This window comes from Onychomys torridus, chromosome 4 (assembly GCF_903995425.1).
Source record: "Onychomys torridus chromosome 4, mOncTor1.1, whole genome shotgun sequence".
Taxonomy (NCBI): Eukaryota; Metazoa; Chordata; class Mammalia; order Rodentia; family Cricetidae; genus Onychomys; species Onychomys torridus.
This window is the reverse complement of record NC_050446.1, coordinates 149,768,384-149,840,472: the sequence shown is the minus strand read 5'-3', so window position 1 is coordinate 149,840,472 and position 72,089 is coordinate 149,768,384. Positions and strand designations below refer to the sequence as shown.

The window sequence follows — 72,089 nt, the reverse complement described above, 5'->3', positions numbered from 1 at the left end:
TGGCTGAGAAGTACTGGTCGGGGAAGGGAGGGCTTGGACAAGAACTAAGGAGCTGCTGTGGAATGCGGGGGTGGGAGGGGGATGAGGGGAGCAACATGAGACTCCAAGAACTGGGTGCAGACCCCCCAGGGCTCCTCATGGGCTGGCCACTCCTCCTGGACCTGGTGTGTCTGTGGGCCAGTTGCCTGGGCCTTGGTTACCCCTTAACCTCCCCATTAATGCTTGGTCTCCTTTCATCCCAGGGTGACACACAGCTCAAACATTCAGCTGCTGGAGCAGAGAAGGGGCGAATGGAGACCTGGGGTTGATGCTCAAGTGTGGAGGTGGAGGGAATCCATCATCTCTCCCTCTCCTCTCCCCTTGGCTGATCTCTACCCAGCTCAGACTACACCAGAAACAACATGTGGAGTAAAAGAACTTTCGGGGCTCCACCTTTAAGGGAATTTGCTGAAAGCAAGAGAGGCGACTCCCAAATCTGGATCCCTGGGAGCATGGGGCTTCTTGGAGCCCTGGGAGCCTGGGTCCAGCCCTCTTGTTCAAACCACACTTGGCCTCTGCTCTCTCCATATTGTCTGCGTCCTCCCACAACAGAACACGTTGACTTCCCGCCAAGTCAGTCCTTTCCTGGCTCTAAACTTTTGTCGGGGAGGTGGGGGGGGGGGGCGATGAAATCAGCACTTGGAGAGCTGGAAGGCAAAAACAGCTGCTTTTAACAAAATGGGGTAGAGGAGGGAGGCCCCACATCTAGATCGGGGTGGGAAGCCGGAGGTCTGATAGGACACACAGCTCACATCCGCGGGGTCCTACAGGCACACAGAACACTCACTAGTGGCAGCCTGAGCTGTGTGCATTAGACCCAGGCATGCTTGATACATGTATTAACCTCCCTGGTTTTAGGTTTTTTGCCCTTCACTTTAGAGAAATGGGAACAAAACATTTCTCTTTCCCCTTTGCTCTCCTACAAGAAAAATTATAGCCCACACACATCCTTAGGGTCTATGGCACTGTTGCCCATGGTGAAGTCACTGGGCTTGGCCAGACTGTATGGCATCTACCACAAGGCATGTGGGGCTAGGATTACAATCTAGTTGTTGTTTTTACCCCAGAGGAGTCAGAGAACTGGATTTTTATGTGAAAGACACCTGAGATTGTAACGTTGACAAATCACTCAGAAGATGAAGGTGCTGGGCAGCACTGTCCAAGCAGACACTATCTCAGGGTGAAGCAGGAATGTGACACCGGCTCCCTGGAGGAGAGCTGATGCCAGAACTGGCCTGGAGCAGACAGTGTTGTGACCCGTCTTGCACTTTGGCTCCTGCTGTGCCCTCGGTGTGTCCCCAGACCCTCCTGGGTCTAGAGAACCCCTCTTCCATCAGTGTGTGGCCAAGGCCCTTTCCTGAGACTGTTGGAGTCTCCTTTAGTGAGGGCACAGTATGTCGGGTAATTTGATGGACAACTTGATTGGGTTAAGAAACATCTAGGGCTGGGTCAGGGACTAGTCAGTGGTTAAGAGAGATTGCTGAGCCGGGCGGTGGTGACACACGCCTTTAATCCCAGCACTCGGGAGGCAGAGCCAGGCGGATCTCTGTGAGTTTGAGGCCAGCCTGGTCTACAGGAAAGGCATAAAGCTACACAGAGAAACCCTGTCTCGAAAAATTAAGAGAGAGAGAGAGAGAGAGAGAGAGAGAGAGAGAGAGAGAGAGAGAGCTATTTATTCCTGGTCTCATAGAGGACTCAAATTCAGTTCCCAGCACCCAGTTCAAGCAGCTTATAACCACCTGTAACTCCAGAACCAGGGGATCCGACACACCTTGACATCTGAACACACATACACCTGAATAAAAATAAATATTTGAAAAACAAAACTAAACTAACTAAAAAAGAAACACCCACTAATGAGGGGTACATTGAGTGTTTCCAGACCTGGTTCACTAAGAAAGAAAGATCCACCCTAAATGTGGACGGCGCATTCCTCAGGCTGGGGTCTCAGATAAATCAAAAGAGAAAAAGAATACAGTTGAGCTGAGTCCTGGTATTTCGCTTCTGTACTTCCTGGTTGGCACCACTGACAAAGCTGCTCCCACCTCTCTGCCTTCCCCTCCCTCATGTCACTTCAGGGAAGATATTTGGTCACAGTGAAGAGAAAGATAACTAATACTGTGAGCTCATGGTGCTTAGAATTCACCTTCTCCCCCCAGGCCTGAAATCCTTCGCCAATGGCTTAGGTAAGGGTTTCACCATGTAGCTCCCTTACAAAGGTGTCTCTCCTGCCTCCTGAGACCATGCTGAATTCATCCTCTGGGGAGTTTGCTTGAGCTAGCTCTTAGTTCAGTGTCCTTGCTGCCCTGGACTGCTTCCTTCATCCCTGCTCCCCCGCCTCTAGAGAGCACTTCCTTAATAAATCACGGTGCAAAGGCCTCTTTCCAGGGTCCATTCTGGAACCCAGCCAAGGATGGAGACAACTCCTACTACAGCATAAAAATAAATAAATAAATAGATAGATGGATGGATGGATGGATGGATGGATGGATGGATGGATGGATGGATGGATAAGTGAGTGGGTGAGTGAATGAATGGATAGATAGATAGATAGATAGATAGATAGATAGATAGATAGAAAGAAAAATAGATAGATAACAACTGGTACAAACAGCTACGTACCTCAGAGGACATGGTTGTAAAAACCTCATCTGTAAGAGAGCATTGTCTCAGAATCAACTTAGGATGCATGGCTCCTTCTTTTGGGCCCTCTGCTCTCCTACCTGACCCCTATCTCTGTATGACACCCCTTTGTAGATTTGGAACTGTTCTCAAATATCTTCTCACTCTTCCCCAACTATTTGGCAGACATCATGTATCTGACCCTGTCCCAGGCCAGACTCAGTAAATTCTAGACCACTTGCCCCCATGGCTAATACAAGCTAAATTTGAAATCATGTCTTGAGTGAAACGTAGGCCTGAGAGAATTCAGTTATCCTGGTACTAGGAAGACAGATGCAATCTGGAGGCTTGCAAGGCTTGGAACCCCAGGGGGACCCAGCTGAAAACAAATTGGGTCTACAGAGGTGGAGTGATGAGCGAATCAAAGCGAAGAGGTACCCCAAGTCAAGTTACTCTTGCTACCAAAATCATGACTCTTGCCAAGACTCTCACAGGTAACTGTAGCTTTTGGAAATTTGTGGAACCCCAAGACAAAGAGAAGAGAAGCAGAGAGGAAGCAGGGCTGGTTAATGCTGCTGCTGAACAGAAGCAGTATGGTGGGAAGGTAAAGGAATGGAGAGAGAGGTGTGGGGACGAACATGCAAAAGAAAGCCTGTTGCCAAAAAGGGCTTGAAACTCTTCCCCACCTGGCTGCTCCCAACAACACCAACAAAAGCCCAGCAATGCACAATGGGAGAAGGCAGGTGCTATGTAAATGTAAATGACTTATAAAGGGACATGAAACTCCTGGCCCAGCGCTTTTGAGCACATTCTGGGGAGTGCCTTTCTCTTTCTTAGTAAACTGTCTGTTTCTATTAACTATGTGTTCTGGTGGGGTTCTGCTGTTACTGCTTGTTTTGTTTTGTCCTGGGACACAGAACCTGGATACTCCAGTGGGTGCACTCCTCCACGCTGGATACCCCAGTGGGTGTACTCCTCCACAATGGATACCCCAGTGGGTGTGCTCCACAATGGATACCCCAGTGGGTGCGCTCCACACTGGATACCCCAGTGGGTACGCTCCACCCTGCATACCCCAGTGGGTACACTCCTCCACTCTGCATATCTCAGTGGGTGAGCTCCACACTGCATACCCCACTGGGTGCACCCCATACTGGACGTAGATCTGCACCTTAAACAAGAGTGTGTCCACAGAGACAAACGGTGCTCCAAGAAAGCCAGCCTTACGGTAAGCATGAATGTCTCTTGCTGATTCGCCGGGCTTTATTCACCAATGTCACAGCATAATGTACCCACCAAGTATACCCAGGGCCTCATCGTCATCTAGGACCTTCCTTCCATCTGGTTAGAGATCAAGTTGGCTGGGCTGTGTAGGGTAATGTGAAGCTGTGGCTTAATGGATTGGGCCAAATCTCTCTGGGCAAAAAAATATCTAAAGATCTTCTCTTTTTCTTTCTTTCTTTTTCTTTTTTTTGAGAGAGGTAACCGCGATGCAAAGCTGAAGAAGCTAGGCTTGGAAAACACTAACACAAGACCTCATACCATGATGACTTAGAATGTCTAAGCCTCAGAAATCCAAACACTGGGGCCTTTACATCAAGAAATCATGTGGTAACCCAGAAAGCAGCATATGAGTCAGAGTAACCCATCAAACTAGGGTATCTCCAATGCCGGCCCAGAAAGTGGGGTGTCAAATAGAGCATGTGATGGGGGGGGTGTCCTCAGAAGCCCAACAAGGAATGGAGAAGGGGACAGGGAAGAGAGAGAGGTCACGGAAGAGTGATTTATGGAGCTCGTCCTGCTGGGGTACAGTGAAGGGGAAAGGCACTGCAAGGAAGAAACAGGGGGGCCATACACTGTGTCACCCCAAGGGTCATCACCCCTAGGGTCGTCACCCCTAGCAGTCAGAGGCAGTTGGGTGCTCAGCTGCCACCTCTCAGCAGCCGGCCTGAGAAGTCCTGCTCCAGTTTTCTGGGTCATCAGGGGAAGGATTAGGGGTTTGTTGCTTTTGATTTGTTTGTTTTTTAACCACAACTTCTAGGCCCCACTTTCCGTGAGCTTACACTGTGAGACTGGGCCAGCCTGAGCTAGGGACTGCTAAAAGCTGTCCAAATGCCTCACTGTGTGGGAAGTCCTGCTCTTGCTGATTTCTCAGATCCCTGGGCAGGCGGGGAAGGGGGAGGACAGGACACTGAGCCTACCGGTTGGAGGCCTCTTCACATGAGTTCAGCTGAGGATGGAAACCCTGAGAAAACACCCGTGAAGGAGAGAAAAACCATTTACTGGCTGGAAGTGCAGCTGGTAGAGGCTTGAGAAATGAGCTTTGGGGCCTTAATTCAGCTGTTCCTGCTCCAGTGACATAAACTGAGCTCAACTCACAGACTTTCCTTAGAAAGAAATGGGGGGGGGGGGTGTCCAGCATATTTTCTGAGGTTTAATTTCCTTCCAAGGTCCTTAAGAAATCCCCCTAAAGCTTACACTGCCTCAACCCCAGTAGCATCAAAGACTTTTAAATTGAGACCCAGGGTGAGTTAGCTAAAGTAAATAAAACCCAGAGGATGAGGGAAATTAAAAAATAGACTGTCTCAGAGAAACCCAGTCTCCACCAAAAAGTAAAAAGAAGGAAACCGGTTGGGGGAAGCTGCAGAGGAGAGGATATGGAATTCCAGGGTTTAAATGCAAGGAAAAGGGGAATTAACATTGACAGATTTAGCAAATAAAAACACTGGGTGCCTGGTTCAATTTGTATTTTAGACAATGAATAATTTTTATTGTCTGCTCTGTAATATCTCAGACATTCTTTTATTAAATATTTCATGCAATAAATTTACAGTAAAACGTTACTCATTGCCTGTCTGAAAGTCAAATTTAACTGGGCATCCTGGGATTTTTATCTGACAACCCTAATTCATACGTTAAAAATTATGATCAGTGGGACTGGAGAGTGAGCTCAGCGGTTAAGTGGCACTGGCCACTCTGGCCGCTTTTCCAAAGGACCCAAGTTGAATTCCCAGGGAACGTGGCATCCTCAGACAGACAGACATGCAGGCAAAACCCCAATGTACATTAAAAATGAAAAATACGGTCGGCTGGTTAGACACCCTTCATAGATGTCTTTGCCTTAGATTGGTCAGCTGAGATTCAACTTTGCTAGTCATTTACGTGGGTGTCCCCTGCTTTTGCGGGTATATTTGGCTTTGGGAGATTTACAACACTCGGAGAGGAAACACCCAGAGTACATGAGAAGGAAGTGGAATACACAGACCGCCAGAGAAGGTCCATGCGTGGAGGTCACTAGCAGCCGGTATCCTTGCATCTTCTATCACTCAGTCAGGCCACAGGAGCAGCCCTGTTCAGTTGGAGGCATTCCAGCACTATCCCCTCCCTGCGTTGATTTGGTGGTCCCTGCAATAGGGTGGAGAGCTGCAACGTTCCAGCCCTGGCTTGATGAGTAGGGGACTACACACACACACACACACACACACACACACACACACACACACACACACACACACGTCTCCTGGAATGGCTCAGAAGGAGACCATGCACACTCTATCCCCAAGGGGATGCTCTTCTCGCCTCCCTCTGCCCTGCACACACACACCCTGTCCCTGGAGGGATGCTCTCTTCCTCACCTTCCTCTGCAATGCGCACACACACACACACACACACACCCCTCCCCTCCGGGGGGGGGGGGCGATGCTCTCCTCGCCTCCCTCTGCCCTATATTTCCTCCCCGGCTGTCTCTGCCGTTCCGGCTCCCCACCTCCCGTCCCTCCAAATAAGGAAGCTGAGCTTCGCGACCGCCAGGCGAGGACGCCGGGTCTGGTCCCCGCCCCCAGGCCGAATCCAGCTGCCAACGAGGCAGCTGCAGGGGCGGGAGTAGGACGGGAAGCGCGGCGGTGGCAGGAGCGTGCGGATCCCGCGGTCCCGATCACTGTCTAAATGCTGCGGTGCCGGGCGCAGCGCGGCCCCCGGGCGCTCCGAGGCACCTGCGTCAAGGTCGAGGTGAGAACCAGGCTTTCAGGGCTGCCCAGATCGCTTAGCTCTTTCGCTCCGCGGGGCTCCGCAAGGCGGAAGATGACGTGGCGGAGCAAGGAAGCGCCACATCCTCGGATCCAGTCGCTCCACTCCCAGGAACTGACCCAAAGGAAATAATCCAGTCCAAGAAAGAGAGAATATCCGGAACTAGAGCAACACGTGGGAAACGGTTTAACGAACCTCCGCACATCAGTGTTACAGAATGCGCTTTTATTTCGTGCGGCATTTAGGTGACCGTGAGCGCTTGGTATCAGTCAGCCTGTCCGTATCTGGGTACAGAGACGGTATAACCAGATCTCGTATTTTCACTCCGGGGTTTCACAAGGAAAACGAGAGAGTGGACTTTAGAACCGGGGTGCAGTAGATCTGAGCACCGGTGTGGGGCCTCCTCTGTAAAATGCAAACACTTCCTAGAGAAGCGAGGAGGGTTCCTGTGGGAAGGGTACTCCACGCATCTGCCACTTGTGAGAGCTCTGAACAGCTACCAATAGTCCCGACCGACTGTGCCTACTGCTGTTGCAGGAACGTGCCAGGTCCCATGATAAACGCATGTGTGAGTTATTAAGGGTACTCAGAAGTGAAAGTGCCGCCGCAGAAGCGGCACACGCTTGAAAACCCAGGAGGGATGTGTTTAATTATGCCCGGGGATGTCACCAAAGAAGTCCCAAGATGATCATTTCAGCTGGGTCTTGAAGGAGATGTAGAAGTTTTCTGGGTAGACGAGAAACGAAAAGACGTTGCAGGCAAAGCAATCTTAGAGGCCTGCGGGGAGAAAAGGAGTAGGGTTTGCAAAGGCTACTTCTAGGTGTCGTGTAGGAAAGGAACAGATTTCCAGCTGCACATGTGTTCGTCAGCCTGTTCCACACGCTCCAGGCCAGGCCCTCCTACTATGAATGACTCTCTTCCTCTAGGCTCGGCTCCACCCATCAGACACCACTCTGGGCTCAGTTGTGCATCAAGGATAGGTCCCCACCTTTTTGTAGGGTGATCTCAATCCACGGATGCTCTGAGGCCAATGTTGGAAGGGAAGGTTCTAGGTCCCATGTCCCTTCCATCCTCCCCCCTCCCCTCCCCACCTGAGCTCTTCATATAGAAAGATATTGGAAAGAACAAGAATGAGTCATTTTTAATTCCAGTGACCCAAATCTATGTGAGTCTTTGTCTGTCCCACCAGCCAGCTCCCAAATAATGACCCAGAGACTTCTTATTAATTATGAAAACTCGGCCTTAGCTTAGGCTTGTCCCACTAGCTCTTATAACTTAAAATTAACCTGCTTCTGTTAATCTGTGTTTTACCATGTGGCTTTTACCTCTATCCAATTCTGTGTGTCCAGCTCAATTCCTTTGCCTCTTCCTCATCTCCCGGGAAATCCCACCTATCTCTTCTGCCTAGCCATTGGCCGTTCAGTTTTTTTATATACCAATCACAGTAATACATTTTCACAGTGTACAAATATCCTACAAGACAAATCCAAGTAAAAAGACCCCTGTGTTCTTGGAAGAAGGGGCTATGGTGATAATTTAATCATAATATTCAATAATGTGATCACTTACACACATCAAACGCTGAGCATACATCATCTCCATTAATCAGCCATCCTTATCCCCTAGCTATAGATACACAGCTAGAGCTGTTTGTTTGCTTTTGTGTTTCAGTGCTTGGATAGACACTAGGACCCTGTACATTCTAGGCAGATGCTCTGCCGCTGAGCTACACCAACCCCACATGTGGCTCGAGGTCACCCAGCAAGTAAGGATGAGTCTGAGATTCAAACCAGAGCTGCCTCTCTTACCCCAGAGCCCACCTCCTTACTCCTGGGTCATGTACTACAAAAAGAGCCAATTGAGTCAAGAGGAAGAAGGCAGGGCTTATGAAATCCTTGATTTAACGGGTGAAACTGTCACAAGCTCATAAGGGGCCATGGCTGCACACCACAGCACTCTGAGAAATCATCTAAGCATCGCCAGACATGGCCCTGCTTGTCGTTTCTATATTGCATATGGCTTAGCATAAAACCACAACCACCCCAGGCCCTTCAAGACAGGGAACTTAATGTAGGGAACTGGCTGTTGAACTTCAAATTGCTGAGGAGCCCAACTGGGACTATGACTGTGAAAAGTTATTGTTACCACCACTAGCCCTGGACAGCAGAGGACAATAGAATAACATAGGTAGATAGATAGATAGATAGATAGATAGATAGATAGATAGATAGATAGACCTGAGCCAATGATTTGAAGCCACCAGCAGGAACTGGAGCCAGAGCAGAGCTGCCACCACTGCCTGAGCTGACATCACTGGAAGCATAGGAAGATGAGAAGAAACTCCCTGATTTCCCCAGTCTCCACTCTCCAGCCTTCCGCTCTTTTGACCAAACCTTTATGACAGTCACACAGCCAAGGGAGCCCTCTGCAATGCAGAACAGAAAGTAGAAAGTGGCAGGCAGGGTGGGGTGGCATGGGGATGGAGATGGTGGTCCAAAGCAGGTAGAGAAAAAGAAAAGCAGGCACCATTCCCACCCAACAACTGTCCTTGAAGGTGGCTGTCTTTATCCCATTTTAGAGATGCTTAGAGAGACTGGGTGGCTGAGTGAGCAAAGTGAAGCAACCCTCAGGTTTAGACCCAGCTCTGTGTGTCTGTCTCCACAGCTTGAGCAAGACTAGTCACCTGAGGGCTTCATGACTCCTGAAGAATTTGACAACAGCAGAAACAAGGTGAAAGAGAAGCCTTGGGATTCTAAGACTCGATCATGGGGTCAGAGAGCAAAGGCCCAGGTAATGGACCATTCACAATGCCTTCCCTTCCGACCCACAAGTCATTGCAGTACCTCGGAGAGGAAAATTCTATTAAGCAACAGCCAAGACTCTTACTCTGTGGACAAAGGGCACTTTTTATCTTCTTTGTGTGCCTGAGGCTTTCTAGTTTGTATTACAAGGAGCATACATTGCTTTGTTGGTCATCTTTAGGCAGCAACCCACTGGTTGTCGGCCCCAAATAAAGAACTCACAGGAAGGAAGGTGAGGTAGAAAGATGACCTGAGGCTGGACCCACCAGCACAGGTGACTTGTCACTGCACTGTGACCTGCTCCCTTGAAAGAGAACAAAACCAGAGCTAACATGATGCCAGAGTCTGGGCTGTTCTTTAATAGCACATACATATATGTGTGTAAACATACACATGCATTCTTATATACATAAACACGTGTGTATGTTCTTACAAGCCAGCCCACAATGCATACAGAAAATGAATACCCATAAAAACATACAGAAGCATATTCTCATGAATATACAAACCTATATATCTACACATGTACCCCCATGTATACACAACACATACATTGTAACCATTATAAACAGCACACGGGTATGCTTTATTTCACTTTTTGAGTGAAACTTTGAGATGGGAATGAGGTTCAAGGGTAGAGTGCTTGCCTAGCTTGTATAACACTTGCATAATTCCATTCCCAGCACCATAAACCAGCCAAGCACTCATCAATAAACAGAAGATAGATAGATAGATAGATAGATAGATAGATAGATAGATAGATAGATAGATAGATGACAGACAGGGACTTGAAAAAGCTTTCCTGACTTAACAAGAACTTACTTTCCTGTCATACAAGGTGTTCTCTGCCTCCTTTGGACAGCTCCCCAGGATGCCTCCCAAGGGTTGGGGGCTTCTGTGGACCCCAGAACCTGTTCTGAAGGTGCATTCCCAGAGTAGGCTTCAGAGACCATTTTCTCTGTCACTACGGGCTAGGAGGCCCTGCTGTCCCCTTGATCAGCAAGTGTTCACAGTACCAGGAACCCAGTGTCTAGAAGAGCTGCCCAGAGTTCTTTCTGAACCCACAAGCTCTCCCACTGTCCAGCTCTGGGAGTGGCTTCAATTTGCCCAGACTCTGGAAGAAATCCAACAAGATGCATAGAGCTAGGGGGGTTGGATCAAATCCCTGCTCTTCTCTAAGCCTCTGTTTCCTTCTCTGTGGTGGGAGGAGCCTCTCAACTCTAACCAGGGGCTTCTATCTGGCATGCAGTAGGAGCCTCCTGACCCTGGATGCAGCTGGGGAGGAATTTGATTCCAAGGATGGCGTGCTTCCAAAATTTTTGGCCACCATTATTTATTACCATACTTCCATTAGTCACTGACACTATAAATACATCTATAGCTTCCTCCACCAAAGAGCCCAGATGGTCCGGGGAGGAAAGGAACCCTCACACACGTGCACTCACCCCATCCTCCAGGTTAGCCACAGCCCAGTGGTTTGCCAAAAACATCTGCCCCACGTGAATTTCCATACTGAGGTACATTCCATTCTGAGGTACATTTCAGGATAGGGGCAGACAGCTGCAAACTGAGAGCTCTGGAGGGGTCTCAGACAGGAGGGGACAGGCAGGCAACCTGCCTGCAGGTGCAAAAAACAGGATCACGTGAATGGGCAGGACAAACCACAGATAGGTCCACAGCTTTTGAGCGCCAAGGGTAGGGATCTGTTTAGGATGAACTAGTTAATCCTCCAAGAAGGGAGATAGACATCCCAGCAGTCAGTGAACTCCAGGGTTTTGATTATTAAGAGAAGTAACTTTGCCATATCACAGAATACGTGGGGACAGGAAAGCATCATGGAGTGACCTGCATTTGGCATTCCTTAAACAAAGGGAACGGGGCACAAGGAACAGACCCACTGGGTCTATTGTTGTATCTTTGATGTCCTAGAGGGGCATGTCTGCAGCGACTCCAGGCAGCCCGGGAAAGGAAAGTCCTGCCCTAGCTTGAGGGCTCTGCAGACCTCCCATTCCACTGTACCCCCCTTCATCAAGTAAAGAGCTGATCAGCCAAGAGAATATACCCTCCAGATGATTCTATGAGCTATGCTAGAAGGTTCTATGAAGGTCCAGTAGGTATTACTAACAAGCCCAAAGGACAGTCAATGAGCTGCTGTCTGCCAGCCATTCATAAAGGAGCTGCCTCAGCAGGACATAGAACTGGACATGGGAGTAAAAGGAAGGTTAAAAGGCAATGCCTTCCTGTTGGGCCCGCATCCCGTCCAATGGCTTCTGCATAGATAGGTCCAAGTAAGCCCACATCACCTCTAGTAGTGGTAAGATAAGCAAAGATGCTTGGAGCAGGCAACTAGCAGCCTTTCTCTGCCTCACTTTTAAGTGCACTTATAAGGTCTAGCCTCGGCCCACCTCCCACACAGATCTGGGGGCACTGTCGGCTTGTCTGAGGTCTAGCTGGTCAAGACAGGCTCTGCTAGAGTCCTTCCATCATCCAGCAGGCTGGTCTAGGCAGCTTTCCCAGAGAGAATGTAGAAACCTGGGCCTCTTGGGGCACAGGCTTGCTCCTACCATATTCTATTAGCCAAATCCTAAGGGTGTAGCTTCAAGAAGTAGTACATAGACTCCATCTCTCCCTGGGAAGAGTGGCAAGTTTGAATCATGAGTCCAAGGTGGTGGTACACACCTGTAATCCTATACTAGCAAGGCTGAGGAGGGAGGATCATGAGTTCAAGACTAGCCTGAGCCACAGTCAGAAAAAGAGGAAAGGAGGGAGGGAGGAGAGAAAGAAATCAAGTACGTTGTAAAGAGGTTTGACCCTCAGGAAAATAGGCGTAGGCAGTTTCGCTAGCAATCTACCAGAGACAGTGTGGGCATTCACCCTCTGGGGAAGATTCAACTGGAAATTGCCAAAGAAAAAGTCCCCTGAAATTTCATCTGTAAATCATGGCCATCAAAGTTACATGATGAGAACATTCAGATACATTCAGCCCTTGGCATCTGAGAGAGGCGTTGGTTACAGGACCTCCACCTTCCCACAAGACACCAAAACGCAGTAATGTGCAAATCCCTTATGTAAGGGTGCCTGTTGGAGCCCAGAAGTAAAGGCTCTTGCCCTTGCTGCTGAACCAGAACCCACTGCCCAGAACTCACGTGGTTGTCCTCTGACCATCACACACACACACACACACACACACACACACACACACACACTATTCAAATAGTGAAGTCCTTCCATATAATCTACATACATCCTCTCATGTACTTTAACCATTTCTACATGTCCCAGTCCAATGTCAATGCTATGGAAATAGTTGTTACACCATGTTGCTTAGAGGAAAATGACAAGAAAAAAGCCTGTATTTGGTACAGATCTTTCCACCCCTCAGTTGCTGGCATCCGTGGATACAGAGGCACATTGTTTATTAGATGTCTGTCACGGTAGTTGCAGCAGGCAGATTCCCATCAGAAAAACAGAGTCAAGGACGAACAGTTCAATAGTGATTTCATACAATATGCTAGTTAAAAGATGACAGAAAAGCTGGAAGAGATTGGAATCTGCTCGAAACTGTTGCTTCCTTAGGCTGAAGGGGCAAAGGAGAAGGGAGCGGTATCTCCAGCTAGGACCTGGAGCCAAGCAGAAGAGGATGCAAGGCTACAACCCTAAGCAGGGAGAGTGGGGGTAGGCCCACCTCCCTCCTCTGCTTCTCCCTTCCTCAGCGCCTCAGTCTTCTGCTAGTGTCTCCCATTGGCTACACCCACCAGGAAGACAGTGAGCTAGGGATCCTGGGAAATGTAGTCTGTAGCGCTCAGGGCCCTGCAAATCCGCAGAGTTTGGAACCCAGCCTAGGGAGAGAAATAGCAAGCTCACTGTGAGAATGGGAAGACCTCCTCAGCCTACCTAAAACAGGAGACTGCCTCAGCCTTGAGTATGAGATACAGACCTCAATCTAGAGAGGAGAGCAGGCAGGGGAAGGCTGCGGTGAGCTGTCCCCCACAGAAGGGGTAGCCATGGAAAGAGAGGATTAGAAAATGACGCTCAGTTTGGGGAAGCAGGATGGGGCCCTCCCCACAGCAGTTCTTGAGCAGTTACACTCTAGCAGAGGGACTATTGGCTGCTGCAGCTACAGATTAAACATGAGCTGGCTTAGGCACCAAGCACCATGCTTTAGGTAGACTGTATCATTCTGCCACAACCTTCTACACTAAACACCAAAGATGTTCCTGTAATACCCAGGAGAAGTTTTATAGGAAAAATAGAAAACACACCAGGTGTCCGTAGATAACAGAACAAAGTTAAGATCCTGAAACTGAAAAATGAGAACATCCCCAAAGTTCTGAGTGTGTGTGTGTTTGTATAATGTGTATGCATACATATGTATGGGTGTACATATACTCATATATGTGCACACATATATTCACATGCATTGTGTGTGTGTGTGTGTGTGTGTGTGTGTGTGTAGGTATACATTTAAGGCCAAATTAGACTTTTGAGCCAATAAAATTTTCTGTAAGTGGATAAAAACAGATCACATGTGAGCTAAGAACTAAACCATACAGCTCAGTAGGTATGTTTTCTTCAATATTTATTAGGATTTAACATTGGAAAAGCTTTACATGACATTATATTCTAGAGTAAGAAATAGAAGGCCAGAGAGGTGAGATCATCTGTCCTGGATCACACAGCTTATTAATGAGATACACCTCAGTAATGGGAGAACTAATGTTGGTGTGTCTGCTCTTACAATATCCTAAGATTAAATAACTATGAAGCTGGCCGAGTGGTGGTGTCTCACGCCTTTAATCTCAGCACTTGGGAGGCAGAGGCAGGTGGATCTCTGTGAGTTCGAGGCCAGCCTGGTCTCCAAAGCGAGTTCCAGGAAAGGTGCAAAGCTACACAGAGAAACCCTGTCTCGGGGGGGGGGGGGGGGGGGGGGGGGGGACGACGACGACTATGGAGCCATCAGAGTATGATACCATCACTATATCCACATTATCAGAATGGGTACAGAGTGATGGAGCCAATTTACACACACCTCCATCCACAGCATGAATGGCACATGCCAGGCCTGTCTAGCCCTCCTGATGTGAGTCTTTAAATGTGGGGGAAGTACCCGATGGTGAAGGAGCTCACCCATCTAGCCCCATGTGATCAGGAGTCTCAGAGGGGTTGGGTCACTTACCCCAAGGTCACAACAGCTGGCTGGAGAGAAACCACAGCCCCCCGCCCCCCAGCAGCCACAAGGCTGTTTCATGGGCTGCTTCCCCTGATCTAGAGTGCCCCCTTGCCACCAGGGAGTTTCGACAGCTCAACTCTAGAGGGCAGAATGGGTGGAGTTCAGTTTTTCACAATTCTTCCCCAGGTTACAGGCAAGACGCTCCAGCCAAAAGTAGAAATGTATCTAGTCTAGTTTCGGGTCCTGGGGTCTTTCTCCTCCCCATCCCCAATACATTAGGGTGTTTTTCTTCAACCCAAATAATAAAATTGTTTTGCAGGGGAAGAAAAATAGGCAACTTGGCCAGTTTCCTATTCTTGACTGTACATTTCCTGGAAGGGGTGCCCAGAACTTCAGTGATTGGGGGGAGGGGCAGTTTCCAACCCAGGGTACACGAGAGGCAAAGTCAAAGGCCAGATCAACTTAGCTTGAGTCTAATAAAGTGTCCACACCTTGCAGGCTCTTCAGTGGAATCTTGCTCTCCGGGCACCTTCCCTATTGTCTCAGGAAGAGCCCAAGGTCTCTCTTTTTTAGTGGAAATGTCCTTTGCTATTATAGCTGCCTTCTCCAGTCCTGCCTCGAGAGCAATTTAAACATGCCAGGGTTCCCATGGGCTCTTTAGGGTGGTAGAGAGACTTCCAAAAGATGGGTGCTGCAGGGATCAGTTGTGCTGACAGCTGAAGTTCTTGTCTGTGGTTAACAGAGAGCAAGGAACAAGCTCTTCCTTTACCTCACTCAGACATGGGTAATGCAACCCAAGCTAAGCTCCTAATAAGTGCAAGGAAGGGCCCGGCGTGGTGGCGCACACCTTAATTCCAACACTGAGAGTCAGAGGCAAGAGGATCTCTGTGCATTCGAGGCCAGCTTGGTCTATGGATCTAACTCCAGGATGGCCAGGGCTACACAGAGACACCCTGTCTCATAAAACAACAATTAAAAAAACCCATTGCAGGATGGAGTATCTTCTGCTTTATTGAACAACAACAAAAAAATCAAAAATTTAGTGGTCAGAACATTTGGCCTCCAGTTGGCCATGCAGGTGGGGCTTGGCTGGGTGACTCTTGCTCCACCCCCCACCCTATCCCCCACCCCCAGACCCTGCTGGCTTCTTGGGCATCTCTGGCCTCCTGCTGGGCTTCTTGGGTTTGGCTAGTCTGGGATCGCTCATCAGAGATGGTGTATCTCTGCCCCTCAGAGTCTGGCTCTCTGCAGGATGGTCTAGGCATGGTAGTGTGGGCTTCACACAGGAAAGCTGGCCAAGTCCCAAGAGAAGGACACTAAGATGCAGGGCCTTCAGTCATCACATTCCCAAGCCACTGGGCCGCTTGAGAGCATCAGTGCCCTTGTTGAGTGACATGTACTCAGGCCTGTAACCTAGCAGTGAGACATGGAGCACTTTCTGCAGATGACTGTTGAGTGTTTACATGGACCAGGGTGATATCCAAAGGAAAAAAATGCTTTTTTTTGTTTGGTTGGTTTTTTGTTTTTCTGTTTTTTTTTTTTCGAGACAGGGTTTCTCCGTAGCTTTGGAGCCTGTCCTGGACTAGCTCTGTAGACCAGACTGGTCTCAAACTCACAGAAATCCACCTACCTCTGTCTCCCAAGTGCTGGGATTACAGGCATGCGCCACCACCGCCTGGCTGGAAAAAAATGTTTTTATATTTATAGATTGTTTCATTGAACTATATGTAAAATGGGTATCAATAAATGTGTTTACTCAACAACAAAAAGGATGCAGGGCGTCTGGAGACCCAGGTCACTCCTTCCCTGTTCCAACTCCAGTCAACGAAGGGACTTTATCAAAGTGAAGCTGTGGAGGAGCATTAGATACAGAAGGAATGCCACCAGATCTACTTGAAAAGGCTCTTCCCTTACATCCATTCTAAATCTTTCAGGAACAAAGTAACTACTTTGGAAGAGAAAAATGTGCCCCCCCCCAAAAAAAAGTTAGAATTGAGTATCCTCTTCAAGTAAGGGTTTGTGGCACAGGCTAGCCCCACCTACTAAGACGAACATTAAGAGAACACAGCAGCAAGACCAGGAACAGCTAGCTGACTTACTGGCTCGGCTTCAGGAGATCCCATCTTCACCTGTCCGGGATTATATAAATCATTCTAGCTTGGCATTGACCTTGGTAGGAATACTGACACCATGAGATTTGGCTGGTTCTACCCATCAGGTGCTTTTTTTCTCCCAGACAGCTGTTTTCCCAGCATACCACCTCCTGTAAGCCAAGCAAACAATACCTCCTTCAAACCAGTGAGCAAGACAGTCCGATACAACATGAAAAAATGGTAACACGCCAATCAGACACCATGATGTCAACGCACAGAGTGAACTGAGGTAAACTGAGCCTGGAGAGTGTCCAGAAGGGATCTCAGGGTCTCCACAGGGTAAAAATGAGGACTTGCATCACAGGAAGTGGCCTTTTGAGCTAGACCTTGGAGGAAAAATAAAGACTGTCATAGCAGAGGCGAGAAGGCAGCTTGCACACAGGAAATGGACAGGTGAAGGCGAGGGACAGCTAGACCAGTAGAGATACTAAGACCTCAGAGGTTTTGTTTAGTGACAGCATGGCTTCATGTGATAGAGACCCCTACACACACACACACACACACACACACACACACACACACACACACAGTCATTTAATTTTAGTCACTTTAAAGCCTAAGGCACCCTGAGTTCACAGGTTCTCCCCCATTTACACTAAGAAGGCCTAACACCACTTAGCTCCCAAGCCCAGGAACATCCATAACACAGTCATACACAAGAAGCCAGCTCAGACACAGGGGCTCTGCATTCTATCCAGACCTTCCCATCAGCACTTGCTCCGGAATCTCAGAGAACAGGTACGTATGTTTCCCTGGACTTCTCTTCCCCTCTTGGAAAATAGTGCACATCTGGATTTGACCTCCGCTTCCCCATCCACTGCGTGAGCTTGGCCATGCTGCTTAATCAATCTTTCCTGATTTTCAACGCAGCAAACTGGAGCAAAGCAAGAATCAGAGTTGCAAGAATTCAGTAGGAGATGATGGCTAAATCTGAATTGGATTCAGGGTGGTAGCAGCCTGGGGGGAATGGCACAGTAGTGGGATGATGAGGAGGAGGAGGGTGGTGGTGTGTGTGTACGTATGTGTGTGTATTCAGGCACTCCTGCTTGAATTCAAATGCAAATGTGAATGTAAATGTGTGTTTGGGAATATCAGAAAATTTCCCAGATTTTAACTCAATCCTCCCCGAGCCTCCATCTGCTTTCTCCGAAAAGCAGGGCCTCTCCTTCCCAGGATTGGGTGGACAAGGTGGCTGGGGTGGGAACAGGGCCTAGACCTTGTGGCATGTGTCTCTGTGTGAGCAGCTGCAACAAATCTTGACTGCTTCTGACCACCTGCACCAAGGAGCCACTTCAAACAAAGAGTCTCTTGCAGGTGGTTGCCCCAGCTCCCAGCCCATACCCACATGTGGGACAGTTAAGCCACCTGCAGGAGGGGGTCTCTTCTGGACATGACCCAGTTCTCAGGTTGCCACTGAGGAGGATTGGCATGGGAAGTCCCCTAGGTCAGTGACCTAAGCAAATATTTGTCAGATCAATATTCAAGACTGACCTATTAACTGCAAACATTAAATGAATGCATCATCAGGACGGTGAGCAGCAGCAAGCTAGTCCGGAATGTCTTTCCGTGGGTCCCCAGGAAGTAGTTTCCTGTCACTCTTGCCCACTTCTTCCCTCCCTCTGCCTGGGGTCCAGTGGTCATCCACACCATACCCTTAACCTGGAGCTCTCTGCTTTGCCCATAGAATGAACATGGTCCTAGTACACATCATTATCTTCCCCCAGACAGGAGCCAGCAGCCATCCAGGGAGCCTCTGGCTCTGTATCCTTCCTGTCCTGGTGAAATACTGACTTTCATGCTCTATCCTTTCCCATGCATACCCTGGGCAGGCATCCCCAGCAGCAACCAGCAGATGAGGACCAGACATCCCTCCTGAAGACCCCTGAAAGAGCCCAGGAGTGAGGCAGGGAACTGGACCAGACCTGCAGAGCTCATATTCCCCTCTGTGAAAGCCATCAAGAGTGTTCAAGAGCCCAGAGCAAGGCAGGCCTGCTGAGTGCTTTGCTCCAGTTGCTAGAGGGCTAAAAATACCCTGGCACTGCCAAACATCCTCCGAGGCCCAGGGGAGCCTATTGGGGAAATGGTTACCCAGCACCTGGGCTATTAAAAGGCACAGGCAGAATCAGCTAGCCTCCTAGGTGTCGGTTGTGCCCTTTGCCACCGAGACTGAATTCTTGTTCACACTTCTGCCGAGGCCTGGGCTTTCCTGCCCTTCCTTACCCTGGCAATTCTCTTCCCCAGGCTGGATCAGTCTCACTCCTGGCTAGAGCACAGATTGCCCACAGAACTAAGCTTTCACAGATGCCCAAACAGTACTACTTGCTTGCAAAATGCAGCGGGCTGTAGAGACTTCTGGTTCCTCCAGGCAAGCTATAACCAGCTAGCCAAAACCCAGCATCCTGTAGTAGGGTCTAACACAGTAGCTTACATTCCACACCTGCTCACAGCCTGTGGCCACCAGTCTTAACCCTACCAGGGCCTCTAAGCCTTTGGGTCTGATGAAAAACATATGAACCGGGGTGGGAGTAAGGGGATCCCCCAGTAAACAATCAGAGAAATTGTGGGGATGTGAAACCCATCCAAGAACATACCCCCAAGTTGGGAACCCTGAAATTTTTAAAAGTCAAGCCCTGAACTAGACCCCAAAGTGGAAAGATGAATAAGAAAACTAGAGCTAGGGGTGTGGCTCAGTGGTAGAGCACTTGCCTGGGAAAACCCTTGTTTCCATCCTCAGCACTGGAAGAGGAAGAGAGGGAGGGGAGGGGAGGGGAGGGGAAGGGGGGAGGGGAGGGGGGGGGGGAGGGGGGAGGGGAGGGGAAGGGGGAGGGGAGGGGAAGGGAGGGGAGGGGAGGGGAAGAGAGGGGAGGGGAGGGGAAGGGAGGGGAGGGGAGGGGAAGGGAGGGGGAGGGGAAGGGGGGAGGGGAGGGGAAGGGAAGGGGGGAGGGGAAGGGAAGGGGGGAGGGAAGGGGAAGGGGGGAGGGGAGGGGAGAGGAAGGGAGGGGAAGGGAAGGGAAGGGGGAGGGAAGGGGAAGGGGGGAGGGGAGAGGAAGGGAGGGGAAGGGAGGGGAAGGGAGGGGAAGGGAGGGGAAGGAAAAGAACTCCCCCCTGGAAATACATGGTGGTACATGACTTTAATCTCAGCACCAGGGAGGCAGAAGCAAGTAGATCTCTGTAAGTTTGAGGCTAGCCTGGTCTGCACAGCAGAACTCCAGACCAGACAAGGCTACATAGTGAGACTCTGTCTCAAAAACAAAACAATCACAAATAAATATTTTAAAATAACTTCTAAACACACCCTTATACACTAAGTAAATAGATGAGTAAATAAATAAATAGCTTCCTCTTCCCTCTTGCTGTGAACAGCCCGTGCGGGAGCTTGAAGCAACACAGACCCGTGTCACCATTCCTGTGAGGCCAGCTGGGCTTGGGCCCTTTCTGGCTGGGCAAAGTAATGTGGGACTGTGGTGTCACCTGAACTTGGACAAGGAGGAATCTGCTCCCAGGTCAGTTGAGGCTGTTGACAGGGTTCAATTCTGCTCCTTAGTTCCTTTTTCTTTTTCTTTTCATATTTTTATTAATTATTTGGGAATTTCACACCATACAATCGATCACACCTACTTCCAAGTCCTGCCAGGTCTGCCCCTCACCTTTGTGACCTCCCTACCCTGAAAAAAAAGAAGAAAAACAAAGCACAACACAAACACCCGCAAGTCAGGTTTGTGATGACCACATACTCATTGGAGCATGGCCAGCCCTTTAAAGAAAACTGAGTCCTTCCCCACCTACACCCCGGCCAGAAGCCGTCAACTGTGAAGAGCTACACTTCAGCATCCTTAGCACAATTTTTAAGAGCTCTCTTCGCTGGTTTCTTGTCTAGGCTGTTTCCTTTTTTTTTTTTTTTTTCTTTTTTTTTGTGGTGGCAGTGGTGGTGGTGGGATAGGGGTTGTCACACAAGTCTTCTGTGTCCCTCTTTCTCAGCTGGGAGTCTGCAGTCATCAATACCACTGCAAAAGGAGCTTCCTTGTCCTTTACAGTGAGCGGGAACACAGATCATGGACCTCCATATGGCTTCTGTTGACAACAAGGGCCATGGCCCTCTGCCGAAGCCCAGGCCACAGAGAGCATCATAGCCCTCAGTGACAGCATGGGCCCACAGACATCATTCTGGTTTCATGTGGCAGCACAGACCATGGACATCCACATGGTCCTCGGTGGTAAGCCTCGGTGGTAACATGAAGCCTTTCCTCACACCTGTCATCCCTTCCAATATCTAGTTCCACCTCTCTCCACCAGGCACGCACCTCTCTGGCCTTCCATCTTTCCTACCTTTACATTGCATATTCCTTTGTCAGAGTGGCATTGGAAACTGCAGTACGTCAGGCAGTATTGCTTTTGCCCAAACAACTTTACAAATAGTTTATCTATATACATACATATACAAATAGCCATTGCAGTGAGCCATTGATAGGGTTCAAATTTTCTAGTTTCTGACATACCATAAATACTGGGCCGTTGCAGAGACTCATCTTGGATATCTGCTATTGCCCAAAGTCAAGATGATCTTCTGACTAGGCAGGGCGTTTGGGGGCAGATTCTGTGTGAGTTCCAGGATACCACACATCTATCTCTCCACTTTTGATGTGAGCCTCTCCAAGGCTTGCTGGGTTCTGCCTTTGTGCTTGTAGCCTATGGGCAGCACCACTGTCCCCTACACACATCTGCTATCAGGGAAAGCTGTATGGGATGCAGCTGCAGCAGCTCCAAGCTGGGGGTCAGCCAGGGACCTGGGACGGGCTCTATTCAGTGATGACATTTGGTTCTGCTGGATGGTCTCCTCCATGCACTCCAGCAGCTCGTAGATGGAATAGATGTTGGGGTACACAAAACTCAAAACGCTGGGTCTGGGCCTGGATGGTAGCAGAGTCAATTAATCACCAGCTTCTCGGGGCTTTCCTCCACAGTGCTCTCCTAAGTTTCCAACAAGCTATCGGCTGGAGGTATCTTTCAGTCCCCGGGACCATCTACAGCTCCCCTGCCTAGTGCCTGGTGACTCACAGCACAGTGGTTAGCTTTTGTAAGCAGAGCAGAATAGTGATGACGTCTTCCCAGATGGATGCTCATATTATATGAAAGATGAGATTTTATATCCATGCTTCTTCCTGGAAGCAAGCCACAGATTCGACCCACAATCAAGAGGTGGGTCAAACGTAAAAAGGAAAGAAGAAGACTGTACTGTGGCACCATCTTGAAATTCCAGCCACACCAGCAAGACTTAGCAAAAAAGAAAAAGAGGGCTGGAGAGAGTTATGAGTGCCCCTTCATGTCCTTGTCAGGAAGGGTGAACTTCATGTAGAAAGGGTGTGAGAGGAAAGGGTGAGGGAGGTGACAGAGGGATCAACTGGGAGGTGGGAGCCTTGGTTCTGGGGACAATAGGGAGGGGGTGGGGCCACAGAAGGCAGGAAGACTACACATCTCCTGTCCAGCCTGCATTTCCTTTTGATCTCTCTTTGCTTAAAAGTTCTTCCTGTCTCCCAGACCCAACTCCTCACCCGGCTCCATTGTCTCCCAGCCCTTAACACCACATTCCCTGCAGTGTGTTCCTTTATTTATCAGCTAATTGTATTTCTGTCCTTTGTAGGATATAAGCTACCAGAACATTGCCTGGTTCCAGAACACACTTAATAACTATTTGCTGAACAGATAAACACACAATTGAGTTCAAAAGATGGTCTGAGTGCTGGAAAGATGGCTCAGCAGTTAAGAGTACTTGTTACTCTTGCAGATCTGGGTCTGGTTCCCAGGACCAGGCATGCACGTGACACACAGATACACATGCAGGAAAAAACCACTCATAGGCATAAAACAAAATAAATTAATCGAAAAATACAGAGATGGTTTGACAATAGACTTGCTTGGACTTGGTGCAGTTAGAACATGGCGGAAAGAAATACCCTGTCGTGGTGCTCTGCGTCTTCTGCCTCAGTGGGATTTTAGAAACATTCGACAATAACAGTGACTGCACATGTTCATGCCCATCTCAATACAGGCACCCAAGGTGTAAGACCAGAGGTGCTCTTCATTCTGCATGTTGGGAACAGTCAAAACCCTCTCTACCAGCTGCTTTAAAACAGCCAACTCCTTGTTGATAACAGAGTGGCCATCCTGTGTGCTACAGGACCTTTGTGTTACAGGACCTGTGTGCTACCAGGCCCTGTGTGCTGTACATGACCTGTGTGCTACAGGACCTGTGTGCTACAGGACCTGTGTGCTACAGGACCTGTGTGCTGTACATGACCCTGTGTGCTACAGGACCTGTGTGCTACAGGACCTGTGTGCTACAGGACCTGTGTGCTGTACATGACCTGTGTGCTACAGGATCTGTGTGCTACAGGACCTGTGTGCTGTACATGACCCTGTGTGCTACAGGACCTGTGTGCTACAGGACCTGTGTGCTGTACATGACCCTGTGTGCTACATGACCTGTGTGCTACAGGACCTGTGTGCTACAGGACCTGTGTGCTACAGGACCTGTGTGCTGTACATGACCTGTGTGCTACAGGATCTGTGTGCTACAGGATCTGTGTGCTATACATGACCTGTGTGCTACAGGACCTGTGTGCTACAGGACCTGTGTGCTGTACATGACCTGTGTGCTGTACATTACCTGTGTGCTATAGGACCTGTGTGCTACAGGACCTGTGTGCTACAGGACCTGTGTGCTGTACATGACCTGTGTGCTACAGGATCTGTGTGCTACAGGACCTGTGTGCTGTACATGACCTGTGTGCTATAGGACCTGTGTGCTACAGGATCTGTGTGCTATACATGACCTGTGTGCTACAGGACCTGTGTGCTACAGGACCTGTGTGCTGTACATGACCTGTGTGCTGTACATTACCTGTGTGCTATAGGACCTGTGTGCTACAGGATCCTGGGAGCTGTTTTTCCTCCCTCTGCCCCTGCACCTGCTGACCAGCCTTGCTCCTCCTACCCCGACAACCTGGCAATCACTGCTCTGTTCTTTATTACATTTTGTTTATTTAGTGTTTGGGGGTGCCATTTCACTAGGACTGTTTTTTGTTCTTGGGACTGGTGAGATGCTCAGAGGGTCAAGGCACTTGCCACCAGGCCTGACAACCTGAGTTTGGTAACTGGGACCCTGATAGAGGAAGGAGAGAGAGAAATGGTTCCACAAGTTGTCCTCTGACCTTTACACATGTGCCATGGCTCATGTAGTATTTGTCTTGATCACTATGTCCCTGATTTATTTAATTTAACACATTGTTGTCCAGTTCACACCTATTGCTGACAATGACAGACAGAACTGTATTCTTTCCATGGCTGATTAATATTTACTCTGTATATCTGCTGTATTTTCTTCATCTGCTCATGTTTCATGGGCACTTTGTTTAATGCAGATCTTAGCAACTGAGAACAGTGCTTCCATACATACAAGAACATGTGTCTCCTCCACATACTGGGTTCCATGTCTTTGGATGTATACTCAAGACTGAGGTACTCCTCCCGAGTGCTGGGATTAAGGGTGTGCACCACCACTACCGGCAACACACTCTAGCATCACCATTCACTATAGCTGTAACGATTACTAATGACGCCCACCTTCACAGGCTCCAGGGGTTCTCAACTGGCCGTGACTCATTTGAGGGGTCACCTAAGAGCATTGGAAACACATTACAGTTGATAACAGTAGCAAAATTACATTTATGAAGTAGCAATGAAAATAATTTTTGGCTGGACAGTGATGGCACATGCCTTTAATCACAACACTCAGGAGACAGAGGCAGGATCTCTGAGTTCGAGGCCAGCCTTGAAACACCAAAAAAAAAAAAAAAAAAAAAAAAAGAACGAGGTACTCTATTACAGCATGTTTTTAAAGTATTGATTGATTAAGTTTGTACGCACGTTGCTGGTGGTGGGGTCATGCCACAGAGCACGTATGGAGGTCAGAGAATATACTTGCAGGAGTCAGTTCTCTCCTTCCACCATGTGGGTCCTGGGGAACAAACTCAGGTTGCCAGGCTTGGCAGCAAACACCTTTACCAGCTGAGCCATCTCACTGGTCCCTCGACTTTGTTTTTGAAACTGTCTCACTTTGTATCTCAGGCTGACTTCAAACTGGGAAACCTCCATCTTCGACCTCCTAAGGGCAGAACTACAGGGTGCTACCCTGACTAGCAGTTAAGTGTCCTCCCCCCCCCCCCCCCCCCCCCCCCCCGCTTCTTGGCCCTCAGCAAATCCTCTTTTGAGTGTTAAATAAGCAAACCATTCACCAATTTTTGTTTTGTTTCGGGTTTTGTTTTGTTTTGTTTGAAACAGGATCTCTCTACACAGCCCTGGCTGTCCTGGAACTCATTATGCAGACCAGGCTGGCCTCAAACTCACCTTTCTCTGGACTGCTTGGATTCAAGTCCAGCTCTCTTACCTATCTTTAATGGATGATTCAGGATTTATGAGTGAGTTTGAGTTCATTCTACAGCCTGGAACCTAATCTCTGGTCAGATAAAATGGTTTGCAAACATTTCCTTCTGCTCTGCCACTGTCTCTGAACTCAGTCACTTGTCCCCTTTGCTGGATGAAAGCTTTAGACTGACTGCAGTCCCTCTTCTCTGCTTTGGCTCTGTCCTTTGTACTTTTAAGGTGACATCCACACCCCTGATTTTTTTTTTTCATTTGCTCAGCTCAACATCCTTTAGTGTCTCCTCTGTGCTTCCCTCGGGTAGCTCCATAGCTTCCAGTCTGACTTTTACATCTTCGACCCATTCTGAGCTACTTTTGCACGTGGTAAGAGATAGGGATCTAATTTCTTTCTTCCACCTAAAGACCGCCAATGTTCCTAAAACCAGTTATTGAACAGACTGTCCACTCTTCAACGTGCAATCTTGGCACCTCTGTTGATGGATGCGTGGACTTGACTCAGGCTTCTCTGTTCTGTTTGTCTGTGTGTTCATTTTCATCCTCACTGTGCTACTTGCCAGTAGGATTTGAAGCCAGGCAATATAATTCCCCCAGCTCTTTTTCTCAGTATCACTCGCCTATCTGAGTCTTCTGTAGCTCCATACACACTTTAAGTGAGTTTGTAAAGAATGCTATTGTGTCTTGATATAGGCTGCATCCAATCTATAGGCTACTTTGTTGTCTTCCCAGGCAGGATGGTGCTGTTCTGTGACAGGAGAAGAACAGGTGACCATGGGGGCATGCTAAGTTGACCTTGTCCAGTAGGCCTGAGATAGGTGATTAGGTGACAGCTAGACTGGCTATCCAGCAGGAAGGAACTGAAAAGTCAAAGCTCATGAGATAGGCAGGGAGACAGGAAATGGATCATGCAGTCAATAATTTTTTTTTCTTTTGGTTTTTCAAGACAGGGTTTCTCTGTGTAGTTTTGGTTCCTGTCCTGGATCTCACTCTGTAGACCAGGCTGGCCTTGAACTCACAGAGATCCACCTGGCTCTGCCTCCCGAGTGCTGAGATTGAAGGTGTGTGCCACCACTGCCCAGCGCAGTCAATACTTCTAAGGATAGAGGAAGTAGTGGGGTTGAGTGAGAATTAGGAATGTGCAGCAAGGAGAAGGAGCCATCTTGGGAGAAAGGAGAAGGTATAGATCCCAGAGGAAGAGATCTAAGAAGAAAAGAAGGTCCTGCTCAGTGCCAGTGAGAGGCCAAGGCAGCAAGATGAGAACTGACAGGGTTAAGTGGCTGGGAACCAACAGAGACCACAGCAAAAGCCTCTCAGAGGAGCAGAGGTGTCTCCACGCACAAGAGGCCACACACGGATGCCAATCACTCCTTCAACAAAGAGCCAAGAATAGATTCAGTGGGAAGGAAGGAAGGAAGGAAGGAAGGAAGGAAGGAAGGAAGGAAAGGAAAGGGAAGGGAAGGAAGGCAGGCAGAAGCATGGACCCGAGACAGGTGAAGGAGATTCTGGAATGGACACAAGTTGCTGGTCCTGCAGTGTAGACTAAGCAAATGTACCCAAACACAGCAGTTACCTCTGTCACCACAGACACCTTCCAGGATCGTCAACAGATGCCTGAAACATCACTAACGCCAACTCCTGTACACTGTGCTTCCCCCTACATACACACAACTCTGAGAAAATCTGTAAACTGGTCACATCAGGAGATCACAACAAATTACATCAAAGAACAATTAGAACAATCCCCAGGTCACACCTCTCGCCTTTGGGGGCCACGGTTAAGTAAATGTACATAAGCACTGCTGCAGTGAATCTGATGGCCAAGTGGACGGGGTGGTTAACGTGTGGGTGGTGTACACAGCATGGATCCATTGAGCAAAGAAGTATTTACATTCCAGGTAGGGTGGAGCAGAAGATGTTGTAAGACTTCATCAAAGCGGTGTGCAACTTTAAACTTTTGAATTGTTTATTTCTGGAATTTTCTACCTAATACTTGGGGCCATGGTTGACCACCCCTGACACAGCAGAAATTAAAACCACAGAGAGAAGAGCTCTTTTATTTTCTTCTCTGATTTGAGCCAACACTCCCAGCAGTAAGTTACAGAAGAAGGGAAGAGACTGGGCAGATGTGGTGTCTGGACCCTCTGAACTTGCCCCAAACCTGGGCTGTCAAGAGATGCTTCAAAGAGAATGTCAACGGGAACTAGAGTTTTCTGGGCTCCTGGACTGCAGAAAAAACTGGCTTTCATCCTGTCTTTATCCATTACAGCTTGTGACAGATGATGTTGTATCAAACAGCCCCAGTAGTCCCCCCCCCCCGCCTCCTCTTATACAATCAGACAAGATCCTCATTGAGAAATGGAGTCTATGTCCCTTCACCCTGAATGTGAGCAGAGCTCTGTCACCCCTTCAGCAGGTAAGAAGAGTCCACTGTAAACTCTAGGTAACAAGATCCCAGAGGCTGGATAAAGTCAGACATGTCCTGTAAGGTGCTTCTCTTGGGAAACACGCCACTGAAACCCAGAGCCACCATGTAACAATCCTGGTTTTCTTAAATCTACCATACAGAGCCATACCAGCCAGGGGTGGTGGCTCACACCTTTAATGCTAGCACTCGGAAGACAACGTCAGGAAGATTTCTAAGAGTCTGAGGCCAGCCTGGTGTACCTAGAGAGTTCCAGGCAAGGTTGGGCTACGTAGTGATACTCTCTCTCTCAAAACTAATTATTTTAAAAGCCATATAGACAGAGCCACATGAAGAGATGCTGAGGTCCCCAATCATTTAATATTTCTCATTTAATTGCTTATGCAACTACTACAAAGATCACTGATGGGGATCTTGTCAGATTATCCCAGAGAGACCCACGTGGAGAGGACCCAAGTTCCCAGCCCCAGTTTCAGATAACCGCTCATCTAAGATCTCTGGGCCTCAGCACTCTCCATGGTCTTAACTTTAACAACCACTTTTTTCTCTGGAGATTTCCCAAAGTCTTATCCCCTCTACCTTCTGTACATATTCACTCTACCTTGGACCCAGAGGAAATAATGACTAGCAGGCTCTCCACAAGTAGAGGATCCATTGTGAGTGGACCCTAATGGTGGCTGGCATAGGCCACGTGCCCAGCATCCAAGCATGCCCCCTCCAGGAAATAGAAAATCAAATCCAAAGGCCATGCCAAGTCAGATGCACTCCATGAAGGAACTGGGCAGGCTGCCCAGAATCACCCAGAATGGACTTTGGGCTGATCACCCACGCTGGATTGATGCCCTCACCTTCTCGGAAAAGGTACTTTCTCCAGAACCAAGGCCACCGACTGTCACAAAAGCCAGGTGTTGACAGAGCAGGACAGATATGGAGAGCAGGTCAGATATGGGAGGGGCTCATAACTATGCCAGACACACCCCTGAGGCTTGGCTGCCCCATCATTCCCACCCCAGTCGTGGTGGAAGGAATGAAGTGGAGACCACCCTGAGTAAGGCAGCACCCCATAATCATCACTGTGGCCAACCTGTGCTCTGTGTGCAGAGTTCTGGGGCTCGTGGGATACAACAACCCCACACCCCCATGATTCTCATATGTGATACTCATGCTGAGAAATACATAACGTGTTCCTGCAGGGTGTTGAAGCAGCTTAGTCTCTGTTATCCATTCTTTCGACAAATATTTACATAGCCTCGAAAACAGTCTCTCAGTTTACAATGTTGAGTTGGCATCACAGAGAAATTAACTTCGTTTGTCAAAAGATACATTTCCCTCATATGCACAGAAGTAATTCTCTGTATTAAATACATAGGGTCTTACTTACGTCTGTCTGATCACAGAGCCTAACAAAGTGCTCCCTAATGAAAGGAAAGTATGGAATAGATATGTGCTAATCATCATAGAAAAGCATTTTTCAGGGCCAGTGAGATGGCTCCTTGATTAAAGTGCTTACCACTCAAGCCTGGTAGATGACCTGAGTTCTGTCCCCAGAATTCATGGTGGAAGGAAAGAAGGGACTCCCAAAGTTGTCCTCCAATCTCCACTTTGCACCATGACACACATGCACTCACCTGTACATATCACACACACTCACACAAGTAAATTAAAACTTGGAAAAATGTAGTATCATGTATTCACATGTGCAAATATGTAAAGGATATGTCTAGAATAATAGCTTGTAACTAGGACCCCACTGTTCCCTAAGGGACATCTAGCAACATCTGTCACAACTGAGAGGTGATACTACCATCTAAAGAGGAGAGGCCAGGGGCCACTGGACATCCAGCCATGCACAAGACAGCCCTATACCAAAGCATTACCATCTGCTCCAAGATATTAACTGTGCTGACTGCAAAATCTGTCCAGAAGGGTACTGGGACACAGGTTGTGTTAGTTACTTTCCTTGTTACTGTGACAAAATACTAACCAAAGTGACTTAAGGAAGGAAAGGTTTGTTCTGGTTTGAGAGAACAGTATGTCAGAATGAAGAGAGCCTGACAGCAGGAGTGTGGAGCCACTGGTCACATAGCATCCATAGTCAGAAAGCAGAGAGAGATGGATGCTGGTACACTGCTCTGTGTAGCTTTGGAGCCTGTCCTGGATCTCATTCTGTAGACCAGGCTGGCCTCGAACTCACAGAGATCTGCCTGGCTCTGCCTCCCAAGTGCTGGGATTAAAGGCATGCACCACCAGCATTCAGCCCACCAATTGCTTTTAAGATGAAGAAAGAAGAGGAAGACAATGACTATGATGACTTCAATGACTTGACTGCCCACCATAACTAACAAATTTCCTGTTCTTGATTGTTGCGGGGTGGTGGGGGATGGAGATGGGGGTTAAAGAAGGGACCAGGATCTGCCTGCCACAACATGGACCCATGGACCCAGCAGGCCTTCCTCTTCATCCCTACCCCCTAGTTTCTCAAACTCAGTACTAGTGACATCATGGGCCAACCCTTCCTTCTTCATGGGGACCACCTTGCACTCTGTAGGACATTCAGGAGCATTTTGGTTTCTGCCTCCTCAATGCTGACAGCTCCCTTTTCCAGATGTGATAGCCAAAATGTCTTCTACCATTTCCAGAAGTCTTGTGAGAAGGAGCAAAGTCAGCCCTGGTTGGGAAGTACTGTGCTCCATCTATCTGTGTAAATACAGACACAAAGCTGCCCCCATTCACTGGCCTTACAGATGTATACACCAGCTGTATCCTCAAATAGACACACAGCCACACAAATGGGCTACCTCAAGTGCCAGAGGACTGAGGGTGTGGAGGAAGTGGTCAGATCCAGAGCAAAGGATGGGGGTACATACCTGCCAGGGGTGTGGCTCACAGATCTATGAGCAAGATAGGGACTTCTCAGCTTTCCTAAGCCATTAGCCCATTTCACAGAAAAGGAAGTGGAGCAGAGGTCTGAAGTAGCCAAAGTGACACCATGAATGATGGCTGGCCCAGCTCTAACCCCTGCAACATCGCAGGATGTCCTCACAGACTATCCTCAACCTTTGTCTACTCTCTGGATCCTGGGTCCCCTGAGTCTCCTGGCCTTTGCCTCTCAGAGATGATTCACCTAAGATGTGTGTTTTCTCCATACACACTGCTTTGCCAGATAAGCTGTCACTCAGCTGTTCCCAGGATAGCTGCAGAGGGAAGGGGGTTGCTGTACACACACAGGGGCATCTCTGTGGGCTGTCTCCTTGGGGCCACATTATCCTGGCGACCATGCTGGTCATTGGCAGAAACTCTCCACCAATGAGAGTGGAAAGGAAGAACATGGGAATAAGCTCCTTAGAGCATGAGTTTTGGGGTGAAGGCAATGAGGTTTGAGGATTAATCTTGATTGTCAACGTCACTTGGTCTGGAATCAATTAAGACAACCCTCTGGACTGTGTGAGAGGCTATTTCCTGAAGAATTGATTGATCATGGAGGCTCTCCCCCAGAGTGGGCAGTGTCTTATGCTGGAGACCCAGAAATAAAAAGGTCAGAGGGAAAAGAGCATGGCTTTTTCCTGTGTATTTTTGCTCCTTGCTATGAATGCATCTAATCTGATGCTGCCGATGCTGCCATTAACCTTCACTGACAGCAGAACCCAACTTCTTTGGCCTTTAAATGCAGACAGAAGACCAGTGGCTCTCCAGGCCTTGGCACCAGACTGGGGTTGCTGAAGCATTCAGCCTTGTGGACTGAGCAGCTACTGGGTTCTCGGCCTCTCCAGTGTATAGACAGCCATTGCTGGACTACCCAAACCAGATTGTGTAAACCAATCTAGTAAATCCCTTTTGTAATACATAATTGTCTTGGTTCATGTTTTGTCAATTTAACACAAACTCATATCACTTGGGAAAAAGGGACTCTCAACTGAGAAAATGCCTCCATAAGATTCTGCTGTAGGTAAATCTGTGGTGCTTTTTCTTACTTAGTGATTAATGGGAGGGTCTATTCCAGTGTGGGTGATACCACCCCTGCGCTGGTGGTCCTGGGATGTGTAAGAAAGCAGTCTGAGCAAGCCATGGGGAGCAAGCCAGTAAGCAGCACTCCTCCAGGGCCTCTATGTCAGTTCCTGACTCCAGGTTTCTGACTTGAGTTCCTGCCCTGACTTCCCCAGAGGATGGACTACAAGCTTTGAGATAAAATAAACCCTCTCCTCCCCAGGTTGCTTTTGGTCATGGTGTTACAGCACAGCAATAGGAACCCTAACTAAGACAGTGTTCATTCCATCAGGCCCATTCCTCTACAGAACTCTGGCTAAGGCAGATGCCGACACTTACTTTCCTCCTGGTGGGAAAAGCCAGACTGTTCCAAACCCAGACTTTGAAACCAAACTGCCTGGGTTTGTGACCTACTTCCTGGCTGTGTGATCTCAGAAAGAGTGCTTTACCCTCTGAGCCAGCCTGAGTCACCACCACAATGATGCAGAGATAGTAACGATAATCTTCCTGGTATCACTAACTCAGCTGAGATGATGTATGTGGAGACAAGCACACCATTACTATATTCTACATGATTTCCATTGCTTTTATTGCACTATTAATTGTAAATATAATTTTTTTAAAACCACATTACTGAAGTTCATGAGCTAATAAGAGGAGCCACACACAAATATTCACAGAAGCTGGTTTAGAGACCAGAAAACTAATGAGAAGTTTTGTCTTTTAGGAGCAGGCCTTACTGGTGCCTGGCCCCTTTACACATCTAAGAGGTGATTACTCTGTTCTTGGTTTCGGCTGTTTTCCAACTCTGGGGTTTCTCATTGATCAGATTGAAATCCCGAAGGTCTGGCAAAGGAAGCTTTTAATTGCTCTGGATGGACCAATTTTTGGCTTAGCTGCTCAAGTATATAATGGGGGGGCGGGGCAGGAGGGCTCTTTAAGATTGCTTTGAGACAAATAACACAGCAGAATGCCTGTCTGACCAGACCTCACCTGACTCCCATAAGTCCTGGGAACAGAGAGGACCAGGAAACACTCCTTTATCAGAATGGCATGCAGATCTTGTCACAGACTAAGTGTCCCTTGAAGCGGATCTAGCCCAGAGTTAGAGTCACTTTCCTTTATTTGGAAGGAATCCTGAGAGTTCCAGGAAGGGAGACAGAGAAGCCACCGTAGCCAACAGGGGTGGAGAGTCAAGTAGGTCACAACTAGGACCTCAACCCTGGGGAGCAGATCCCAGCACAGGCCTACCCACAGATGGCAGAGCTAGGAATGTATACCCCAAGTCCTCTTGGGATGTCTCCCTGGCATTTCCAGATGGATGTCCCCATTGCCAGCAGCTGGAAAAAGTCCTAGGACAAAGTGACAAATACCAGCAATTGGAAATCAGGGTGCTGGAAAGACACCAATGCATCTGCTGCAGTGCCCATATGCAAGGCAAGTCCCGAATGGGATGGCTCTCTGCATCCCCACAAGGAGGAGACAAGGGCTCTGGCTGGATCCATAACCTTTTTAAAATGTGTGAGGTCATTAGATACTTATTTATAACCTTTACACTTGCCCTACGTGCTTATAATAACGTTATCCCAGGGATGTGTTAATTTAGAAATGTTACTTTCTTTGCCCCCCTTCCATAATTCAATTTTATCCCAATGTTTCCAACTCATCTTTGGTCTTAGGGTCATCGGCGACACTGGCAGCGTCGGCAGAAACGCCCGTTGTGTCGATGTGACTCTCCCCACCAGCACATCTCCTTCCCTCCAGTCTCCATTCTCAGTGATCAGCACTTTTGGAGTCTGTAGGATGCGCTTGCTGGAATTTTTATCCTAAGTCTCAAGCACCTATTTGCATAACGTTAGGGCAGCTGGCTGCTCCATTCATCCTGGAGGGGACGGCATGTAATCTCCATAATGCAATCACTTGGTGTGGCTTGCTTAGGTGTCCTTAAAGGACTCGTTCACCCTCACAGAGCCTTACTTCCTTGCCACACCTTCTGGAATCTGCTCCAGATCGAAATTCAATTTCCTAGCCTCGTGTGTCAATGTGCTTGTGTTACTGTAACAAATGATCACTGAGTGGATGTTGATAAATAAGATGAATGTATTTCCTTACTCTTCCACCAGCACCAGATCAATGTGCTGGCGGATTCAGCGTCTGGAGGGGCCACATCTCTCTGCTTCCACAATGATGTCCAGTCTGCATCCTCCAGAAGGGAGCATCACTGTGTCCTCCTGGGGCAGGAGAAGTGAAGGGCAAAGAGGAGACTGAGCTAGTTCCCCGCAGCCCAAGGCAAGCAGAAAGTGCTAATCCAGTCATGGAGGAGGGGTGGCCCCACCTCTTCCTACCAGCATGGTGGAGATGAAGTTTCAACAGGACTGTAGAAGGGGGCACATTCAGCACTTCCACGAACTTCAGAACACCAAAGTCACGCGGATGGGTGGGTGTTTCGGGTAAATATGGCTCTTCTTTGCTCAAAACCAAAGGCTATCTGTCAGGAATGGACAGAGAAGGGGGTTGGGGTGAGGGCATTGTAGCACCTCTCATTGATAAACTATTTGCTACTGATAGATTCAGAGAGAAGGGGAGTCATTGTCTCCACTTGTGGATCTAACAGTGACAACACCAGACTCCAATGGACAGTTCCAACCCAATCCAGATGGATGGTCACACAGACGGCCCTGGTTAGACTAAATCATAAAATAAAACCAAAAGTCATGAATGTGGGAAAGAAATTTGAGGAGATTTGTTAGGTCTCAAAGCCAGGACAAAGGTCAAACTAAGGAGCTTACTAACATATCAAAGCTAACGCTGGCTGCCAGGTTCTTCCAGAATTCCTCAGTCCCTACCTGTTACAGGGTCCTCCTGGGTGATACACCTGACCCCCCAACCTAAACTTCGCCATTCCCTTGCCCCAGCTTCTCTAGACCCTATGTAACTCAGCCACTTGTCTATGCCAGGCTCTTGGCCCAGGCTGCCCTTCTTGGTCAGGGCCTTCTCTCACTCTCCCTCCCCACATTTCCCCACGTGGCCTGCCTCAGTCTGACCATGCTCACTCTGGAGTCTCCCAGATGTCTCTGCCTCTGGCTATGCTCTCTCTCATATCTACAATGAACCTTCTCCTCCACCATACCATGGAGCAGCCATGTCCTCCATTTCTTTCCTTCCTTCTCTCTTTCCTTCTCTCTCTCTCTTTCTTCCAGTATTGATAGGGATGGAAGTTAAGTGGGGATAGGGAAAGAGTGGTGAGAATGCATCATGTGCACTTCCAGCTCACAAGTGGAGAAATGAAGGCTTGGAGCAGATCAGGAAGCAGTGGAGTGAGTGAACGTGCTGCATGTGACTTCAGGGTGTTCTCACCTCTCCCAAATCATGGGCACTGGAGAGACTCTTTTCTAATTAATCAGCTTATTCTTATGTGTATGCGCATTGTGCCCCCATGCATATCTACCTGTGCACCACGTGTGTGCAGTGCCCATGGAAGTAAGGAGAGAGTATCGGATCCCAGAGAACTTGAGTATTAGAGAGCGGTGAGCAGCCATGTGAATGCTGGGAATCAAACTCAGGTCCTCTGGAAAAGTAGCCAGTGCTCGCAAGCGCTGGGCCTTCTCTCTAGACCCGGGGGTAGTCTCTTGCATGGAACAGCAAACCCCAAGAAAGCAGAGCTGGGCAGCTATTTTTCCTGAGCTACAGAATCAAGAGCAACCTCTGGCACTGTGGCTGGAGGGAGGTCTGGTGGTTCTTCTCATTCCAGAAATGAAAATTCCTGCCAGACATCTGGGTCGCCTTCCAAACACCACACCCGAGACCATTTCAAATGAGCAAGCAAATGGCTGCAAGGGGTTTAAGCAAGACAAAATAGAAATCCCGCCTCCCCCTTTCTTTCTGTCTTCGCAGCCAGGCAACCCCATCTGCAGGGAGTTGCTGACTAACAGAACTGAAGCTCTGGAGATAGTGATCAGGGAGAGACAGGGTGCAGTAGAGCTGGGGATCTGGAGATAATCACCAGGGAGAGACAGGGTGCAGTGTACTGGCCAAAGAGAGCTGTCGGGGCTGAGCTCTGGCCTTCAATTTCACCATCTGTAAATCAGGACTAGTCCAGAGAGCAGATAACAATTAAGAGAGATGCAGCATGTCACACTCAACTCAGAATGGATGGTTGTACTGATCAGGGTTCTCTAGAGGAACAGAACTGATAGAATGAATGTGTGCATTTGTGTGTGTGTGTGTGTGTGTGTGTGTGTGTGTGTGTGTGTGTGCGCGCGCGCGCGCTATATCAGAGCAGCTTACAGGCTGTGGTCTGGCTAGTCCAACAACAGTTGCCTCTCAATGGAAAGAATGCGGTAGTTGTTCAGTCCACGAGGCTGGATACCTCAGCTGGCCTTCAGTCTACACTGGAATCCCAAAGTAGGTTCTAACACCAGCAAAGGAATGCCTCAACAGTAGGATGAATGTAGTTTCCAGCAAGACTGAGGGCAAGCAGGCAAAAAGCAAACGCTTCCTTCTTCTATGTCCTTTTATGTGGGCTGCTACCATAAGGTGTGGCTCACATTTAAGGTGGCAGTGGCCCTTCTGACCACAAATGATCCAGATTTAGGGTGGGACCTCTTGCCCTAAAAGATCTGAAAAATTCCACCACAAGTGTGCTCAGCTATTTGGGTTTTAGTTGATTCCAGATGTTGTCAAGAAGACAACCAAAATGAGCCATCATGATGGGGTGAATGTTCTTCCTCAGATCACCCCATCCTTTGTGCTTCTGCTTCCAGTCAGGTTACAGGGGTAACAGCACAGACCGGTTCCCTCTGGAGAAGCTGGATAACATGGATGGAGAACAAGGGACATCTAGCTTCTTGGTTTGACTTCTCCAAGGCATCTCCTGCAAATGCAAGGGTATCCCCTGAGGTTAGATCACATGACCTATCTGCCAGAAACCCTTCATCCACCTTACTGGAGGCATCCTCAGAATGGGGCCCTATTCCTGCACTAGGAGCAAGCAGATGGGAGCGCAGCAACTGTATTTGGGCCCCTGGGTCCCAGGAGCAGGCTCCCTGCATTGTGGAAATCAGAGGAGCACAGGAGTGGGAAGAAGCAGGCTGGGAAGGATGGAGGTCAACAGGGCAGCAAAGGGAAGGCACCCTGTTCTCCCTCAGAGAACCTTGAAAGCAGACATGATGGAGCCACAGGCTGCTGAATCCTCAGACAGAGCTGGGGCCTCCGGGAGTGTCGGTGGGTCTCCAAAGCTTGTGTTCAGCTCACATCTCTCCATAACCATAATTTCTAGAGAGACCTCAAAGGCAAGTTTTGCAAACCATCCCTCAGAAAGCTGTACATCCCAGCTCTGGCAGCCAGCCATGTCCGTAAAAGACACATCAGAAAAGAGGGAAAAGAGGGCAGCCAAGGATGCTGGAACATACAGCCAAACAGACCTTAAGATGTTCTTTTTTAAATCAGCCCATGACTTCCCTCCCACTAATGACAATGACCAGGCCCTACTTTGCCTTTTCATGGGCATTTTCAGTCATGCCCAAAATCATACCATGAATCTGTGACCATTTGGGGCCAGTGAGATGGTTCAGTGAGTGAAGATGCTTGTCCACAAACCTGACAGTTAAGTCTGAGGACCAACTTGATAGAAGGAGAGAACCAACTCCTGCAAGCTGTCCTATAACCTCCGTATTGTGACATGTGAGCCTAAACTTGATTTCTGTTGCTTGTTCTCCCAACATGTACTGATAGGGTATGACAAATCGGGATTTTAAAAATTATTTATTTGTTTGTTTCCCTCTGTATGTGTGTGTGTGCTTGTGTAAGCTCATGTATACCACCTGTGTGCAACAGCCCTCAGAAGCCGAAAAGAGCATTAGATCCCCTATACCTGGCAGTTGTGAGCTGTAGTGTGGGTGCTAGGAATCGAACTCAGGTCCTTTGCAAGAGCAGCCAGTGCTCTTAACTGCTGAGTGTAGCAGGAATCCTAATTGGTCTTAATAAAAACCGGGAGCCAGATATTGGGGTAAATGCTGAAAGATCAGAAAGACAAAGGAACAAGTCACAGCCACCTCTCACCTCACCAACTCCTCAGGCGAAAGGCACTCGGCTGCTGTCTCCTCCTGCCTTATATTCCTTTTCTTTGCCCAGCCATGTCACTTTCAACCTCCCTGGTGCCGGGATTAAAGGTGTGTGTGCCACCCAAGTACTGGGAGCAAAGGCATGAGATCCCAAGTGTTGAGATTAAAGGTGTGTGCCACCACTGTCTGGCCTCTATGGCTAACTAATGGCTGACTGGCTTTATTTGTTAGCACAAAATATCACCACAGCTGAACCATCTCTCTAGTCCCAAATCAGAATTTTTTTAAACTTTATTTTATGCACATTGGTGTGTAAGTGTCAGCTCCTCTGGAACTGGAGTTACAGACAGTTGTGAGTTACCACATGGGTACTGGGAATTGAGCCTGTCCTCTAGAAGAGCAGCCAGTGCTCTTAACCACTGAGCCATCTCTCCAGCCCCAAGATTTTTTTTTTTAAAGCTCAGAGTTAAACAGCATTTGAGAGCAACTGGAGAGGAAAAGTGAAATTATAATCCTCATAAAAACATGAAGATTTTATTCATTTCATTGACTAATGAGGGAACATAAAAATATTCTAACCGGTCTGGTTCAAAGGAAAATTCTAAGAACCACACCACATACCTATGGCCTATCAGAATGCTGAAATGGACTTCCATTAGATGCAGAAGTCTGTCAATAGGGCAATGAGCACGTGCAACACATTCCATTGGACACAATTAATTCACAACTCTGTGGCTGTAAACCATTTGCATTGTTAGAATTTTTTTGATTTACAATGTTGCCAAAGACAATGAAGGCAGAGATAGCCTGGAGGGATTCTCCACCTTGGACACTTAGAAGCCACTGCCTTTTTGTGTGTGTTGGAAAGCTTTTTTCGGGTGTTTCCTGATGGTTGTATGTGAGACGACTACATTGGCAGAAGAGGCACATTCAGAACTTAACCCCTGGATTGGCGTCATGGGAAGGTCTTGGAGGAAATGGGAGTCAGGTATGATGTTGAGGGCAGACGAGGATCAGATGAGGAAGGCAGCCTTGTGAGGTGACTTGGGGGGGGGGGGTGGAGGCTGTAGAGCCTGGCACTGTCCTTTGGCAGCGTGGGCACAGCTGTCCAGCTGTCTGTTCCCAGCAGAACTGGGAAAGTGAATGGGACTTCTTTGCGGCATAGATACTATTGTGACTATCGGCCCATTAAGAAGTCTTAGTGAGGTGGGGGGCACTGAAAACTGCCTGTTCTCAGCAAAAGTCATGCTTCCTCCTGTAACAGGGGTCCCAGGGTTCCTGTAGAGGACTCTTCATCCTTTAAATTCATCTGAATGCCCTTGAGTGGACTTCAAAGAGCATGACAGCCCCAGAGTCATTTGTTCCCTTAACAAGTGCCGGCTAGGCAAAGATGGTAGCAGGGCTGTTGGATGAAGATGAATGAATGAATGAATGAATGAATGGTCAATGATAACAAAATACTGACACTTTGTCAGCATGCTGCTGACAGCTCCATGCTGCCCCCCACAGCCTGAGGAGTTCCCTTATCTTTTAAGAATCTCCACTCTGGGGCTGGAGAGATGGCTCAGAGGTTAAGAGCACTAACTGCTCTTCCAGAGGTCCGGAGTTCAATTCCCAGCAACCACATGGTGGCTCACAACCATCTGTAATGAGAGCTGGTGCCCTCTTCTGTGTACATAATAAATAAATAAATCTTTAAAAAAAAAAAGAATCTCCACTCTGGTAAAATCTGATTCTTCAACACAGAAAAGAATTCCTAGAGGAAACAGTATGAATCAGTTGTTTGTCAAGAGACACTTTCAATGTAGATCTTAAGCACAAGAATAAATAGTCTAGTGAGGCATTTGGAAGGAAGGAAGACACATCTGAAAGCATGGGTGTGGACTTCTCAAAGAGAGAATCAAAGTTAATGTCTTTACAGTAGACATACATACTGGTTTGGGTGGGTTCTGAAGGTACACAGGGTTGCTAAGGAACCTGGCTGAGATCATGGGGTGGTTCCTATGCACTGGATGGGATCACTGCTGATGAAGTAAAACCCTAGGTCACAAGGTTTGCTGGGTGAGTTAAGGTGTCTACTGTAAACAAAGGTCTGGTGTAGTTACTGAGGCTCCTGGAAAATGTCTAGGGAAGGAATAAGGCCATACAGCTCAAGCATTAAGCATGGTACATTTCTCCTTTCTCTGTATAGCACTGGCTGTGCTAGAACTCTATAGACCAGGCTGGCCTTGAACTCAGAGATCTGCCTGCCTCTGCCTCCCGAGCGCAGGGATTAAAGGCATGCGCCACCACTGCCCAGCTATAGCAAATGTTAATTGTGCTGGAATTCTTGATCCTCCAATAGAGAGCAGCCTTGAGCTGATTCTAAGATGGAAGTGTCCTTTACCCGGCCTTGAGCTGATTCTAAGATGGAAGTGTCCTTTACCCGTGCCCACATCCCTTTCCCTCAATTTCAGTTCTCTGAAGATACAAAGCATTGTGTTTCACCCACCCACCCCCACCACCCACCACCACCCCACCCCCCCACCCCCCGTCAAACGGTGACCTTTAATTGACCATATGCCAGGCACAATGCCAAGCTGTGTACCTTTCAGAGGCAGTCAGTGGAACCTGCTTAGGGGTTTGGCTCGGAGCCCTTCTGAAGCCTGGCTTCACCCCCTGCCAGCTGGGTGGCCTAGGGAAAGTTACTTAACATCTCTGAGTGCAGCTTTTCTAACCCACAAAATGGGAATGATCCTGGTACCTGGCTCAGAAAGTCCCTGGAGGGGATTCAGTGAGTGAACACAGTTCAAACCCTTAAAACAACACCTTGATGGTATTAAATGCTCGCGGATATCAGCTATAACCTTCCAGACACTCTGAGAAAGATAAAGATTTTTGTTTTTGTTTTTGTTTTTGTTTTTCAAGACAGGGTTTCTCTGTGTAGCTTTGCGCCTTTCCTGGATCTCGCTCTGTAGACCAGGCTGGCCTCGAACTCATAAAGATCCGCCTATCCGCCTGCCTCTGCCTCCTGAGTGCTGGGATTAAAGGCGTGCCACCGCCCGGCTGAGAAAGGTAAAGACTCCTATTGTCCCCGTTTTAGAGACAGAAAAACGAAGCTCTATTGAAGAGGTTAAATCCTTTCCTGAGCTAGCAAGTACTGGGGCTGAAGATTCCAGAACCTGTTTGCAGAGCTGGCTGGTCGGTTTGCAGCTTCTGGGTGCTCCATCAGCTCTGCTCTACGGACAGCTGTCACTGACACGCCCTGTTCTGGCTCTCATGGAAATGCCACCCCAGCACCCCACCTTTGCAGAAAGGAGACTCAAGAGCGGCGACTCCCGGGGGAGTTGCCCCTCCACCTTCAAAGCGCCTGCGCTGAGCTCCCCCACTCTCTGGAAGGGCGGGTGGCCGCAGGTGGCTGGATGCTGAGCCTTCAGGCAAGACCTGGCCACTGGACGAGCTCATAGGGTGTGCCGGATCTAGCAATGCTGCCGGACGTTTAAATCCGCCTGGTCATAGAACACCGGGCGCTGGGCTGGCAAGTTCGAGCTGGAGAAAAGCCCAAGGGAGGTCCGCTGGCCAGCTGTTGGCAACAGGCACAGAATGCCACGTCGCACAGGCGGCCTTCTGCTAGCCAGCCCCACTGCTCCTTTTGTGAAAGGAGGCCTAGCTCGTGCCAGGGTGGGGACTGAGGGTGGTGAGGAGTGGCCTCCTCTTCTTGACACTCCTTGTCGCCCTGCAAAGCTCCCTCCCCTTCCGGGGCTCCCCTTCTTACCTGCTGTACCTCCTGTCCCTGTATCCCTCCCTGTGTACTCTTCTGTGTAAGCCTGCTTAAGCACACACTGTCACATTCCTGCGCCACAGATTGACACATTAGCGTGCACACACTCGATCACAGCCCCCTATCCTTACCACATAGGTAGTAGAGTTCAGTGTGTCTGAATCCCTCCTACACTGTCTGCCAGCAGTGATTTCTCACAAATAGCATCACTGGTCTGTTATGAACACTATCCACCTTGTCATTATTTTCGGGATGAGTAAAATGACCCTGGGATTAAATCAGGGCTGCATTGTTAAGTTGGGTACAAAACATGAGTCTAGATTGGAAGCTTTATTTTCCCAGGTGACTGAGTAGTAGCCGGGGAAGTCTCAGGAAGACATCTAGTACTGAAGGGAGCTCCATAGAGCCCTGGAAGGATGCAGCGTCTGACCAGAGATTGGAATGTAGGGCCCTGGACCAGACTGTGGCTTCTGAAACTGAGACACCCTCCTGGATGCTACACCCTAAGATGCAGCCTAAGAAGCTGGGGGTCTTCTGTGCTCAATAACTGCCGGGGCCTGAGTATACTGGGGAGCACATGATATCTTCTAACCTGGAGGGGCGCTCAGCTGGGCATGCAGCATGCACAGCCTCAATAATTGCTGTGGGGAGAAGAGCACACATTGCTTGAGCCGCAACAAAGGGTATGCCTGATGTTGGGTGTATCAGCACTTGGCACTCCTTCATGGGGAGCCTGGCATTTAGAACCCCAGGACTTTGTAGTCGTGGTACGCATCCATCCAGCTTGCCATGCTCATGCTTGCTGTAGCATGGGAACCCAAGGATGCTGGGCAGTCCTGCTGAATCACTAGCTTCTTGTCTGCTGGTGTTGGTGCATCTAAGGCTTTGATTTAGAGTAGGGATGGGGACCCATGCACTGGAACAGCCTCTCTGTCTCTCCTGCAGCCAGTAGTTTACGCTAGACATGTATCGAGCACTGTTTGTAAGTAGAAACTATAGAGGGACATCACTCCCACCCTGGCCATTACTCAGCCCCCTGGGAATAGCTCCTGTTCTAGTAATAGGAAGAAGCAGAAACAGGAATGGCCACCACACAACATGCTGAAAACACTGAAGTTACAGATTGAAAAATGTCACTGTGACAGAGAGGACACAGTTCTGGGTGGGTGGGACAGTTAGGAAAGCTTCCGGTCACACTCAGTTGCGTTTGCTCCTCAATTGGAGTAGGCAGAATTCCTCCCATCCATCTAGCAAGTAAAGAAGTTGAAGCATGGAGCTGAAGAGGGGGGTTAGCAGTTAAGAGCACAGAGAACCAGACTGTACCCATGTCAGGCAGCTCACAACTGCCTGTAACTCCAGTTCCAGGGGACACAAAGCTCTGCTCTGTCCTTTACAGGCACTTGTCATGGCATATGCACATACCCATGCCCCCTACACACACACACACACACACACACACACACACACACACACACACACACATAAAAATAAACAGTTTAAAACAAGCAACAACAAAAAGGAAGTTAAAGCACCAAAAGTGAGGGGCATCTATTTCTCCAAGAGCAGACTTCCCGTAAGCTGGCCCCAACACCCCACCTCTCATTCCATCTTCCAAACTCCACTGGAGATTGCTGGAAGAAGAGAGAGGAGGAGCTGGGTCAGGCAGATAAGCAAAGCCAGGCAGCCACTGGCCTGCTTCGGTGTCTGGACTTTGTCCACGTGGGCGAGGAGAGCTGACATAAGTGCTCTGCCCCCACATTGCCCCACCAGCCTCAAGGCTGGATTTTCTCCCTGCAATTCCCAGAACTGCCCCCAAATAGGGCTCTTAATTACCAGGTGTGGTTTAGTATGTTATGGTTTTAAAAAAGAGGACCGTTCAGAGTCAGAAGGGATGATTCCGTCAGACCTCCTGACCTCCATGCCCTCATGTGTCAGTGGAGGACCAAGGGAGCACTAGAGTTTTAAGGGCACTGAGTGCAGCAAGTTCTTTGCTAGCTAGGACTCACAAGTAACAGAGCATCACATAAAACAAGCCACGCTCTTGGCAGAGAGTATTTGGAAATGCAGGGCACAGGGCAGCACTTCCTGGCTGAGGAGGAAGGCTCCGGGAGGATTTGGCTCCAATGCCACAGGGAAGCAGACAGCAGAGACAGACAGGAGCTCTCTGACTCAGCCCACATGTGCCAGACTTCCTTAATGGGCACAGGGACAGATGAAGGAAAGAGGATCAGACTTACAAAAGAAAATGCAGGGCACGCAGTTACATTTAAATTACAGGTAAACAAGAAATCCTTTGTGTGTGTGTGTGTGTGTGTGTGTGTGTGTGTGTGTGTGTGTGTGTTAGACCTGTCTTGTCCATCCATGGCTTTGATTTCTGTAGTTTGATTACTGTCTATCACCTATTACAGGATGAAAGGGACCAAGGAAAAAACACCCTGACTCTGACTTGACCCCAGGACTAGGGCTTGAAATCCCCCCAATCCCTGAGCTTGCCCTGAGTCAGGCCGCAGAGTCCCACCAATCCCTGGGTACAGAATCCCACCAATCCCTGAGGTCCCTGAACATGAAAACCCACCAATCTCTGAGCACAGAATTCCACCAATGAAATCCCACCAATCCTTGAGTTTACCCCAGAAATCAGGCTACAAAAACTCACCAACCCCAAGTCATCTTGGAAAGTCCCCCAAAAAGAAACTATATAAGCTCTGTACCCTGTTCAGTTTGCTGCTGCTTCTCACCCTAGAGGCAGCCACTCTCCTGGATTCTTCCTACCCAATAAATCTCTTGAGTGAGATTTGTTGTGCGGTGTGATGTTTTCACCAGAGTAGAGCCCAGCTGTAACAACTTTTGCTGGAGCAAAAGGGAGCAGACGGAAGTAGAGCTGTAACACATTCCCAGGGGGAACTTACCCCTAGCGGAACAGAGTTGTTGCATTAGGAGGGACTTAAGCAGAGCTGTAACAACTTTTCTGGGCAACCCTCCCCTGCCAAAGCAGAGTTGTTACACTTGCACGAGGGAAACCTTTCCCTGGAGCAGAGCTGTAAGCTGCTACAGTAACTTTGTGGGGTTCCTTGACTCCCAATGCTAGAATGCCTTTTTTGTTTATTTTTGGTTTTTTTGAGACAAGGTTTCTCTGTGTAGTTTTGGTATCTGTAGACCAGGCTGGCCTTGAACTCACAGAAATCTGCCTGGCTCTGCCTCCTGAGTGCTGGGATCAAAGGCATGCACCACCACCACCCAGCCAGAATACCTTTCCATCCAGCCTCCAAGGCTTAAAGCTATGGTGCCCAAAACATAGAAAAATTGAGACATAAACAATGATGCATATATTGTACACTGATCTGAGTATCCTAATGAACTCAAACTGTTCTCTCTTCCTCCCACATCATGAATTTTCCCTTGCCCAGCATGTCCACTCTGTGTCTCTGCCAACTGGTAACCATCTTGGTTATCAGTCCATCTGTTGAGTACTACAGTGAAATTCTATTTATATTCAAGAAACTCTTTTGGGGTTTGTTTGTTTGCTTGCTTGCTTCTTGTTTTTGTTGTTGTTTTCTTTCCTTTTGTTTGAGACAGGCTTTCTCTGTATAGTCCTGGCCATCCTGGAACTCACTCTGTAGAACAGACTGGCCTCAAACTCAGAGATTCACCTGCCTCTGCCTCCTGAGTTATTGGATTAAAGGTGTGAGTCATAATCTCCTGGCTCAAGGAACTCTTAAATAGAGACCTTATGACCTTGCATAAAGCTAACACCAAGGAACTCATAGGTAGAGACCCAATGTTAGCATTATGTGAGGTCACAACGCCTACACTGTGTACCTCAGTTCACTGTCATGTGAAGACACTATCATCTCACAGCATCCCAGGACAAATGGACAGCCATCCTACACAATAAGATATTCTGACAGATGAGGGTTGGAGAGATGGATCCATGGATAAAACAGTTGCTGTGTGGATGGGAGGCCCAGAGTTCTAATTCCCAGCACCCACATATATGCAAACCCAGACCAGGGAAACAGGGACAGGATCTCTGGGGCAAGCTGGCTCACTAGACTCACCCAATTGGTAAGCTCCAGGTTCAGTGAGAAACCCTGTATCAACACATAAAGAGAAGAGCAATGGAGGAAGATACATTACACCAACCTCTGGCCTCCACGTGCATACATGTACACAAGCACCCTCACAAATGTAAACATGCGTGCACATCCATGCCACACACACATGCTCAAGAAAGATATTCTGAGAAACAGATGACATTTGTGTAACTTTTATTATAGTTTATTGTGACAACTGTTCTGTTGGTGTTACTATTATTAGTTTTATACTGTGCCTAAACTATAAACTAAACTTTATCATAATTATGGATGTATGAGAAAATAGCATATGTACGGTTTGATAATTTCTACGATTTGAGGTATCCATTAGAGATCTTGGGACATTTCTCCCATGGATAAGGGAGGACCAGTGCACATTCCTGTGGATAAGGGAGGACCAGTGCACATTCCTGTGGATAAGGGAGGACCAGTGCACATTCCTGTGGATAAGGGAGGACCAGTGCACATTCCTGTGGATAAGGGAGGACCAGTGCACATTCCTGTGGATAAGGGAGGACCAGTGCACATTCCTGTGGATAAGGGAGGACCAGTGCACATTCCTGTGGATAAGGGAGGACCAGTGCACATTCCTGTGGATAAGGGAGGACCAGTGCACATTCCCGTGGATAAGGGAGGACCAGTGCACATTCCTGTGGATAAGGGAGGACCAGTGCACATTCCCGTGGATAAGGGAGGACCAGTGCACATTCCTGTGGATAAGGGAGGACCAGTGCACATTCCTGTGGATAAGGGTGGTGACGATGAGGACGATACCAAGTGGAACCAGTTTGGATTAATTTTGGAATGCCCTAGTGATTACATGCAATGCAGTATGAGCCATGGTAGCCTGGGAAAGTAGGGAGACCCCCTAGATTTCTGTAGATGGATAAAGGCACTGTGCCATGTGCATGCAGGGAATACAATTTGGTTTCTAAAAGAAGGAGAAGGTGGGAGAGATGGCACAGAGTAGAGGTTGAAGCCTGATGATCTGTGACCAATCCTCAGAAACCACATAAAAAGTAGATATGCGTCATGCACCTGTGGTCCCATCAGTACTACACAAGATGGGAAGCAGAGACAGGAGGATGCTGTACAGGGTGGTTGGGATGAGAATGGCCCCATATCTTTATGTATCTGAACACTTGGTCCCAGTTGGTGGAACTGTTTGGGAAGGATTAGGAAGCATGGCCTTGTTGGAGGAGGTGTGTCACTGGCGGTGGGTTTTGAGGTTTCAGAAGATCCCATGACTCCCAGTGTGTGAGACATGAGCTCTCGGCCACCATACCTTTGCTCTGCCATCATGGACTTTAACCCTCTGAAACGGTAAACCAATTAAACACTTACTTTTAGAAGTTGCCTTGGTCATGGTGTTTTGTCGTAGCAATAGAAAAGTAAGATGAATGGCCAGAAGCCCACAGGCCAGTTAGCCTTGAGTACTTACAGCAGCAGGAACCAGAATGACCCTGTTCAACAAGATGAAAGGTGAGAACCGTATCTTGGAAGTCGTTCTCTGACCTCTGTACACACTCATGCTCAAACACATAAACAACAAATAAAGTGTTAAAAGGAGAGCCTGCCATTTACAGCAATATAGTACTATGCTAAGGTACTGTCTCCCTTACACATGGAATCTGTCAAAACAGAAAGTAGAATGGTGCTGGCCGGAGACTAGGGAAGGAGGAAAATGAGGTGATAAGGTCAAAGGGCACAAAGTCAGACATGCAGGATGAAAACGCCAGAGATCTACTATACAACCGGGACCTTTCGATTAAGAATCCTGTGCTATATACATGAAAGTCTGTTGGGGGGGCAGATCTAATATTAAGTGCTTTTCTCACTAAACAAAAGAGGGGGGAAAAGCACAAGTAGGCAGGAGGAAAATTTGGAGATCATGAACACGTTTTTGACATTGACTGCTGATTATGCAGATATATGCTTATCTCTAGACACACCAAGTTGTATACATTAAATATCAACAGAGTTTTATGTGTCAATCATACCTCAATAAAGTGTTTAAAAAAATAAAAAACATATCCACCAGGTGCAGTGGCACACACCTGGAATCCTTGCCCTTGAGAGGCTGAGTCATAAGAATTTTGAATTTAAAGTCAAAGGCCAGCATATAGAAATACAATGAAATCCACATAGTTGTCAAAAATTTGGAGGCTATCTATATGTCCTGGATTTTTGAGCACACACACACACACACACACACACACACACACACACACATATCATTATAAATACATGTGTATTATATAATAATGTTTATTCACATAAAATATACAAGTATGTGGAGATATGTGAGTACGGATATAAATATGAATATACACATAAACACACAAAAACACTATAAAAGTGTTCACCAGGGCTGGAAAGATGGCTCAGGAATTAAAAGTATTGACTGCTCTTCTGGAGGATCCAGGTTTGATCCACAGCACCCACATGACAGTTCATAACTGTCTGTAATTCCACGGCATCCAACACCCTCTTCTGGACTCCACAGGCACTGCATTCACATGGTATTCAGACATACACAGAGGTAAAACAACCAAACATATAAAATAAAAAAATTAAAATTTTTGTAAAAGTGTTGTCTCCAAGCTTGATAGGACCTGAGAGCTCCACCCCACACACACCAGGACCAGCTTCCATGGGACCAGAAGACACCATGCAAGCTTCTGAAGGAGTGAAGCAAGTCCTACCCAGCTGACTGGAACTACACCAGCAGCAGGACACAATAATCTTAAGGGTGTAATAGTGGTACACATACCTTGGTGGTAACCAATAGGTCTCTAACCAGACTTCAGACCCACTCAATAAGAGGGAACCATGCCTGGACCTAGAAACCTAGCCAACTACCCAGGGCTAGTGAAGTCATGGCTCTTGGAGGAGAACCTACAACTAACACTCTACTAAACCAGCACAATCCCTACCAAACTCTAAACATGTGTCCTTATACCCACAGATAAGTGTAGTCCTCACCCCTCATCAAGGAAACTTCTCTCTGCAACAAACAGAGACCATTATAGAAAATCTCAACCAATGAGAGTTGCAGAGCCCAGTCCCAAGACATCTACAACACAACTCCTGCACCAAAGCCTAGGGAACATTCCAGAAGAGGTGGAGGAAAAATTGTCAGAGCTTGAGGAACAGGAAGTTTGCTGTGAGATTTATGTCCTAGGAATGTCAGAAACTATACCCATGAAGCCTCACCAACATGACCACTTAAACATGAACTAACAAGGAAGGCAGGGGAAAGTCTGGGAGTCCTCAGCTCTAAACAAGGAACTACTTACCAACTAAGGAATGCTAAGATCAGGAGAAATAGTCTCCCCCAGAAAGAAGAAAGCAAGTGGTGATCCAATACCAAATGGTCATCTCTGTATTTATTATATATATGTTATATTTGGGTGTGTGTATGTGTGTGTGTGTGTGTGTGTGTGTGTGTGTGTGTGTATATGAATGTAGGAATTATATTTAGAAATATACATACATTGTATGTGTATATTTAGGAATATATTACATTAATTATAAATTTAATATTTCATTATTATACTAATATATATTCAAATACATGTATATTACACACACACACATATATATATGAAACAACAATTAAAGAAAAAGAGGCCACAAGTTTGAAAGAGAGTGGAGTCTGTCATATGGGAAGGTTTGAAGGAAGGAAAGAGAAATTTTGTAATTACATTACTGTCTCAAAAGATTTTTAATTAATTTTTTAAAGTATTTACCAGGACTGCAGAAATGACTCCATGGTTAAGAGCACTGGCTGCTGGGTTCAATCAATTCCTAGCACCCACATGGTGGCTCACAACCATCCCTCAGTCCAATTCCAGGTGATCTTTCACCTTCTTATTAACTCCATGGGCACCAGGCACATACAAACACATAGGCAAAGCACTCATACACTTAAATATAAAAATAATAATAATAATATTTACCAAAAAGCTAATCAAGGTGATAGTGCCATGGCAAAAATATTTTTTTTTTGAGCTGAGGATCGAACCCAGGGCCTTGTGCTTGCTAGGCAAGCGCTCTACCATTGAGCTAAATCCCCAACCTGGCAAATTTTTTTTAACCTTCTTCTTAGTATTTTTCTGTATTGCTTAAAAATTTCACAGTAAACATGGATGATTATAATGAAGCAATTGTTTTATTGCATTTGCTTATCTTGTGTATGTACCTGTACATGAATGTGTGCCGTAATGTATGTGTGGAGCTCAGAGGACACCTTGTGGGAGTGGATTCTCTCCTTCCACCACGTGGGTCCTGGGAATTGAACTCAAGTCATCAGGCTTGGCAGCAAGTGCCTTTGCCCACTGAACCATCTCACTGGCCCATGAAACAATTATTTAAAAAATAATTTGTTGTGCCTGGGGAAATAGCTCAGTCAATGCAATGTCTGCCATGCAAGCAGGAGGACCTGAGTTCAAATCCCCAGGGACAGAGAGACCAAGGCGCTGATGGGTTGTGGCCCTGCCTCTCCTGCCCTTGTTCTCACCCCTGAAGCAGGAGCAGCTACACATTTGTGGAGTCCAGTGCAAACCAAAAACAGGGGTGCAGTCAGAATTTCAAGTCAGGTATAGTAACTCATGAGGTTGAGGCAGAAGGATGGCAGGTTCAAAGTCAGCCTGGGCAGCTTATTAAGACCCTGTCTCAAAACAAAAGTTTGAAAAGGACTGGAAAAGGCTCGCTGGTAGAACACATGCCTGGCACACATGAGACCTGAAGTTCAATCTCTGGCTCTTCAAGAAAAAAAAAAAATCGAAATGTCAGCAGCAGGTTGTGGGGCACTTCTGAGCATGGTACCCTGTGTGACTTCACAAACAGTGGGCCTGGCAGGTTGTCCCTACTGCCAAGACCCGGCTGAACAAGTATAGAGGATTTCCACCAGAAACATAGCTGGGGTGGAGCCAGGAAAATCTGTCAAAGAGAAGTGAATCCTGGCCTTGGGAGGTCAGGGCCTGAGTGAGGTACAGCTCCCTTTAGCCCCCAGGAATCCCAGCAGAGACGATACAGTATTTGTGGTTTTGCATTTGAAACCTTGGCTCCAGAGATGTTTAAAGCCCAGAAGACTCTGAGGGTCATGGGTGCTAGACAGCTTTAGTTAGCAAAGGTGCAAGTCAGGAGACTTTCGTTCAGGCCAGGCCAGTGGGTCTGGAGCTGGTGTCTGTTTGCTGCATGGAATTTCCAGACTCATCCAAAGGAATCTTCTCCCAAGACATACATACATGCATACACACATATACACAGGGGGGGAGACCACCCATGCCTTACCCCCACATCTCTGATGGGACCATCATATTACCTACAACATGCCACCCAAAAGCTGGTCCACAGGAACCTGCCCCTAGGCCTCCCGCCCCCATGCCTGCTGGATCCTGGGCACCACAAAGAGTGCCTGTGTTGCAGTCCAGCAGACGCTGAGCCTGCAGACAGCCTACACCTCCCGTAGGCCACAGGGCACAAAGGCTGGTCTGTGTGGCCTGCCTGATGAGCCCACTGCATCCCTTCCTCCACCAGGCACAGGAATAAAGTCATCAGAGTTTCCCAGGAGGCTGCCCGGGCAGCTGAGGAGACAAGGAGATGCCTAGCCTGAGATCCATTAGTGGTTCTCCAGGACTCCAGTGTACTAGCAAGCTGTGGCTTTCCTGCAGTGATGGGGCAACTGCCAGTCTTTCTGAAGTCTCCTCTTGGTTCAGTCGGGTAGCTGAAAGGCTCCATCACACTCTCCCCTAATCAGGCAGAGTCTTCCCACACTCAGTACGGGTACCACAGTAGCTCCCACTTTCTGCAGAAAAAGGCCCAAGTTGCCCATTAACTCCTTTTTCCCTCCTCTTCTGGATACCTGCAGCTCAGCCCCACTGGTCTGTATTTCCCCAACACTAGGATTGAAACTTGAACCCAGAGCCTTACAAACGCTGAACAGACACCCTACCATTGAGCTATATCCCCAGCCCTCTTTTTAGTTTTCATTTTGAGGTAGAGTCTCTAAGTTGCCCAGACAGAACTTGAACTTTCTATTCTCCTGCCTCAACCTCTTTCATGGCTGGGATAATGAGCCTGGACCACGAGGTCCCGCTCCATCTGCTTTTGAACTCTCTGGAGAGATTGGGACCCCCGGAGTCAGACCTCCCTAGACTGTGAAGTCATTTAAGCACTGACACCTGAATTTCCCTCCATCTCGCCAACCCCCTCCACTGCCAGGAATGTTCCTTCAACACACTTTATTGAGTGTCTTCTGTGTGCTAAGCACGGTTTTGCATCTGCAGTTTTACAACGCCTGGCATCCATGTTAAACAGGGTCCCAGAGGCATCTGTCTCCATAGCAATGGCTTCTGTGCTGGGCCGAGTTGATGCAAGTCATGTGCCCTTATGAGCACAACGGGTGCCCAATGTGTGGTTCTCAGTTAGGAAGACTGTTTCTCCAATAGGTACCTGGGTGCAGCTATCAATAGCCCAGCCCTGAGTTCTCCACTGAGCTCACCTGTGCTTTGGTGGACAGTCACCAAAGGAGCTCAGCTCCCGGGTCCACACTGCAGGCATAGCTTCATAAGACACCCCAGCCTGCACTCAGAAGAGCCCACACATGACCAGAATTCAAGGGAGACTGGAGAAAACCTCATTGATGAGGATCTAGATCCAATAAATACTGCAGCCGCTCCTTCTCTCCTTCCTCAGAAGGACTGTTCTGGTGTATCCACTCTGGTTCCTTGGATGATCCCAGCAATGTGAAGGAGCCCCATTGTCCACACTGGTACCCAGCATTGACATACTCACCATTGGCTTCTCCTCTCCCTCCTTCCATTCCCTTCCTTGCATGTGGAAATCAAGAAAATACTAGTCTCAGGGTCTGCTTTGGGCCAGAACATCATTCGATATCTTCTGCCTGGCCTGACTCTCGTCCATGACTTCTTTGACAAATGGATGTCATGTGCCTGTTACATGCTGGACTTTTTTGGGGCTCCAGTCTTTCTCACTTTGTGGGGAAAGAGAAGGAAGAAGAATCTGTACAAGACAAAGAGTGTGAGAAAAGGCCAGGGAGGAAGAAGACATGGCTGATAGATACAATGTCATCAATTCCAGGGGACAGAGCCAAAGGACTGCCCCTTCCTGTCAGCTCTAAGGCTTGGCTCTGGATACTTGCTGGCTTTTCCAGAAAGCTACTATTCACCCACCCCATTCCCACCATCCTGCACACATAGACAGCTCAGGACCCAAGCGGGGATGCAATGGCTTAGATGCGGCAGCCTGATGGATCCCCAGCAAGTACCTGCCCCTCACCTCATGCAAGTCAAGTGCAACTGTTCAATATTTGGCCCAGACAAGCTCATGTCATCTTTGCTTAGTTTTCACATCTGGAAAATGAGAGTGGTAGCCGCAGGGCTGAGCATCCCGGGACCTTCACATAGCCCAGAGAAGAGAGGGGTTGTCAAAAGACTGGGCTCCTGACAAGAACAAGGGCTAGAGGCCTGTGTCAATCATTGCTGGTTCTTTTTTCCCACATGTCCGCTTCCCTCCTCTTATCCCCTCTCCGCTATACCTCTCACATAGCCTTAATATGGCTCACCCCAGCCAACAGGTTTCTATATGCTAAATAAATACAGACCATTCACTTTCCACAAAATTGGGCTTATGTTTACCCTGAAGCCAGCTTTTATTGTGTCTGTCCCTATAAGAGAATACTCAAGCCTGGATAATTTATACCCAACAGACTTTTAACTCATGGTTCTGAAGGGTAGGGAGCCCAAGCATGTGATGTCTAACATGAATCCTAAAAACTTCTGCATCAACCCATGGCAGAAGGTGGGAAGGGAAAGAAAGGCTGAGAACAAGTCGGGGCTGAACTCAGTTTTACAACTCACTCTCAATACAAAAGACCCACGCCCAGGATAACTAGTTAATCCAGGAGGGCAGAGCTCCGGACTCCCAACACAGATACTTTGGAACTTAAGTTTCAAATGTGTGACTTTAGCAGACACGCTCCAGCTCTCCTCATCATGGACATGTCTCCCTGAGCAGTTGACATCCTTCCACTCTGAGCAACCCCATGGAATTCCACTGGATGCTCTACAGTGTTTCTTTTGTTGACTCGTCCCTTAAGCCAGGATGTCGCCTTAGTAACTGTCATTGGAATTTGGAGCATAAGTCATTTCCCTGGAGCCTTCTCCCAGGCTCCCTTAGGAAGCAGGAAAGGTGCTGTCCTGCACTTCTGACCTGGCGTTTTGCTGTTTGTTATTGTTGTTGTTTAAGACAAGGTCTCACTGTGTAACCTTGGCCAACCTGGACTCACTATGTAGATCAGGCTGGCCTCAAACTCACAACGATGTTCCTGAGGTCTGCACCAACGCATCCTGCCAATCTGGCTATTTGAAGTTCACAGCAGTAAATAAAATAACAGATCATTTATCTCCTTCCCATATGCTTCACCTTCCTCTTCCCTTCCTCCTCTCAGAATAAATTTGAATGTATTCTGAGCAGTCTGCAATGTTCCCCTCGGGGATGAAACTATCCTCAGTCCCACTGACAAGACTTTTAAAACTTGGTTGGTTCTTACACTGAAGGGAAGCACAAAGCCGGTCTGTCCCCTGCCCCAGAGGCCAGCTCTGGGCTTCAAGCTCAAACAGCAGCAATTCCAATGCAGCTTCAAGTTTTCCTTGGGGCCTTCAAAAGAAGAAAAGAAGACAACAGAGAGTGAAAGACACCATACAAAATAAGCCTTTGAATTTCGAATGGAGCAGTGTCCCTGGAAATGCAAACAGCACACTGGGCAGTTTGAAGAGTTTAATAGAGACAGTATACAAAGATGCAGGGCAGTTGGGAGACATACAGGGTATCAATCGCTCATCCCATGGCCAGCAACATCAGGGGACCGCTCCCAAAGGTAAGGTGGCAACTTCTGGAACCCAGAGGTGGCAGCGCAGAGAAGGCCCCAGCCAGAAATTGTGGCCTTAGACAGGAAATGGACCCAACAAACAGGGACCCAGAAAGGAAGAGATTATGGGAAGGGAAACATTCTGACTCTCTCTCCCTGCCCTCTAGATACCATCGAAAAGGACAGGCTAGAACAGCTTCTTAGGGACCCACTGATGCAGGCTTTAGAATCAAGCATCCCAAGACACTAAGCTGAATAGATGGGGGACCAGGAAAATCCCAGAGGGGAGCAAATGGGATGTCTCTGACACAGATGCTCTGGGAGTTTAGATTCCAATTAGAAATTACCAGGTTAGTGGAATTGGGGAGAAGCCCTTTGCACAAGTATATGATTGCTTTTTTGTTGTTGTTGTTGAGACAGGGTTTCTCTGTGTAGTTTTGGAGCCTGTCCTGGATCTCACTTTGTAGACCAGGCTAGACTCGAACTCACAAAGATTGGCCTGGCTCTGCCTCCGGAGTGCTGGGATTAAAGGTGTGTGCCACCACCGCCCAGCTCATGATTGCTATTCTTTTACAATATTGTCAACTATTTACCTTTCAAGGGCAAAGTTCTCCCTGAAATTAAAATTTGATTTTAATTATGGGATTTTTCCACTTACATGTTGCTGTTCCTGACCTCAGACATTCAGGTAAATAAAGGCAGGGAGCAAATTGGGGTTTGGTAGACTTCTTGCAACCCCAACCCAACCCTGCAATGTCCTCGCTGATTCCATAAAGGAGGGGAAGAAGGCAGGCAGTTCCCAAAATGATTGCTGGAAGAGGAAACATCCACAGAAATGTCAGCCAGCCCTTGCACAAAGACTACCTTGCAAAGGTCACACCCTGCGTAAGAGGCTAAGCTCAATCAGAATAGCTGTCTGTGCTCAGCTGGACAGCTGTCAACACAGATACTCCAGGTGGCCTTGCAGGGAGAACTCTGATCCTTAAGCTTCAGATCAACAGAGGCCTCCCCACAAAAGCCCTTTCTTCATATTCCCATCAGGAATCCCCAAATCTACATAATGTATCTGTAGAGGCAAAGAGCTGGGCTAGTGTCTTCCAACTAAGGTCCTGAGAAGTGGGCTTTCTCCCCTCTCTGTTCTGGTTGTTAGACATCATTGCAGAATTCTATCTTCACTCATAACATACGACAACAATAAAGCCAGCCCCTGGGGCTGGGAGCTCAGCTCAAGCCCAAGAACAAAGTCCATCCTCATCCTCCCAGTTGACTGACAAGTGTCTGGATTCACATAGAGTTCTTGAGATATGATGTCACTCTGCCGGACCTGGATGTCGAGGAGGAGCCGTGGCAATAGACAAAGCTGTCATAGGCCACATTCAAACCTTTCCCTAACACCTTCCCCCACTGCCAGCATCTAGATGGAGACCTTTCACAGACTTGGAAGATGTATCAGGAAAGTCCCACCCTGAACTGAGCAAGGGCAAACTTCATGAAGGTCAGAAGCCAGGTTTTAAAGACGGTGCTCCTAACAACTGACCTTTTCAGACAGATCCCGGAGAAATTCCTCTCTTGGCACAGTGTCAGAGACCTCAGAGAGGGGAGGAAATGCTGGGGCTGGTAGTGTGCATTTTCACCTCTTCTGAGCACCTCCTGGGCCCTCTGGAAACACCTATTGTTTCCTGACTGGTAGCTGTGGACTTGCTGGTTCCTTTACGTCATAATTCCTCAATGGAGGCCATTGTCTCCTGCCACAGGCTCCACAGTTCTTGTCTTTCTCTGTGACAGTGTAACAGGATCCAGCAGTGTCCAAAGGAGGCCTCCACTCCCTGGCATCGTAGGCAGAAGCTGCATGAGCAGGATGGAGTTAAGGCTCTCCATCCCGGAACTGGAGTGGCCTGACTGGAGCAGATTTCACCCCTGCAGCCAGCCTGTTCATCCTGGTCTTCCAGCCACAGACACCCACCTCCGCTGTTCTGAGACAGCTAGCCTTCACCAGTACACCCTACCCTCTGGTGACCAGATCCCCAGAAGTTCCCTCCGATGTTGAGCGCTCAACTGTATAATCTGTTGTGGGAATGGTAGACTGTGATGTGGTCATCACCGACACAGTGGCTTATGCCTCACTCTTGGATCACTCCCTTGAGAGTGCTGGTAACTATTCTGTCCAGAGGTCAAGGAACAAAAAATGGAGAGGGTGACATCAATGTAATGGGACCAAAATCGGTGTGTCCAATGAAGGTTCCAGGGGAGAATCTTTGCCTCTTCTAATGGCTTCTGGCATTCCCTGGCTCATGGCCACCTCTCTCCAAGGACAGTACCTTCCAATCTCTCTGCTTCATTATCACATCATTTTCTCCTGTGTGAGGTGTGTGCCAGGTTCCCATGGCTCTCTCCTACAAAGACACTTACTTATAATTGGCATCTGAGGCCTATCTTGGAAATCTAGAATAATTCTTTGGGCTCACAGTCCTTAAACACATCTCCAGAGACATACTTTTTCAGCAATGGAGATGGACGTTAAAGCCCCACACATGGTAGGCAAGTACTCTATCACTGAGCTACCCACACAATCCTTTTACTTTTTCTTTTGAGAGAAGATCTCTCTGGGTTGCCCAGGCTAGCCTTGACAACACACATGCAGAAGTCAGAGGACAGCATTAGGGAGACAGTTCTCTCCCACTGCAACGTGCCTTCCAATGGTCAACAGGGTTGGCAAAGGCAAGTACCTTTACCTCTCAGCCATCTCGCCAGCCCCACTGGGGTTGTTTCTGATTATTCCAAACACGCTTAGCAGTGTTGCTCTGAGCTTTCCAAATCCTGTCAAAGCTGCTGAGTCTACATTTTGGGGTCGCTTGGGGCCTTATCACTCTGGACTTAAACACGGGATCCTGATAAATCAATCTTCCTCAGGTTTTTCATTATTTTCAGCTCACAGATCTTCTAGAAATGACTAGACTTCCTTATGTGTCTTCAGTAGAGGCAAAATGGAGGCTACAATTAGGATTTCTCAAATCCTACTGACTAGGCTTGTGTCCTGGCCATGAGGCCCACAAAAATATCCTGTCCCATATGCTCTTCTGCAGTGTGGTATCTGGGCTCCTGCCTTCTTCGGTACAGGGCCAGCCTGCTCCATTGCTGTGGGCCAGTGGTGAAACAGAGCTCTGAGGTGGCAGGAGCCTGCTCGAGAGGCCAATCAAACAGCACACAGAGAAAGAGACAGGAAGGGTAAAGGGCAAGAGATGCACCTGAAATCCAGGCCCCAGGGGGCTGCTCCTCCAACTAGGTCCCCCATCTTGAATGTTATACCACTCTCTGGGAACAAGAGCTTGTGCGGGCATCTCATATTGAAACCATAACATGATTAATTTCTCCATCTCTCCTGTATCCAGAGAGCCTAAAAGTACCTTTTTTTATTGGAATGTGGTAGAGGTGACCCATGCCATTCCAGAAAAGTCCTTTAGCAGACTCCTGTCCTGTCTCTCACCCTTGACCTCCTAGTTGTTCTGGACATCAGCACAGCAGAGCCTTCAGATGCCTCTACAAAACGCCAGCCAGCGAACCCAGTCCACCTACAGAAGCGGGGCGGGGGATAAATGAAGCCACCTGGGGCCAGACTGTAGCAATTCGTCACACAGCAATAGGTCTCAGAAGAGGCACCTAGGCACTCCAGAACCTGAAGGACGTGGCAGGCCTTGAGTTCCCGACAGAAAAGACCGCCATGCTTGTAGTGAATTTGGGTGGTGAACCCGGGAAGTACAGAGGAAAGCGTGAGGATGAGAGACAGAAGAATGCACCAATGGGAAGAAAGGGTTCATGATCAGAATGCCGCTAGGGACCGCCTTAGAGGAGAGGGCAGAACACATCTCAAAATTGTCTGAATAAAATTTGGTAGTCACCCTGGAAAACAGTAACAGAGGTTGCTGAAATTTTCTGAAGATAATACCATACATAAGCCAACAATCACACTTCTAGATCGCCATGGTTTGAACACATTTCCTCCAAATTTCGGGTAAGACTAATGTGATTAAGAGGTGGAGACTCCGTTGGGGATTTGGCTCAGTGGTAGAGCGCTCGCCTAGAAAGCACAAGGCCCTGGGTTCGATCCTCAGCTCAAAAAAAAAAAAAAAAAAAGAAAAAAAGAGGTGGAGACTCGAGGAGATGAGAGACCTGAAGGCTTCCCGGTGGGTGGGGGTGGGTGGGATTGAGGACCTTTTCAGAGATGCGAGCAGCAACATTTAGCCACCTTGCCCTTCTGCCTGCCTCCTCAGCATGAGGACACAGTGCCCTCCAGGAGGGCACTGAGAAAGCCCTCACTAGGCACCAAATGCTGAGCCTCAATCTTGGATTTCCCAGCCCCCAGAATTTCTATTATTTAAAACTACCCAGTCCAGGAACTGGGGAGATGGCTCAGGGGTTAAAAGCACTTGCTGCTCTTGCAGGGGACCCAGGTTCAGTTCCCAGCCCCCATATGACAACTCATAAATGCCTGTAACACCAGGTCCAAGGAATCCAATGCCCTCTGGTGACTTCCACAAGTACCATGCATACATGCATAAAAAGCACCCAGACACATAGATAGATAGATAGATAGATAGATAGATAGATAGATAGATAGATAAATCTTTGAGGTTTTTTATTTTGTTTTTTTGAGACAGGTCTCATTGTGTATCTCTGGTTGTCCTGGAACTTACTATGTAGACTAGGCTGGCCTTGAACTCACAGAGATCTGCCTGTCTCTGTCTCCTGAGTGCTGGGATTAAAGGCATGTACCTGATATATATATATATATTTAAAAAAAAACTTTAAAAAAAATTTCCTAGTCCTACATTTTATGTTGTAGCTGCCCAAAGAAACTAAGAAAGAAGGGTATATTCCAAATGACTCTTGAAAAAATATTTGCATGTTCATGTTTATTATGGCATTAGCCACAGCGGCCAACAGGTAAAAGGAAACTAAATATCCACCCAGAGATGAGCAGTAATGGTGGTCAATATAAAAACACTGGAAGATATTTAACTGTGAATAAAATGAAATTCAACCAAGGCATAGCAACACACACCTACAATCCAGCACTCAGGCAGCTGGGGCAAGAGGACCATGAGTTCAAAGCCAGGCTTGGCACCACAGTGAGATCCAAGCCAGACTGGATTACACAGTAAAATCCCCTCTGGAAACAAAAAGAAGAAAAGGAAAATCCAGATGTATTCTATAACATGGAGGGGACTTCAGGACATTGTGCTAAATGTCAGTCACCAAAGAACAAGACTGCATGAGGCTATTTGTACAAAGTTCCTAGAACAGTTGAATATACAGTGACAGAGAGGAGGATGTGGTCACCAGGGCCTGGGCCAGAAGGAAATGAGGAGCTGTGTAGAGTTTCAGTTTTGCAAGGTGACACATTCTAGAGATCTGTCACATGTGGTGCACATAGTTAACAGTGGAATGTACACTCAGCAGTAGAAAGGCTGTGTTTTATGCCTTTGTTTGTCTGGTGCTGGGGGTCGAACTCAGCACCTCACGTATGCTAGCCAAGTGCTCTACCACTAAGCTACATCCTCAGCCTTAAAGTTCTATGTTTTACCACAATTAAAAAATAAAATAAGCCGGGGGGTGGGGGTGGTGGTGGTGGTGCACACCTTTAATCCCACCACTCGGGAGGCAGAGACAGGCGCATCTCTGTGAGTTCGAGGCCAGCCTGGTCTACAAAGTGAGTTCTAAGAAAAGTGCAAAGCTACACAGAGAAACCCTGTCTTGAAAAAAAGAAAGAAAGAAAGAAAGAAAGAAAGAAAGAAAGAAAGAAAGAAAAAGAAAAAAACAAAAAAGAAATATATAAATAAAAATAAAATAGTTGAGACTGGAGAGGTGACTCAGTGGTTAAGAGCACTGACTGCTCTTCCAGAGGACCCGGGTTCGATTCCCAGCATCCACATGGCAGCTCACATCTGCCATCTTCACACCAATGCACATAAAATACATTTCAATAAGTAAATAAAATAGTCTTGGTCAGACATTGTGGTGCACATGAGGCAGAAAAATTTCTATGAGTTGGAAGGCAGCTTTCTTTAGATAGTGAGTTCCAGAACAGCCAGAGATAGTGATACCATGTCTGAAAATGCTGAAATAATAATAATAATAATAATAATAATAATAATAATAATAATAGTCTTATTAAGGAGCATACAAACCCATTATCTGCCATCCCTCACTGTCTTGGAAGTCCTACACTTGAAAGGCCCAGTGAACACACACACATGCCATGCATGCACAAATACCCCACAGAGATGCATAAAGCCATGGGTACATAGATTCAGGGTCAAAGGTCACCACCAGGTGGCTGAGGACATGGGCAAGGCACAGACTATATCCGCCATCCCATTTACCTTATATTCTGTTTCCTCACCTGTCTGCCAGAGTTGAGGATAATCCTGTAATGGAAGATTTGCCAGGGCTGTTTTGAAGACATCACGCAGTGTGTGCACAGTTAAATATGCTGGAAGATACTGGAAGAAGCCACCATTTCCCACCCTATCAGGCCCTGTTCCAGAGAACTGCTTCCCAACTCTCCCACCCACTCTGCCCTGGGGCCTCTCACCCTAGGGTAAACTGGACCCCAAAAGTCAGGCAGACCTGCTCTGGGTATCCTGATTATCTCATAGTTGCTACAGTTACCTGTACTCAGCCCTACATGTAGGCCCAAGGTTGTCCCCAGGTCTGTCCCTAGGGCTGCAGACTTTGAGGACAGCTACTTGACAAAACCTGCTCCTGGACCTCTCCTGTCCCCTCCAGCTCTGTCCTCAAGGAGGGAGGGTTCTTCCTAGCCTGCATGCCATTCCTGTCTGAACCAGAAGTACATGCTGGGTCTGCAGCTCACTTCCCTCTTCTTAGGATCTTTAAAAATCAGCACACTCGCTGGGCGGCGGTGGCGCACAAATCCCAGCACTCGGGAGGCAGAGGCAGGTGGATCTCTGTGAGTTCGAAGCCTGGTCTACAGAGTGAGATCTAGGATAGGCACCAAAACTACACAGAGAAACCATGTCTCAAAAAAAAAAAAACAAAAACAAAAACAAAAACAAACCTCGGCTCCAGATCTACGGAAGCAGTTGGAGAGGTCCACAGACAGGGTACCAGCAGCTTGGAGTTCTCTGAGGTGTCCAGTCCCTCCTCCCTCTCAGCTTACACACACAGCACTGACAGAAACACAAGCTGCCCTCCGGCCAGCCTCTGTGAGCATGACGTCACTGTTCTCCGGGGAAGATGTGGCTTTCCCTCACTCTTTCCCACTTCAAGAGCAGTTTGGAAAAGGCTTTTCTGGATGCTGGGAAGGAGTGTGCCCACAAGATTAACAAGGCTGCAGGGCCTGCAGGCCTCCACAGCTATTTTCGTCTTTATTCCTTTTGTATTTTCCACAGTGGGCTCCTTCTATTTTTTTTTAAGTGTCAGAGAAACAAATGAGAGTTTTTTAAGTAAACAATTTAAAAGCTCGCTCTGTGGCCTTCAGCGCTTTTCCTGGCCTCTGCTCATTCTGGGCTCCAGCGTTAGCCATTATACTCTGTGCAGCTCTCTCGGCTCCTAGTCAATCCTCTGCCTTCAGCCCTTTCCTCTGTCCCTGGAAAGGCTGAGCAAATTTCAGTGGTTAGTTAGTGAACTAATCTAGACTTTTCCTTCTTGCCTGGAACATTTGTCATCAGGTTTTATTCTCCCAGATCTGGAAACTGATCTCCTGATGATAAGAGAACAGGAAATTATTTTCCTAGTATTGTCAGAAGGCGAACAACCCGAGGCCCATCACGAAGAAACGCCAGTCAGACTCTAAGGGACGTGATGCAAGATCACTGCCTGCATTTGTCTCCAATGTCAGCGTCATGGAAGACCTGCTTGGACTGGAGGACCAGAAACAGGACAGCTGAGTGCAGCAGAGGACTGGAATGATGTTTTTGCCATAAAGGACATTACTGGGACCGTTGGTGACATCTAATCACAATTAGATAATTGTGTCAACTCCTCTCAATTGCCTGACCCCCGGAAACTGCACTGTGGCTCTGTCTAGAAGGACACTTTCTCTTTAGGAACTACACACTGAGGCTTGGGGACGGGGTGGGGAGGGGTGGAGGTGGGGGGGGGTCATCAAGGGCGCCATAACTGTAATGTATTCTTACTCGATTTAGGAAAAGTCTATACATACACAAACAGATACACAGGAGTAGGAATAAAACAGCCAGATGAATGTGGGGAAAATGTTACTATCTGGGAACTCTGGGTGAACAGTAGGGACGATTTTTGTCCTATTCTTGTGTTTTTCTGTGAGGCTCTTTGATCTTGAACCTTGTGTTAATGAAGATAACACAAAGATTGACTCCTAATTGGCCCCTGACTAATCTCTTTGCTTTTTTGATCTTGAACTAGCTGTTTTGTTTTGTTTGAGGCTGGGTCTTACGATGTCGCCCAGGCTGGCCTCAAACTTGTCATCCTCCTGCCTCAGCTTTCCTGGTGCTGAGACTACAGATTGCATCACCATGTCCTGACTACAGTGGGCTCCCGAAGTTGCAATTACAATCCCCAGTTTACAAACAAGGAAACTCAGGCTCGTTTATTAAGGTCCCAGCAGCTCTCCAGTGGCCCCCAAATCAGTACTGTCCCACCGTGACCCACTCTGACGTTGGTGAGGAGACTTCCTGTCAGTTGCTGTTTTAAATTTCTTCTTCTGGTTATTCTTTGCTGAAATGATGGACGCAAAGATGAGATCAAGGCAAGGCTGTCTGATACAGTAAGTGTTGGCCACACACACTTAAACGCTCGAATTACATATAATCGAAATGTAAAACTCAATCCACCAGTAGCATTAGACACATTTCAACTTCTCAACAGCCTTGTGTAATTAACATCTACTGTTTTTATAGATAATTGATCATTCCTACCATTGCCAAATGTCATGTTGTGAGTGCTGTTCTGAAAATCTTTACATACAGTTTACTGCCCACGGTAGCTTCTCTTTAAACTCACAACATAGACCACGCTGGTCTCAACTCATAGAGATCCTCCTGACTCTGCCCCCTGAGAGCTGAGATAAAAGGCGTGCTGCGCATCCACGCCCAACTCTTCCTGGGTAACTTGGAGTTCACAAAATTGTCTTTGTCAGGCACAAATTAAAATTTTCTGGAGTCAGAGGGAGACACCTACAGGTGGCATTTGGAATTACAACCTAGCACAACTGGACACTGAAGGTTGGACCGGTTCTGTTTTAACAGCTATCAACAGCCCCCTGTGAGGTTTCAGGTGGTCTGAACTTGTGAGAAAAGCCTCCTGAGCCAGGAAAAGATGAGGACAAAGTACCAGGAGGATAAACTGGGACAGAAAATGCATCCACCTCCAGCCTGAACCCTCCAGCGCATAGCCCACAGGGTTGGCATAGTGAGGGCCACCCAGAAGATCCATCACAAACACTAACTACATCCGTGAAGAAATGACTCAAGAAATGACTGATGTAAGCAACTGATTCATTTGGGGGAAGATTCCAGAACCCTACGCTGAGCATTTTCTTGTCCTAACTTTGGTTTTTAGCTGGCAGCATTATCTACTAAGACAATAATGCAGACCTGGGAATCTACTTTCAGGCAACTGATGATATAAAAACCCATTGAGAGGCAATTGAACTTTATGGAGTCATCAAGCATGGGAGACATCAAAACTTCTGAGTAAAGCACTGAAGAATGTCCCCATTTTCTCCTTTGGCACAGGGTTGCAGGAGGGAGAGGTGGCTTGCTTGACTGAAAGATGGATCCATCTAAATTATTTATTGACCCAGTCAGTTCACAAACACTTATCAGACTCCACAGTATCCAGGGAGCAGTGGGGTGAAAAAGCTACTCTGAGTCCTGAACAAGGTTCACCTGGATTTGGTCCCAGTATTAGGACCAAATACCAGACAGAACAGCTTAAATGGAGGGCGAACTTGGGATGGAGCACTGGATCGGTGCTTAAGAGCACTGGTTGTTCTTCTAGAGGACCCGGGTTCAATTCCCAACCCCCACATGGTGGTTTACAATCAGCTGTAACTCCAGTCTGATGCCCTCTTCTGGCCTCTACAGGTACTGCATATGCAGTGTGCACATACAGGCAAATACTCATATACTTATTATAAAAGTCAATAAAGATAAAAAAATTTAAATACACTTTTTGGGTTTTTTTAAGATTTATTTATTATGCATTACAGTGTTCTGTTTGCATGTATCCATGCAGGCCAGAAGAAAGAACCAGATCTCATTACAGATGGTTGTGAGCCACCATGTGGGTGCTGGGAATTGAACTCAGGACCTCTAGAAGAACAGCCAGTGTTCTTAACCTCTGAGCCATCCAGTGGGTCCAGGTGCCAGGCAGTCCCAGGCTGTGGATATAAATTTCCAATTTGAAGAAAACGGAGTATAGATAGTGATGTAATCCCTAAAGCCTAAGGAGAACCTCATTACTGGGGTGAAGCTTCATGGGACCAGCATGTGGTCAGGAAGAGTGAGTCTAGACTGGGTCCATGAGTTGGTGGCCCAAGAGTGCTAAAGGGGCCACCTGTCCAGAATTAGAGAGGTCTCAGGTTTGGGGGATGGTAGAAGAACACAATAGCAAACCCCGCAAAACAAGGATCATCCCCCTGCTGTGGAATAATTCTTTTGTACATTGTGAAAGTGTGTTGCTCTCATTGTTAATAAAAAGCTGATTGGCCAATAGCTAGGAGGATTTTAGGGGCAGAGAGAATGCTGGGAAGAAGAAGGGCAGAGTCTGGGGAGCCACAAGGAAACATGAAGAGAAGCAAGATAAGCATGCTGTGCTGAGAAGGTGCAGCTATATGGCAGAGAGTAGATAAGGAATATGGGTTAGGCGAAGGCCACGGACAAGATGGTGCCCCCAGTTCAGGTCTCTCCGCTCATCAAGCTTGGCCAATACTCAGCCCTGGTCCTCGGCATGGCCTACAGCTCCAAGCGCTATAGTTACCTAAAACCCCAGGCAGAGGAGGAAAAGAAGAGACTAGATGAGCTGAAATGGATTGAGAGAGAACTGGCGGACGCTCAAGATGACCACATACTCAAGTAACGATGAGCTTGCCTTTTCTTTAGTCACTGAGGATGAATAAAGCTTTGTTGTATGATTTTAAAAAAGAAATTATGGGTTAATTTGAGTTGTAAGCGCTGGTTAGTAACAAGCCTAAGCTATTGGCCAAGAACTTATAATCAATAATCAGTCTCTGAATGGTTATTTGGGAAGCAGCTGGTGGTCCTTGAGGTTCTGACAAAAACTCTGCCTACATCCCCCTCTTTGGTTAGCTTTCACTGGGTTCTTGCCTTGGGCCTAGCTGTGTGCTAGTTTTAGGAGGAGAGAGACAATAAGCTTCTGGGAGGGGGAGAGTCATGGAGAGCCCTTTCCACCCTCATCACACTCTGCATAAACCTGAGCCCCTTCTCAATGCCTGGGATAAGTGAGATGCTATTTCACAACACTTTCACCTTCATTAAAAGGTCTCCGATGCACTACAGGAAAAAGGTAACAAATGAATTACATGGGTACTTTGCACAAAAGCAATCACCAACAGCCGACAACTTATGAAAAGATGTGGGACATAAATGGCTACAGCTAGATCCAAAGGATGCCCAAGGTCTAGTTTGACCACATACTAAAATGGCTAAAATTAAAACTCTGAAAACACTCAAATCAGTGGGCACGTGGAACAAACTAATTCACAACCCGCTGTAGGAGTAGACATTGGTGTAAGGATGTTGAAGAACCTCTTGGCAGAAGCTTCTAAAATTAATCATATGCCGACCACGTGACCAGGCGGTTCCACTCGGGTATATACCTCAGAAGAAATGAGTGCTTGTGTGTGCCAAAATACACATGCAAAGACATACATCCCAGCTACATGGATAATAGCCAAATCTCAGCAGAAGCCCCACGGCAGTCCACAGAGGAATGGATAAGTATATTCTGCTTTGCAGCACAACAAAAATCAATGAACTGTTCTGACACTCGATATTAGGAATAACTTAGGAAAAACACAATGTTAAGCAAAAGCAGTTATACACAGAGAGAAGGAGTGTGGCTTAGAGATCAAGTACTTACCTAGAATGCCTGTGCCCCTGAGTCTGATGCCCAGCAGTGTAAACAAAACTAAAAGGAAGCAGGGAGAGGGAAAGAGGTAGGGGGACGAGAAAAGAACATTTACCTAGGGCTAATTTATGTAAGGTTCAAGAACAGGCAATCTGCGTGTGGCAGTGCCCACTTCAATCCTAGCACTCTGGAAACAGAGGCAGGCAGTTCTCTGTGAAGGCCAGCCAGAGCTACATAGTGAAACTATGTCTCAAAAACTTGTTTTAATTTAAAAATAGAGAATAAAAATGAAGGATGGTAAGCATCTTTTGGGCAGTGGGGAATGGGTCTGATTAGGGAAGGGCCTGAGACTGGACAAGGGCAAGGTTCTGCGTCTTGATCGAGTGGTGACATGGGTGTAAGAACAGGTAAAAAGGGTTGGGGATTTAGCTCAGTGGTAGAGCGCTTGCCTAGCAAGTGCAAGGCCCTGGGTTCGATCCTCAGCTCAAAAAAAAAAAAAAGGAATAGGTAAAAAGTCATTGAGCTCCATTATAAATTATGACTTAAAAAAAAAAAAAAAGCCTGCTCCATGGGAATGCATGCCTGATACTGTAATCCTGGTAAATGAAAAGGAGGAGGAGGAGGAGGAGGAGGAGGAGGAGGAGGAGGAGGAGTGGAGGAAGAAGAAGAAGAAGAAGAAGAAGAAGAAGAAGAAGAAGAAGAAGAAGAAGAAGAAAAAGAAAACAAAAAACCTCATGCTTTAGCAGGTTGTAGTCTGGACAGGGGAACTTGCTGCTGAATGGACATGTTGTCAACCTGCCTTCTAAATATGTATACCCATAGACGCATCATAGGTCAGCCCTGCTCTCAACCTTGGCCAGGCAGCTGTTAATAAAGAGACTCATAACTGGCCAAAGCACTGAGAACAAGTGACTGTCGAGTGCTCAGCCCTAAAAGGGACACCTGTATCAGATCCCTCCTTCTAGCGCTCGGAAACATGGAGGAAGAGAGGACAGAACAATATAAGAGCTGGAGGATGGGGAGGAGGGGAAAGTGCTGGAGGATAGAAAGGAAGAGTGCTGAAGGATGGGAAGGAGGGAGGAGGGCTGAAGGAAGGGGATGAGGGAGGAGTGCTGGAGGATGGGGATGAGGGAGGACTGCTGGAGGATGGGGATGAGGAAGGAGTGCTGGAGGAGGAGGAGGGAGGAGTGCTGAAGGATGGGGATGAGGGAGGAGTGCTGGAGGATGGGGAGGAGGGAGGACTGCTGGAGGATGGGGATGAGGAAGGAGTGCTGGAGGAGGAGGAGGGAGGAGTGCTGGATGATGGAGAGGAGAGAAAGATTGCTGGAGGATGGGGAGGAGGGAGGAGTGCTGGAGGATGGGGATGAGGGAGGAGTGCTGGAGGATGGGGAGGAGGGAGGAGTGCTGGAGGATGGGGAGGAGGGAGGAGTGCTGGAGGATGGGGAGGAGTGCTGGAGGATGGGGAGGAGGGAGGCCTGCTGGAGGATGGGGAGGAGGGAGGAGTGCTAGAAGATGGGGAGGAGGGAGGGGGGATGGAGGATGGGGAGGGAGGAGGGGGGGAGGAGGGAGGAGGGCTGGAGGATGGGGAAGAGTGCTGTACATGACATGGCCGTTGTACTCATAAACTCACTGCACAAGACCAAAGAAAGATCAAGCCAACAAGATCAGTCAACAGCACAGCAGGCAGCGCTAAGGGGACTCAGTGAGTTTGGGAGAGAGCGAGGGAAGGGGTGGGGGACATGAAAATTGGAGGAAAGTGTGTAGGAGCTATCTAAGGGGAGTGAGAAGAGCATCTGGGGGTGAGTGTGGTCAAGATATACTGCATATACGTACAAAATCATAAAAAAAAAAAAAGTAAAAGATATTTTTGAGAGCAAGAACAATCAAGTCTCGAGATAAGTGTGTCTCAACAGCCCAATGCTTCATGTCGTGGCCGGTGAGTACAATCATCTGGAGTTCAGCATCGTTTGGGGCCAGCTTCACTCTCAGGTTCCCAAGGCTCTCAACAGTATCTGCTCTTCAGGAGCCTGGCCCACAGAGGTCTTAGTGCTTCACTTCCCTGAGGGTTCTTCTTAAAGGTTCTGACAGCTCCTGGGGCTAAACAGGTAAGCTGCCTTCTGTGCCCCACATTCTGGGGGACCACACTGCTCTGATGCTTGGGGAGAGCCTGATCGTCCTTAGACTAAACAGAGGATCCCCTAGTACACACACTGGGTTGTAACCCAAGGCTAGAATGGAGAGAGACAACTACGAGGAAGGTTTCCTATTTATAAGACATCTTTCCGCTGAAGACAGGAGGTTGGGAACACGGACTTGCTGTGTAGCCTAGGCTGGCCACAAACTTATCATTCTCCTACCTCAGCCTCCTGTATGCAAGGGTTACAGGTGGCTGTCGCCATACCTACCTTGGGAAGACTTTTCGATAGACTGTTCTTTGGTCATTTTTTTTTTTAGAAAAATATGAATTCATTACTATTCAAAGACAGTCACTGTTCAATGTGTTCTAGCCAAATTAAGGAGCATTTCTTCTATTTAAGGAAGGGTTCTTTTCACCTCATTACAAAGCTCAATGGGTTTCAGTCCCCAGGGAGGTACAGAGGGTTTTTATAAAATCTCACTGCAGCAATTTCTACCTGGAAAGGTTATGAAGCAGGATCAAATGGCCCTGCCCACATTGCTTGGAGGTGTGTGGGTGCCAGCTGTCAGCCTTAGATTCTTGTCTCAGCAATCCTCTCCAAGAAAATAGAGGAGACAGTGAGAGTGTGTGTGTGTGGGGGGGGGAATCTTCAAGGAGAGATTGGGGTTATGATTGGGACTTTGCCTATGGTGGGAGTCTCTGGTGAATGCCTCTATCTTGTCCTAAAAGTCCCAACTCTTGCCCACAAAATATTAAACTGGCTGGGATGTGGTTCATTGTTAGAGCACTTGCCTGGTGTGCTTAAGGCCATAGGTTTTATCCTCAGAACCAAAAAATAAATACATTTAAAAAGTATTCTGTAGCCCAGAGAGGAAACTCCTCTGACTAGAACATTCTGGTAGAAAAATTCGAGGTTCACTGAAGGTTCTCAGATGGAGTTGGGGAGCAGGCCTCTGGTGACTTGGAACTCAAAGATACACACCAGAGAAAGAAGGAACTCTGGCTTGGGGGCACATCACACTTTGGGGAGACACCCTGTTCTTTCTCTTCAGTGCATCTAAACTAGGTGTTGGCTCTGCTTGGAATCCAGGGCTCTCAGTCTCCCTATGGTGACACATCCCCCCCCGCCATCCTGATCGAAACTAAAATCTGATTCTTCAGGGAAGCTACATAGCATCTGGCCTCTCAGGTGGTCACTAACATGCTGCTGCCTCTGCCGCCTCCTCCTCCCCCTCCTCCTCCTCCTCCTCCTCTTCTTGGTTTTTCAGGGCAGGGTTTCTCTGTGTAGCCCTGGCTGTCCTGGAATTTGCTCTGTAGACCAGGCTGGCCTCCAACTCAGAGATCCACCTGCCTCTGCCTCCCAAGTGCTGGGATTAAAGGCACGCACCACCACTACCTGGCTACTAACATGTTTCTTGTTCTTTCTTGCTTCATTTAGCCTTTTCACAGCCCTTACTGATTTCTTACTGATGTTTGTTTGTTTGTTTGTTTGTTGGTTTGTTTGTTTTGAGAAAAGGTCTTTATGAGATCCGCCTGCCTCTGCCTCCTGCCTGCTGGGATTAAAGGTGTGTGCCACCACACCCAGCTCCATTTTTTTTAAACAGGACTGAGAATGGAACTGAAGACCAGAGGCATGCTAGGCATGTGCTCTGCCGCTAGCAAGTCCTCTCATGTGCTTGGTCACATTCTCAGAATTGGAATGTGCTCTCATGTCACACCCAAAGCTTCACTGCCTTTTTTCCTTGTAGGCCCGTGACCCCCCACCCCAAGAAACCTCTATCTCCAAAAAATGTTTATATTACGATTCAAGGTCACAGCATTGGCAAGGCTGAGAACCACTGCTGTAGAACGTTTACCAAGTACTTCATGGATGTTCAGTCACTCTTCATTCAATTAGTCAGACGTGGTGGTACCCACCCTGATCCCAGCACTTGGAAGCATATCTATGAGCATAACAGAGCTGTCGGGCAGTCAAATGCAGGAAAGTGCCAAGCTGAAGGCACGCAGTTGGTGATTACTAGAGCAAATTCGGTCTTTAAGGCTACAGAAACTGAGTAAATCTCCTAAAGGGGATAAGATGCACAGGTAAAGAATGAAGGAGCAGAGTCTTCAGTGCCTAGCACTTGGGAAGCAGAGGCTGGCAGATCTTTGTGAGTTCAAAACCAACCTGGTCTGTATAGGGAGTTGTAGGACAGCCAGGGCTACATAGCTGGCCTGAAATGTACAACAATTCTCCTGCCTCTACCTCCCAAGGACTAGGACAAAAGACTCACACCTGGCTCTTTAAATCTTTATTATTCATTTGTGTGTGTGTGTGTGTGTGTGTGTGTGTGTGTGTGTGTGCCCTTCCACTCTGTGGGTCCCTGAGATCAAACTCAATTTGTCAGGCTCCACAGTCAGCACCTTTAACCACTGAACCACCTCACCAGCCCCAGGACTAGAATCTCAACCAGGGCGGTTTGGAGGTAGTGTCAGGACAGAGACAGAATGAATAGTTTATAATGTGGCTTTGGAAACCACTTTGGGTCAGGCGGCAGTGGCACACACCTTTAATCAAAACCCAAAACAGAAAGGAAGGGAGGGGGGGAATGAAAGGGAGGGAGGGAGGGAAAGAAAGAGAGAGAGAGAGAGAGAGAGAGAGAGAGAGAGAGAGAGAGAGAGCAAAGAAACCAACCACTTTGGTTAATACTTCTCACTTCTCACTTCAGCCCAGAATGCTGAAGGCACAGAGAAGAGTCTCTGTCCTAGGCCTATAATCAGCCTGGATTTCAGGAACAGGTGAGGCTTCTCCAGGGGCAGACCACCCTCCAAAGGAGGACAATCATTTATGCAGGTGATGCTACAGTCAGGAGTGGGACGAGACAATGCTGGGCAGGACCATACCTTGACCAGGAGGCTTTCATTACATACCTTTTGTCCCCCGTCCAAAACCAAAGTCAGTACCCTCAAGATAGAACCAACCCTTTATTTCTTCCCTTTTCAATCCATTCATTAAATCTTCTATCACAGGGTGGAGATAGCCACTCTGGTCACCTCTAGAATCTAAAAATCTTCCTGGGGCCTGCCTTGTCCAACAGGAAAGGACAGATGTGATACTGCCCTTCTTATGCAAGGTCTCTGGAGCTTGTGGGATTGTGCTGGGTTGCTGAGCCCTGAGCAGACCTCCAGGGAACAGCTGAGCAGCCTGCTAGAGGAAGAGACCTCCCAAGGGACAGCCAGGTCCTACTGGCTGAGGCCATAACAGACAGATCAGCCCCAACTGACCACCAGCTTTGTACCCAAGAAAGACCCCAACAGAACCCAAGCAAAGACAGTACCAACTGCCTGACTTGTGACTAGAAATAAGTATGGGGAGTCGGTATTGGGGTGGGGAGAGAGAGAGAGAGAGAGAGAGAGA

At 47.8% G+C, this 72,089-nt stretch overlaps 1 protein-coding gene and 1 long non-coding RNA gene across 2 annotated transcripts; one reads left to right on the top strand and one right to left on the bottom strand.

Annotated features, from left to right (window-relative positions):
• Nucleotides 1–51,532: 51,532 nt before the first annotated feature.
• Nucleotides 51,533–61,615, bottom strand: LOC118581195. The gene is made up of 3 exons (XR_004944668.1): nucleotides 61,541–61,615; nucleotides 54,148–54,254; nucleotides 51,533–52,598 (listed from the first exon to the last, which is right to left on the bottom strand). It is a non-coding gene; the product is annotated as an uncharacterized LOC118581195 (long non-coding RNA).
• Nucleotides 61,616–65,349: 3,734 nt separating this feature from the next.
• On the top strand, nucleotides 65,350–65,544 carry LOC118581497 (ATP synthase subunit e, mitochondrial-like). Its single transcript, XM_036183656.1, has one exon. It carries the CDS (start codon nucleotides 65,350–65,352, stop codon nucleotides 65,542–65,544), a length of 195 nt encoding a protein of 64 aa, XP_036039549.1.
• Nucleotides 65,545–72,089: the final 6,545 nt, after the last annotated feature.

Excerpts from the sequence above, each read along its gene's own strand:
- LOC118581497 (XM_036183656.1), top strand. The coding sequence starts at position 65,350 with ATGGTGCCCCCAGTTCAGGTCTCTCCGCTCATCAAGCTTGGCCAATAC.